General features: G+C 35.1%; 3 protein-coding genes and 1 long non-coding RNA gene across 10 annotated transcripts; 3 read left to right on the plus strand and 1 right to left on the minus strand.

Annotated features, from left to right (window-relative positions):
* Window positions 1-14,356: 14,356 nt before the first annotated feature.
* On the plus strand, window positions 14,357-14,707 carry LOC131605533 (uncharacterized). The gene has a single exon (XM_058877880.1). It carries the CDS (start codon window positions 14,357-14,359, stop codon window positions 14,705-14,707), a length of 351 nt encoding a protein of 116 aa, XP_058733863.1.
* Window positions 14,708-39,215: 24,508 nt separating this feature from the next.
* Window positions 39,216-41,840, plus strand: LOC131607461 (uncharacterized). Of its 2 annotated transcripts, XM_058879463.1 has the most exons (3): window positions 39,216-39,348; window positions 40,250-40,417; window positions 41,364-41,840. In XM_058879463.1, exons 1-3 carry the CDS (start codon window positions 39,334-39,336, stop codon window positions 41,622-41,624), a joined length of 444 nt encoding a protein of 147 aa, XP_058735446.1. In that variant the 5' UTR covers window positions 39,216-39,333; the 3' UTR covers window positions 41,625-41,840. The 2 variants fall into 2 exon arrangements, with proteins under 2 accessions (XP_058735446.1, XP_058735445.1); XM_058879462.1 differs by lacking the exon at window positions 39,216-39,348 and having other exon boundaries at window positions 40,104-40,417.
* Window positions 41,841-48,952: 7,112 nt separating this feature from the next.
* On the plus strand, window positions 48,953-51,575 carry LOC131607462 (cytochrome P450 CYP82D47-like). The gene is made up of 2 exons (XM_058879464.1): window positions 48,953-50,093; window positions 50,610-51,575. Exons 1-2 carry the CDS (start codon window positions 49,140-49,142, stop codon window positions 51,231-51,233), a joined length of 1,578 nt encoding a protein of 525 aa, XP_058735447.1. The 5' UTR covers window positions 48,953-49,139; the 3' UTR covers window positions 51,234-51,575.
* A 1,729-nt stretch (window positions 51,576-53,304) lies between these two features.
* Window positions 53,305-56,310, minus strand: LOC131607464 (uncharacterized). Of its 6 annotated transcripts, none has more exons than XR_009285312.1 (6): window positions 56,018-56,310; window positions 55,806-55,877; window positions 55,116-55,722; window positions 54,576-54,635; window positions 54,040-54,379; window positions 53,305-53,582 (listed from the first exon to the last, which is right to left on the minus strand). It is a non-coding gene; the product is annotated as an uncharacterized LOC131607464 (long non-coding RNA). The 6 variants fall into 6 exon arrangements; XR_009285310.1 differs by having other exon boundaries at window positions 55,116-55,503; window positions 55,621-55,877; XR_009285311.1 differs by having other exon boundaries at window positions 55,116-55,274; window positions 55,377-55,877.
* Between the last annotated feature and the right edge of the window lie 15,779 nt (window positions 56,311-72,089).

The raw sequence follows: 72,089 nt of genomic DNA on the forward strand, positions 1-72,089 counted from the left end.
ATATTGTTTTTATAGCAAAAGTATGTTTGTGGCCCACCTTTGAACAAAGTATTAAAAACCCACACTTGGCCCTACATTCCACCCTAACCCTGTAGCTCTCGTTTTTCACAAACTTTATTTCCCTACCATTTAATACTGACCACTCACGTATAGCTTCTCTAAACTCATCAAGGGAATTAAATTCCATACCCCACTCAAATTTAAAATTCTTATTGAAATGCTCCTTTTTAAACTTTTCAAACTTGTGACCTTTGTCCTCATCTGATAAATCAGGGTCTGAGCTGTCCAACTCGTCAGTTACATATTCATCTCCATCTTCCATTTCTTTCTTTTCTGAACCCCTCATGACATCTGATAGGGAAGGAGCAGGAGCTTCCTTCCTAGGTACAGAAACATCCACATCTTCAAACCCATCCTCCAACCCAGTGGCACGTTCATCCTCACTATCTCCTAATCCTTCCACTGCTTCTTCATCACTATGATCCTGAACACCTATTTCATTCACACATCTAGGGCTAACAACTGGAAATGAAACATCTACTACATCATGCTCTACATACATGACACCCTCTACTTCATTGGCATAAGAAAATGCAGCAACATCATAACAGTCATCATCTTTCTTAATTTGGAAAAAGTTGGGATCAATTTCAACAACCTTTGTCCATACCCTAAATGTGCCTTCAATGTAACCCCACTCATTCAACAGCTTGTTAACGCAAATCATGGTAAAGTTGTCAATGTGAATGTCAGTTACATGTGTCGTTACCCCTCCCCTGTATATCATAGCCCCGTCACCCATGCTCACAAATTCCCCTCCATGATTGAAAGCAACACTTATTAAATGCATATTCTGGAATTTTTAAAGGAAATGAAAAATTTGTTAAACTCCTAAAATGATGACAAACCCTAATATTTGTTAAACCCTAAAATGCTGACAAACCCTAAATTTCGTACCTTTCCATCTTCAGTAACTTCTTCTTCTACAGGTTCGTCCCTGTTCGCAACCTTGGGCATCTTGGTTGACTGGCTTGACTGAGTCGTCTTCTCACTCTGGGTTGACTGCGTCGTCTTGCTTGACCGCGCCGTCTTCTTTGACTGGCTCGTCTTCGTCTTGCTCGTCTTCGTCTTCTTCGATTTCTCCATTGCCCTAACTTTCGTTTTCGCCTATGCTTTTTCAGAAGTGTTTGACCTAGTTTTTTTCAGGGGGGGTAAAATGAGAATAGTAAAACAATGACATATATACTATGGCTTACGTGGCATTGGTAACAGACACGTAGGATGACAACCTGGTGTTCTAGGTAAAAACATGGTAAAAGGTTTAAATGGCTGGGATCTGCATTTGGTAAGGTCTGCGCAACAATTTTTTTTAAAGGGGGCAAAACCAAATCTCGCTTATTTGGCAGGGGGGTAAAAGGTATTTAACCCAATATTTTCTTCAAAGAATGATTCTCCTAAAAATTTTAATTTTAACTTTTGGTCCCTCTTGCAATTTAGCGATGGTTTTTACAAATTAGCGACGATTTTAGCGGCGGTTTTAGCGACGTTTTTTTAGTTAGAGATGGAATTAGATACCGTTTTAGCTACGATTTTGCCATGAGAGATCAAAAATTAAAAATAAAACTTTTAAAAGGACCGAAGAAAATATTTAGAGGGACTATATTTAGAAGGAAAAAAAAACATATTTAACTCTATTATAAAATATATATATATATATATATATATATATATATATATATATATATATATATATATATATATATATATATATATATATATATATATATATATATATGGAATGTATCAAGTAGGAGGGTTTTTAAATAAGAGATAAGAGGATTTAATGCTAACCATTGGATTAATCAAGAGAGAGAAATAATAATTATATTAATATTTTAATAAATAATTTAATTCTCTCTCTTGATTAATCCAATGATTAGCATTGAATACTCCTATCTCTTATTAAAAATTCCTCCTATTTGATACATCCCCTATATATATATATATATATATATATATATATATATATATATATATATATATATATATATATATATATATATATATATATATATATATATATATATATATATATATATATATATATATATATATATATATATATATATATATATATATATATATATGGTCGATCTTCTTGGATGGATTCTTAGCATATGAGCCAACATTTATCCATTTTGTTTTTTAGACACAATACAATAATTGTAAACTTGTAATATATGTAGTATATGAAATAAATAAAGAAAAACGATACATGGATACATACATATTTATAAATTAATTAATTAAATTATAGTGGGGACAAAGACATCCACAAGCTTGGCTTTGGGTTTGTCCCTGCTTACGGGCCATCATGATAATGTTGAAATGTTGGAATTTGTATTTGTAGTGAATTTTTTTTCAAACCATTCCAGTTATTTTGTAAAAGCAATCCAATAATGACAATCATTTTATGATTGCCACAAATACTAATGCTCTTTTTAGATTGATCAAAATTAAATAATGGTTATTATTATTTTATTTTTGAATGGTAAATAAAGCACTGCAGTTTCTCTTTTTTTAATATAGTTTATTAGCAGCAATTGACGATAATATTTGATAAAAAACAATTTTCGTATTTTTTATTTATCAATGATAAATATTTGTTTTATAAGTTTTTGTGTATTTGTCATCGACAAATATTTATCCCTCGTGTTTTCTTTAAGTATCTATACAAAAATATTTATTCCATATTTTGTTCATAAGTATTAACTAATGATAAATAAATATTTGTCTTTATTTTATATATATTAGCCAAAGATTAATATTTGTACTGTAATAAAAATTATATTATAATTTTGTTATTTAAATTTTTTATTACATGTTTTATTTTTAATTTACCATGATGAAAATAAATATTTATTCCATGTTTTTAATTTATAAGAAAAATTAGTATACTATTTTTACTTTTATTTAGAAGATTTAAAAAACACTAAATTTATTAATTGTTCAATTAGAAACAAATATCTTTCCTTGTGTATTAATTCTATCACTACTAGAAATATTCGAATTTCCTGCTGAATTACTTGCAGATTTTAGCTAAATTTTCGCAGGAAACACGTTACCTGCGGATTTTTGTTTCCAGCTAAAACTTTCGTGGGTAATATTATTGGCAGGAAGTTCTGCAGGTAATTCCGCAGCTAAATCCGCAGGAAAAGTCCGCAGAAAATATCTGCATGTAAATCCGCAGGTAATATATTTTTAAAATAAAAAAATACCCTAGCAATATTACAGGGAGGGGTGTACCGTATGGTGTTGGACTTTTCAGAGCATGCAGGCCATTAATAATTATCTATTACTGCATAAACTAATTGCGTAACATCATTATATATATCACTTAAGTATATTTAATGCAGAGTAGGTACAATTTGAATACGGATTCTCGGCAGCCAGTATAACAGCAGCCATATATGCAGCCAAATAATAACCCTTGGATTGATTAAATGAAATGGATAGAAAATTCTATTTTTAAAAAGGAAATCAATTTCAATAATTATTCTTAAACTTAATCTCATAAATTATTTAGCTATTTCATTTTAGTTATCTATTTTTTTTTTAATTTTATAAATTAAAATAATATAAATTGGAACTTATAATATAAATAATTTATTTAATTTAAAATTTAAAATTTTATAAACAGTCTTATAAAATAATATTACAATTTTAATTATTGAATTTTATATAATATGTTCCAATTAAAATAAGCTTATAAACTTTCTATGTTCCATTTTATAATTTACTTATACAAAATTTTAAGATTGTATATGTCCAATTTAATTATTTTAACTTGACAATTGGAACATATAATTAAAATTAAAATTAAATAACTATACAAAGCTTATAATTTTAATTTTAAATCAAACACATAATATAAAATTAAATAGCTAAAATAAATTTTATTTTGTTTTTTCCAATTTAATTTAACATTTTTATCTTTAACTTTTAGAAAATATATTATAAAATTTTGTAAAACTAAAAAAAACTAAAATTAGTAACAAAAATTTAGAGAGGCCAAAATTTTCAAATAAATATACGTGCTAAAAATAAAAATTAATTTAATTAAAAAACATATTTTATCTAAAAAATTATTTAATAAAAAGAATTTAGAGAGGCCAAAATTTTAAATGAATTAGATGGACTAAAAATAAAAATTAACCTATTTAAAAGAACAAAAGTATATATAATCTAAAATATAAATTAAATATGAAAAAAAGTATACAAATAAACGTAAAAGTTATGGCATAATTAATTATTAAAGAGAAAAATAAATAGACAATGTGAAATAAATTTTGGAGAATATAAATTTTGAATTTAAGAATAATTATTGGAATTGATTTCCTTTTTAAAAATAGAATTTTCTATCCATTTCATTTAATCAATCCAAGGGTCATTATTTGGCTGGGGCTGCTATTATACTGGCGGCCGAGAATCCGTATTCGTACAGTTTCTCCAAAAATTAACAAATCTTGTAATTTATTATAAGTAGAGTAACTATTTTCATAGATAAATTGAATAATGCTTTGTAGACATAAAATTTCAGCATTTTTACTACCAAACTAATAATTTCTATTGAGTAGATTAAGTCTACAACTTTTTATGAAGTTTAAAAATTATTTGATCCTTCATCATATAATTTTTACTTAACATACAAATTATTTTTTAAAATACAAAAGGTGGTGATAAGATTACATAGGAAGTTTTACACATTTCAGCTTCAAAGTTGAAAAAGAGTAAGCATTAAGCAAAGAAAATCAAGATGACAATAATATCCCTTTGCAAGAAAGTACTTCACATCTTGCTATTAAATCAAGCTAACGGAATGGAATAAAGCAAATTGAAATAGAGAATAGGGAATGAAACCTTTATAAGTCCACTTTTCTTGTCCAGCTCATACTTAACCTTACCACCTTTGCCAATTTCAATCACCTGCCATGGAAATACATTTACTTCACTAACAAAACACGAATAGGAAACACGAGTTCATTGGAATAATCTAACTAGGCAAAATGTAAGATTTGAAATTCCAGATTGCTAGTTGGATGGCCATGTTTAGGGTCCACACAAGCTTAATCACTTTTGTAGCTGGAAATTTTTTAACCTTTCTGAATACAAGTTATAAAACAGCAAACAAAAACTTACACAATTGAAAACTGCTGGAGCTCCCGGTTCTGCAATTATAAAACCTTTTGTGAGTTTTCACCAAAACGATCCTACATCTATATCTGTTTATCGATGTTAGAAAAAGATAACGATTTATCAAAACAAAACAGTTTCTTTCACATTCTGAGGAGAAAATAAACAAAATATAATATATTTTTCCAATCACAAATTCATTATAACTAAAAGTGACCCCGAAAAAATCCACAAGACTAGATTTGTACCTATCTCTACATCATGCCAGGGGTGAGCAGCAACAGTTCTCCTGGACATGGAAGAAAGTATTCTTTCATTGAGCTTAGGGTGAGACTTTGCCTCATCATGCACTACAACACGGAACAGCTACAAGAGCGCTTTTTTTGGGCTTTAACAGCGCTTTAAAGCGCTGCCAAAGCCAGCGCTGGCATAGGCTACGAAAGCGCTTTTAAAAGCGCTCTGGTAGGCCTCCCTATAAGAGCGCTTTTCTGGAAAAAGCGCTCTTGTAGGCCCCCCTTTAAGAGCGCTTTTCAGGAAAAAGCGCTCTGGTAGGCCCCCCTTTAAGTGCGCTTTTTCCAGAAAAGCGCTGTGATAGGCCCACCTGTGAGAGTAAAAAATAAAAAAAAAACGCAACATACTAAAGCGCTTTTATAAAAGCGCTCTTATAGGGTGGGCTTTAAGAGCGCCTTTTCCAGAAAAAGCGCTCTGATAGCCCCCCCTATAAGAGCGCTTTTACAAAAGCGCTTTAGTATGTTTTTTTTTTTTTTGCTTTTTTAGTAATCTTTGGCAGCGCTTTTAAAAAGAAGCGCTTTAGTATGTGGGCCTTTAAGAGCGCTTTTTTAAAAAGCGCTTTAGTAGCTAAATGAGGTATTTTAATGTGCAGCCTGTAATTTAATCCTCCCAGTCGACCTGTAATATTTTCGACCTGTAATATGTTTTCAGCCTGTAATATTTTCGACCTGTAATTTATTTTCGACGATATTATTTCAGCCATCAGTAAGACAATATATATATACTAATATAATACCATTATAATATCCAAAATTATATATATACATCATTACAACATCAATAATATTATAGTACTTCAATTCGACACAAATCCTACATGAAAAAGCGCTTAATATAAAAATGACACAAATCCTCTTTTATTTCTTCCAACTTAAGTCTCGGGTATCCAGCGGCACGGAATTCGTCAAGGTACTACAAAACAAAAACAAAATATGAATGATACATTTAGTTAAATGTAATAAATTATATGAAATTATCTTAAGTTATAAATTCATACCGTGAGCGAAATCTCTAATTGATTTGCCTGAAGGATTTCTTTCATAAACCTCAATACAAAGTATCCGCAATCGTAACTGTTTTTCTGTTGCGGACACTACATAGAAAAACAAATAAGATTCTATAGTTGTGCATTGTTTTATCAAGTAGCATAAATATATTATAAGCAACATTGTGAAAAATAATTTACCTGCACTTGGATCCAAGTAATGTTGCTAGATTTAGTTCGGGATACCTGTGCGTCCCGTTGACTTCGGAACACTTGTATTGATCTAATTAACAAATATATAAAAGCATATGTTTAGATCAATCCCACAAATAAGTAAATATATATATATAAATATACACGAATATATATTTAGAACGATCCCACTTACAAATCAACGATGTCCTTCATGGCCGGATAATTGGTCCATTCACCATTTACCGAATTCAGATAATACACGACTTCCCTTATAGGGTTGATAGCAAGCAGCAACCAGTGTGCTCTATAAATAAAAACAATAGGTTATATGAAAATTTTGCTATACACAAAAGAAACAGAGATTAGATGAACAAAGAATGAGAAACTAACCCTACTGGTCGGGTATTATACGCCCAAAGATGCAGACATTCTGTATTGCCGGTGGACATGAATCTATCTACTAAGCGCTGTCTAACTGATTCCGGTTCCGAATCAATTGCCATTCCGCTGCAGTGGGCGGAAGACACGAAACGGAATCTGTTAGACAACGGAGTCCCGCGCAACACTCTGTCATACAACAACCTTAAATAAAAACATAATAAACATTAGATTATTTTCATTAAAATGTGTAAATAAATTATATTGTGGGACTAATTAAATAATATATCGGATGAGGGAATATTACCGAATGTATGAGTGCATGTTATTGACGCCTAGTTGATCATGCTTAAAAATCTCCTCCAAGTCATCAAGTGTAATAAGTGACTTGAATTCAATACCGAAGACACTCTCATCCATAACGATTTCACGTAAAGCACCATCCTTCAAATCGGACATTTCAACCATTGTTGCGAGCGTCGACCGGTACCGAGGCACAAAAGCACCGCCTTTTTTTCCCGCTGGCTTCGGAGGACCAGTGGGTGGTACGGTACGAACTTGCTGCGTCACTTGTTGTGACTCTCGAGCGGATGCCTAAAAATCATATAAGTTATGTAAAATATAAAATCATGCAGATTTAGATTCAGATTAATTATTAACACTTTAAATGTACCTCTTTTAGTGATGCAACGGACTCCTCCTCCTGTAAAATCCCTTTACCCTTAACTGTGGGTTTTATAGGAGCAGTCTAAAATTAAAATGTAAAAAATAATTAATAAACGGTTTAGAATTGACATTCGAAAACTAAATGATTCATAATCATTTTCAATATACCTCATCACTAATGGTAATGAGCTCCGAGGGCCATGCAACAAATGATCCTATTGCATCTCGCAGCAATGTCGTCTCTGAGACCATGTCAGGTACCGGTAGCATCGCATCATGATCTACTACAACATCCACCGATACTTTCAGGTGTCCATCCGGGAGCGGTCTATGGTGAAGTAAATCTCCCAAAGTGTTGTGCACTTTTCCCTTGCCAACTAGTCGATAACTCGGTTCCGATAAGTATAGTTGGCAAGATGAAATGCCCTAAACCAATAGTAAATATAAAGTCATTATCATTAATAAAATAGAACAATTTAAAAGGAAAAAAAATTATAATTACCTCGGGAAATTTCCTTTGATAGTTGATACTAGCCTTATCACTAGTTTCTTTCACCGATGAAGTGTTGCACTTTTCTCTCATATACGCCTCTTTATCTCTTTGCAATTCAGAAACTTGTGCTTGCAATTCCGCCAACTTTTGCAACACTTCTTCATTTGAAGGATTTCTTCTCCTAGGACTCTTGTAAAAAGAGGTTGGAGTCACACCATGACCCTTACCCCTCACCCGACCGGGATACTCAGGAGCATCTAGTGCTCTACTAAGTACGCTCCCCTCACCGGTGGATGCCGATTGCGACAAGGTCTCCTGTAATTCATTTACATTAAAAAATCATTTATATATTAAAAAACATTTGATTTAATTAAAGACACAGTATTATACTTACACATTCAGTAAAAACTCTCTGAACTTCGGGATCGACAGCATGATCCTTGCCCACACGAGCTTCCCTCCACAACACATGTTCAGGAAGTGAGGTTTCCTCACTTTTAGTCTCCTCTAACTATGCATTGACACAAAAGATAAAATCGTCAAATAAAACACATTTAGACAATTAATTAAAACGCATTTCTATTTACTTACAATTTTATCCTCCAAGCGTGCATATCCCAAACGCCCTTTTTTGTATGGATATGCGGGTTTGGATGCTCTCGCACTATTCTTGGCACTCCTTTTCCGAAAATCTTCATCTCTTTGCTCTACAAACTTAGCCCAATCTTCTTCACCAATGAAGATCTCATACTTTTTTGGCCGTCCCGGTGCCTCTTCAAGAAAGTTTCCATCTTTATCCTTAAGATAAGTGTTTGTCAAAAAAGCTTTCCACCCTCTATATCTTTTGCCGGCCAAACCAAGTATGTAGCGTCTACGATCATCTGGTATCTCAAAAGTCCTCTGCAAAAAAACATACTCATAGTGTGTTAGTATAAGTAATTTAAAAAATTTATCATCAAGATAATAACAACAATTAACCATATATGATATATACCTGAAGCTCGTCCCAAATCGCTTTTTTTTTCGCATCCAAGTCTTTGCTTTTCATATTCCATCTAGCTACGGAGACCGGAATATGCATACGAACAAGTGTACCAATATAACTTGTCAACTTTGCAGAATTAGGACCAATTGCTTGTTTATCAGAATTCCATTCCAATCGGTATACTAATCCTTGGTCTCTATGTCGAACGATTCCCTTCATGATAGTGATGCCTCGTGCAACTTCTTTTGCTTCAGTATCAGGTGGAGCATTTGTATCCGTGGCATCTCTTTCTTGAGCATCTCTTTCTTGTGAGTTTTCAGGTGGAGCATCTCTATCCGGAGCCATTTAACCTGTATCAAACAAACTAAAGCACATTAGTACACTATTAATAAGCTAACAATCTATACAAGTAAAATGGAAGTCAAACCATGCATGTACAAGTAAATCGGAAACGAAATCGGTACAAATCAAAATAAGCGTCAAAAAATAAAGTTGTCGGAATTGAACGAAATTTACATGGCTATGGTAAAACGTCCCCACGGACTCAAAAATAAAGTCGGTTTTCCGAAATTCAAACCCTAAGCCCGACTTTTGATTACGGGCAGAAGCAAAACCGATAAAAAAACAGTCCCGAAATGAACATATAAGTGCATGAGCAGCTCCGGAATCGTCAAAATAGTATAGTTACATGTAAAGAAGTCGACAAACGGATACATGGTTCAAAAGTTATGTACAAAACGAGAATATGCACCAAAATTGAATAAGTACTATACTATTGATTAAAACAATCGGTACAAATTGAATAAAACAAATTAGTCGGAATATGTATACTATTACCTTTATCACTAACGTCTCTTTCTTTTCTTTGTAGGATTGTGTTCTACGCGTCTCTTAACAACGCGGACGGTTGGATTGATCCAAATACCCTCATTATGATCATTTCTAGTACAAGATTCATTCTCATTATGATCGTTTCTTGTACAAGATTCAATGCCAACACCAATATCACCTTGATCTTCAATGTTTTCATCTACTATTTTGTTAGATAAAAGCACTATAGACCATTTCGTACTTGTCGGATCATTGACATAGAACACTTGTTTAGCTTGAGAGGCTAAAATGAAAGGCTCATCTTTGTACCCTACCCTATTGAGATCCACTTGCAAAAATCCTGACTTATCCATTCGTATGCCACTATTATTTTCAACCCACTTGCAACCAAATACAGGAATCTGAAACTTCGCGTAATCAAACACCAAAATGCGCTCGATAACCCCAAAATATGACAAATTTGCAAATTTCCTGGTCTCAATTCAGTTCTCATCCCCATGTTTACCATGTCATTCCTTATGTTAACGCCATCCTTAGACTTTCCTGGTATATTGAGTAACGTACCTATAACGCTGTCAAATACATTTTTTTCAATATGCATAACATCCAGGAAATGTCTTACGTACAACGACTTCCAATATGGAAGTTCAAAAAAAATGGACTTCTTCTTCCACCCACCCTTGACAAGTGAATGTGCAAAAGGCTTGCCAAACTGAGTGCTCACATCTTTCACCTTTTCAAAAATTTGATCACCTGACAAAAAAGGCGGGGCTGTACCATGTTCGGCCTTTCCGTTGAATGCTTTTCTCCACCCACGGTAGTGATGATTAGAATTTAAGAATCTACGATGACCGAGAAAGACATTCTTCTGACAAAGATCCAATCGTGTCGTATCGGTTTCATCTTCACAAACGGGACACGCCTTTTGACCTTTATTGCTATACCCGGATAAATTTCCGTATGCTGGAAAATCATTAATTGTTCCAAACAACATCGCCCTCAAGTTGAAACTTTCCTTCCTATACCCATCGTAAACCTCCACACCGTTGTCCCACAAAAACTTTAAATCTTTGATTAACGGTGCCAAGTATACGTCTATGTCATTCCCTGGTTGTTTAGGCCCAGAAATTAGCATTGATAACATCATGTACTTACGCTTCATACATAGCCACGGAGGTAGGTTATAGATCATAAGAATCACAGGCCATGTGCTATGCGAGATACTTTGAATACCATGCGGGTTCATTCCATCAGTAGACAATGACAACCGAAGGTTTCTTGCTTCTTTTCCAAATTCAGGATATTCAGTATCAACTTTCATCCATTGTGGTGAGTCTGCCGGATGTCGCAACTTTCCATCAATAATTCTTTCATCTGCATGCCAAGTCAAGTGTCTTGAATCGGTCTCACTACGATACATGCGTCTAAATCTCGGAATTATAGGAAAATACCATAAGACTTTAGCAGGAGACAACTTTTTCTTATATCGAGGGGCACCACATTTAGGACACTCATTCAACGCTGCATACTCGTTTCGAAACAAAACGCAATCGTTTGGACATGCATGTATCTTATCATAGCTCATGCCAATAGAGGACAACATCTTTTTGGCTTCATACGTTCGATTGGGAAGAACATTATCCTCTGGTAGCATATCTTTCATAAGGGCTAATAACTCTGTGAAACTTTTATCCGACCATCCATTGTCTGCCTTTAAGTTGTACAACTTTAACACCGCAGACAATCTTGTGAATTTTGAACAACCATCATACAACGGTTTCTCTGCATCGCTTACCAACCTCTCAAACATTTTGGGACAATCCGCAAGATCTTCTTCAAGCGCTTCTGCAATCTCTTCGACTCGATCGCAATCGTATGTGTCTGTGCAATCGTCGTTTGAAGCATACTTCCTATTACAACTCGACCCAGCATTCCCGTTACTTTTCTCACCATGCATTGTCCAACATGTATAACTTCTATCAATTCCAAACCGTAGTAAATGGGATCCCAACTGTTTCCCGTCAACCTTATCCCCATAACAGCAACCCAAGCAAGGACACGGCATTCGAAGCGGGTCTTCGGAGTGCTTAACCGCAAACTCAACGAATTCCCATACCCCTTTCTCGTACTCTTTCGACAATCGGTTTGATCTCATCCATGTCTTATCCATGACTTAATTAAGCTAAACAAATGCTTCTTGGTTTCTCTATCAGGTACTAAGGAATTCTGTCAAGATAATAAATAGCTATCATCATAATAGAATACCTAATCAGAATACCCGATTTCTTAAAGAAGACATTACCTTATTTCAAGGTAATATAAGTCCACAAACCAAAAAACTGGTTGAGAGACACTAAATTGATATTAAATAGAACTATAAACAAATAAGTATATTAATTTTTTTTAAATAGTAAAATTCAAGAGATAGTTTTTCTTTTTTGCACCAACTACTTAACATCTTAAAAACAAATAAGTATATTAATTTTTTTTAAATATAACTATTTCTACGATTTTAATGCTATGAAATAGCTACAATGAATCATTTTTCGTCTTTATGTAATTTGAACATTTTTAGAACATAAATAGAATATTATCTCATCATTTTAAATTTTAAGATTATCAACAATGTTTGTACTATTTGTTTAGATTCATGTTTCACTTGCCAAAATTAAGATTACCAACAATGTTTGTTCATCATAAAAAAAAAATCCACTCATAAAAACAAATAGTCTACGTTTCAAAATATCATGCCCATCAAATTATAAACAGACACAAAGGAAAAATTGATGAAGATGAAACCAAAAACAATATATCAAAAGCTAAAATATTTTTTTTTTATAAACAATGGATTAAATTATCACCACCAGAAGTGCACCAGAGATTGATTAAGATGAAACTAAAAACAATACATCCAAAGCTAAAATAATTGAATTTGCAGTGTATGGATGAAAGGGTCATTGTGGTTGGAGTTGTTTGCATAAACCAAGATATATTTACTAAAGAATCTGCTCATAACCAAACCAGAAATTTCATTTGCAATTACAAGTTCTACTAAATAGTGGGAAGATTTTACCTGAACAGAAGCAGCAAGAAGATGTTGATTTTGACCTAGAAAACCCTAAAATCCCACCCACAGAACGGCGGCGGCAGCGGCGGCGGCGGCGGTGGCCTGAAGGTGAGAAGACGACGGAGAGTGGTTGAGACGGACGGTGAGTGGTTCAGACGTGAGGGTGAGTGGTTTAGAGGGTGAGTGGTTTAGACGGAAGAACAGTAATAGCGTGAGAGGAAGAAGAAGAACTTTCAGAATGTTTCTGGAAATTAAAATAAAAGAGCGTGTTTTAGTTTTAAAAATATTTAATGAGGGCTACAAGAGCGCTTTTCAGAAGCGCTTTCATAGGCCACTCTATACCAGCGCTTTCTCTTTAAAAGCGCTTTCGTAACCCCCCCCCCCCTTTAAGAGCGCTTTCAAAAGCGCTTTCATATCCACCCCCTATAAGACCCCTATAAGAGCGCTTTTGAAAAGCGCTGTCATACCCCACCCTTTAAGAGCGCTTTTGGAAAGCGCTTTCATACCCACCTCCTATAAGAGCGCTTTTGAAAAGCGCTTTCATTGCCCCCCTTTAAGAGCGCTTTTCTAGCGTGTTTTTTTATTTTGTTTTTAACCAAACCTACGAAAGCGCTTTTGTGAATAAGCGCTGTTGTAGGTGCGCTTTTAAAAGCCAATTTTGGCGTAGTGATGGTTAGCCATATTAGCTTCGCAAACAATAAAAATCACACGGATTTACTGCAGTTAAAACAATAACAGTCAGGAGAATCCACTTAATTTTATTTTCTTTGAATAACTAATTCGGAAAGCAATGAATCTGCCAGTATGATGCATATGATTTAATTAGCGGTAGAATTAGTAACAACTCACCCAAAGCAGCCATAGAAAACCTTCTTACTTTTTCCTGTCTGTCCCTAAGGCCATCCGTCAGTGAACCCTAGAATTCCAGAATTAGCCAAACTGTCATCATTTCCAAACTTTAAAGATTAGAAGTGTGAAAAAAATATGCAAGATTTATAACTTTATATGTTGAAACATTAAAAAAATATTTATTTTATGTAATTGTTTAGTAAAATTCATTATTCACGTGTATGATTTTTATAAAAAAATATAATGAATAATATATTATATTTATTTTAATTTTTATTTAAAATATATGAATTGAATTGAAGTAATTGATTAGTGACAAATAGTTATATTGTGCTTCTTTATGCCTAATTGATTACCCACCTGTTCTTTGCGGACGATAGCCTAATTTTCTCTAGGGCAAACTCTCAAGAGGCTGATAGAATAATGAAACTTCTGCAAAAATATGAGCGTTCTTCGGGGCAGATGGTAAACCTTGATAAATCAGAGGCATCGTTTAGTCAAAATGTTTGTGAAGAAGATAAAGTTTTGATCCGGTCAAGGATGGGAGTAAAGACGGTCACGAGCCACTCAAAGTACCTTGGTTTGCCAGTTGTCCTAGGAAGATCGAAGAAAGAGGTTTTTACTCTAGTTGTTGAGAGAGCGTGGAAGAAGATCAAAGGGTGGAAAGAACAATTTCTGTCCAGAGCAGGGAAAGAGGTCCTCATAAAAGCGGTGGCCCCGGCGATACCAACCTACATTATGGGATGCTATAAGCTTCCGTTAGTAATCTCTTAGGAGATAGAATCAATGTTGGCTAGCTTTTGGTGGGGGTCGAAGAACGGAGCAAAGAAGATGCACTAGTTGAGCTGGGAGAAAATGTCCAGGGCGAAGGGAGTAAGGGGTATGGGGTTCCGAGGCATCAACGAATTCAATACAAGTCTCTTGGGTAAGAATTACTGGCGTCTCATGAAGATGGAAAACTCCCTGGTGGGGGGAGTGTTGAAAGGTAGATACTTCCCCCAAAGCACAAATGAGGAAACCTCGCTTGGTTTCACACCCAGCTATGCGTGGAGAAGCATATTCAGTTCCATAGAACTAATTCATATGGGCTCAAGGTGGAGGATTGGGAATGGGGAGCATGTCTCTGTGCTTAAGGACAGGTGGATTCCAAATAATCCGGGTTTTAAAGTCAGGAGGCTGGTGGGAAACGTCAACAAGGAAGCTAAGGTTAGTGACCTGATGGATTTTGATACAAAACAATGGAGGAAAGAAGTTATTTTCTCTAGTTTTGATCAGGAGGAAGCAAAGAATATTATCAACATTCCACTGTCCTTGAGGAATTGTGATGACAAACTTATCTGGTACTTCGAAAAAGATGGATACTACTTTATCCGATCAGCATATCACCTCTGTATGTAGGAAAAAGCGGAAAAAGCACTAGGCCCGTCTTATACTCCCCACCAGAAGCTATGGAAGGAAATTTGGAGATCCCCCCTACACACCAAAATTCGCAACTTTATGTGGAGATTGGCAAGGAATATTCTGCCCACAAAGGTTAATCTGCAAATGAGAGGTATACCTTTGGATACTTCATGCTCTTTCTGTTTTTCTGATGCTGAAACTGTGGAACATCTGTTCATGAATTGCGAGTTTGTTAAACAAGCCCTTTTCTCCTCCATCCTAAGCTATCGAGTTCCAGACGGTTGCGATCTACAAGTTTGGATGCAAAGTTTTTTCGATTGTGGGGATTTATTAAGTATCCAACTAGTTAGCACTATCCTTTATAAAATATGGTTAGCTCGAAATGCAAACATTTATCAGAATAAGATGTCGGATCCGGTGCGGGTGGCGGATGATGCTCTGGGCAGTGTGTTGGAGTTCAACAAATGGAATCAGTGTGACAAAGGCAAAAACAGGCTCCCATTCAGGGCAGGGAAAATTTTAAGGATCTCCATGTTTTGCAGGTTGACGCGGGAGTTTTCGATGCTGGAGTCTTTTCTATGGGCTGTTTGTGGTGGATTATATCAATTTGGTCACGGATTATGCTGCTATTGAACCGATTGTACTGCAGGGCTTTGCTTAGTAATTTTACTATTTTTTCTGTTATGTATTTAAATAGGTCCCTTAATGTTGATGCACACAACCTTGTTAGGTTGGGGAAATCTTGTGGATCTAAAACTTGGATTTGGATTGGGGGTCTTCCGGTTGTTGAACCTCCTGTGTTTGTGCCTGGTGGCTCTTCTTGATTGAAAATCTTTTCCCAACAAAAAAAAGAAAAAACTATTAAATAAAAATTTATTTATAAATATAAATGAAAATTTAAATTACTAATTACTAAGTATAAGTTAAATACTTACCTCTTGTATATGCAACAATTTTTTAATGAACAATTTTATAAAAATAATGTAAAAATAATATATAAAAAATATGGTGGACAAATGACTATTTATGAATTTTTTTTTAACGTAAAATAAATTTTTAGAATTATGTGAGTGGTTTGAATGTTATATGGCGATAGTATAATCAATATTTTACTGTATGTTTATTTATGTTTTCTTGTCAAATACAAATTTATCCTAAAAATATACACATGCCTTATAACAAAAACGTGCATGATAAGTGCCAAAATATCAATATTTTGAGTATATATTTGTGGCACTTATCGATTCTATTCTTATGATTTTTGTAATAAAATCCTAACTTTTGTGTAAATATGTGCATACGTGTGTTTTTGATTCATTTTTATACCAATTAATAGTTTTCTATTCATTTTATAGGTATTCATGCATATTTGGAGCATTAAGTAATAAAGACCAAAGGCTAAGCTTCAAGAATGCAAAATTTACCAATTCATCAAAGAATAAGGCTCAAAATAAGGATGATAAAAATCATCAATTTGGTTGCCATTTAGTCATTGTTAGATAGAACATTGAATAAGCTTTCCAACGCTTCGAACCAGACGCAGATCGGAGTTACGGTTCTCGAGTTATGGCGAAAAAAATCTGTTTTTTTTTATTATAGCAGAGTCCGTTAAGCGGATCTCTGTGTCACTAAGCGAGCTGAAGATTTTCAGACTTGTTAAAAAGGGAAAAAAAATCACATTTTTAGGTCATGGGTTGGGTATTTTTGAGTCCCAACACCATCAACATCATTTTTGGTTAGATTAGCTTAGAAAACAACTATGGAGCTTGCATTTGGATGATCAAAGGTGAATTGCTCATCAATCGGAGCTGACAACCCGGGAGATCTTCGGTTCATTTCTCATCTTCTTGGTGTATTCTCTTATAGTTGGGTTTTTTGTATGTATTTAATTTAAACTCATGTATATTTGTCGCTCATGGCGTTATATTTAACTTGCTTTGTAAATTTGTGTTGATTGTTGTCTTAGATTTTTGCTTTGTGCTGGGATTTGGGTTGCTTTAGAGATAAACTTCTTGAATCCTTATCTAGGATGATTATCTGTTGGTTTCTGAACTCTAGAGATATATTTTGAGCTAACAATCACCGTGGGTATCTGTACTTAATGCTTTCGTGTTTGAGCGGCGTGCGAGAGATCGTCGACGCGAGAATACAGATGTTCTCGCGACTTTGCGTTAGAGATAACCTTAGTTGTGATTTGTCTCGTAGGTGCTTTAGAGATGAACACTTATGTGAGAGATACGTGATAACATAGACGAATATCGTGGGTTGAGTATAACTGGTCGATAAGTTTAAGTTTGTAAGAAGTAGATCATATAGCTTGATAAGTTTTATCTTTCTGAAGAATGAATTCTTTTGTGTTCATATATTTTACTTTGTTTTTAAACTTTTGTCATTCAAACCCAATTTTAAAACCATAGAAACCATTGAATGACATCTCTCCATCTCTGAGGACGATAATTCCCGGATCAATATTTCCAAATCTTTTGTTGCTTGTCGCTATGTCTGCTTCAACAAAATGGCGCCGTTGTCGGGGATGGTTGTTAGAATTGCATTGCAATACTTTTCGTGGTTTTGAGCTTTATATATATATCGTATATATTGTATATGTTCACTTGTATAATTTCACTTGTATATATACTTACTTATACATGCTTACCTTTCTATGTTCACCATACATGGTTACTTGTATATGTTTGCATACAAGTATACTTTTGTTGGTAAATGTTGGTGAAACACATTGAGATCGGACCAGTTCGTTATTCAAAATCTTCACTTTTCAACTTGTGAATCCAACATTCACCAACTTTCTCTTTTTGTATGATAATAATTGTATTTGTTCCATACTTGTATATATGTGTTTGTTTGTGTATATAGTTGTATACTTTCATTTTTATGTTTGTTTAATCATTGTATATATTTTTACTCGTAACGTTTGTTGAGTGGTTGGTTAGGACACTTTCTATAGGCTTGTGCGGCGAGACGTCACCATGGCATAACGAGAGGAGGCTACTTTTCAAACACTTAAACAACAAAGGCGTCGAGCTAACGACGTAAAACAAGCGCTTGTTGGGAGGCACCCCAATGATTGTAAATTTTTAGTTTATATTTCAGTATTTGAGGTGTTTGTTGATTGTTGTCTTAGATTTTTGCTTTGTGTTTGGGATTTGGGTTGCTTTAGAGATAAACTTCTTGAATCCCTATCTAGGATGATTATCTGTTAGTTTCTGAACTCTAGAGATATATTTAGAGCTAACAATCATTGTGGGTATCTGTACTTAATGCTTTCGTGTTTGAGTGGCGTGCGAGAGATCGTTGACGCGAGAATACAGATGTTCTCGCGACTTTGCGTTAGAGATAACCTTAGTTGTGAATTGTCTCGACGGTGCTTCAGAGATGAACACTTATGTGAGAGATACGTGATAACATAGACGAATATCGTGGGTTGAGTATAACTGGTCGATAAGTTTAAGTTTGTAAGAAGTAGATCATATAGCTTGATAAGTTTTATCTTTCTGAAGAATGAATTCTTTTGTGTTCATATATTTTACTTTGTTTTTAAACTTTTGTCATTCAAACCCAATTTTAAAACCATAGAAACCATTGAATGACATCTCTCCATCTCTGAGGACGATAATTCCCGGATCAATATTTCCAAATCTTTTGTTGCTTGTCGCTATGTCTGCTTCAACAAAATGGCGCCGTTGCCGGGGATGGTTGTTAGAATTGCATTGCAATACTTTTCGTGGTTTTGAGCTTTATATATATATCGTATATATTGTATATGTTCACTTGTATAATTTCACTTGTATATATACTTACTTATACATGCTTACCTTTCTATGTTCACCATACATGGTTACTTGTATATGTTTGCATACAAGTATACTTTTGTTGGTAAATGTTGGTGAAACACATTGAGATCGGACCAGTTCGTTATTCAAAATCTTCACTTTTCAACTTGTGAATCCAACATTCACCAACTTTCTCTTTTTGTATGATAATAATTGTATTTGTACCATACTTGTATATATGTGTTTGTTTGTGTATATAGTTGTATACTTTCATTTTTATGTTTGTTTAATCATTGTATATATTTTTACTCGTAACGTTTGTTGAGTGGTTGGTTAGGACACTTTCTATAGGCTTGTGCGGCGAGACGTCACCATGGCATAACGAGAGGAGGCTACTTTTCAAACACTTAAACAACAAAGGCGTCGAGCTAACGACGTAAAACAAGCGCTTGTTGGGAGGCACCCCAATGATTGTAAATTTTTAGTTTATATTTCAGTATTTGAGGTGTTTGTTGATTGTTGTCTTAGATTTTTGCTTTGTGTTTGGGATTTGGGTTGCTTTAGAGATAAACTTCTTGAATCCCTATCTAGGATGATTATCTGTTAGTTTCTGAACTCTAGAGATATATTTAGAGCTAACAATCATTGTGGGTATCTGTACTTAATGCTTTCGTGTTTGAGTGGCGTGCGAGAGATCGTTGACGCGAGAATACAGATGTTCTCGCGACTTTGCGTTAGAGATAACCTTAGTTGTGAATTGTCTCGACGGTGCTTCAGAGATGAACACTTATGTGAGAGATACGTGATAACATAGACGAATATCGTGGGTTGAGTATAACTGGTCGACAAGTTTAAGTTTGTAAGAAGTAGATCATATGCAAAGCTTGATAAGTCTTATCTTTCCGAATAATGAATTATTTTCTGTTCATATATTTTACTTTGTTTTTACACTTTTGTCATTCAAACCCAATTTTAAAACCGTAGAAACTGTTGAATGGCATCTCTCCATCTCTGAGGACGATAATTCCCGGATCAATATTTCCAAATCTTTTGTTACTTGCCGCTATGTCTGCTTCAACCGTGCATATAATGACTTTTTAGTACTTTTGGTAGTAATTTGTTTGCTTAAGTTTATATAAAGATTTCACTAAAAATTTCCTTAAAAGTTATTTTTATAAATTTTTTGTTATCTATTTTAATTATGTTTTTTTTTGTATTACAAAAAATTGACGTTGCATTCATGATATATTATTAATAAAACTTTAAATTATTATTATTTTAATAGTTTAATTTTATTAATTTAGTTATAATTCAAATTAAAACTAAAAAACTAACTAAAATCACTAAATTAACATATAAATTCACAAATAATTATATTAGGCATAAAATAACTATCTTTGTTCTAAACCTAAGAGCACCTCTCCACAGATATAGATGTTTACAAATATAATAAACATTAGATTATAGTCTAGATAAAAAAATTAACTAAAATATGCATAATACTATGATCATATTAAATTGTGAATTTAAGTTATAATAATGTGTAAATTTAACCTCCAGCAAGAGAGAATTTAGCTACTTATAATGATGATAGCAAGATAGAAGATGTAGAAGCAGAACAATATTTCATTCTCTCTCTCTATATCTCTCTCTCTCTCTCTCTCACTCACTTTCACTCTCTGTTTCTCTCTCTCTTCTTCTTCTTTTTCTTTTTCTTCTTCTTCTTCTATTTATTAAAAACCCTGAGTTTTCCAACAAAATGGTAGCAACGAGTCCGGGTTACGATTCAAAGTGAATCTGTAATGGCACACGAAAACATAACATCAACACAATTTCCAGCAAATCTATCGACTTTCAAAAGTGAGAACTATGAAAGGTGAGTTGCACAAATGAAGTTATCTTCAGATTTCAATATGCGGATAAAATTTTGAGTGATGGATGAAACAACTGGAAAACTCATCAAATAAACAATGAAGTTGCCATTGATTATTTATTTATCCTACGCGGGGGAATGGAAAACATCTAAGAAAATCAAAACAAAACAAACACAGGTATTAGAGAACAGGTAAGGGAGTCGGTTGCGCAAGGGGAATGTACTAGCAACCCTCGCGCATGTGGTACTCCATAGTATCCACTTTTGCTAGCTTCTAATCTAAGGATGTGTGTGTGTGTAACATGCAATGTGCTAAAGGAAACATGCAATGGAAGGATAAACAGATAACAGGAAACATGCAAATAACAGGCAGACAAGATAAGAGAAAAATTCGAACAAAATAAGAAAAGAAAAGTCTGCTCGCTAGGGCGTCTGTACCCTGTGCCTACGTTCCTCCAACGTGCAAAGGAGAAATCAGAGCGTCGTAGTTCGACTCAAAAGTTTTTGTTTCTATCTCGATTCGTGTCTCCTAGAGAAATGAAATCGAGCGCCCTAAGGGAGCATGCAACAACAAGGAGCATCACAAATATCCTAGCATACATGGTATGTGAACAGGCATCACGGATGGGAAAATAAACAAGGTGAGCATATATCGAATATGTGGACAGGCATCACAGATAAGAACCAACGAACAGGCATTTCAAATAGAAAATAGACATGTAACAGACATAAACGAATGTGAGTGTGTGAACAGACATCACAAGGTTAACATCATACGAACATGCATCGCAGATAAAGAACATACATGTAACAAGCATACACGCATGGCAAACATGTAACAGGCATACATGTAAATGTGAACAAGCACGGATAAAATCATACGAACAGGCATCGCGGATAAAAAGATAGTGAACAAGCATCACAACCATATGGCATACAACTGGGGCAAGAAAGGATCTGGGGGAAAATGTGCGCGCGTACACCAAACATCAACGTCGAGCGACGCGAGCTACAAGAAATGTGGGGGTTTGGCTGCTAAACCCGTCCACTTACCCTCTAGGGGCCTTCGACTCGATGATCTTTGGCACATGTTCAAAGCTCGGAACTTGCAAAAAGTGAGCATAAGAATGACTGGACTGAAAGTTGCAGGGGTTGATTGCGAATCCTCTCTGCTTGCCTTCTCGAAGAATTACAATTGCCTTTGTTAGGACTTTCTGCAAGCACAAACGTAAACAAACCACAAAAAGAACCTCCGACACATGCCTCAGAGGATTTCCAGATGCAATGCATACCTAATGTAATACGGTGAACTGACTTTAAAGAAAATGCTGCGGTAAGCAAGAGTCGCCACCGACTTTTATTTTATCCAAAAGAAAGGCTAAAAGAATAGAAAAAAACCTTTAAACAAAATTTGAGTTCGGGGGGTAATTTATACAAAGGGAAGGTGTAAGGCACCCTTTGCATCCATGGTTTTCCATGGGCTCTTAATTGCTTAGCTCACTTTGAAATGTTTGAAAAGGTTTGTAGTGAATAAAGAAAGAGATTTGAATAAGGACTTTAGCTTGTAAATAAGCATAGCCTTTTTGAAGGTTTTTGATAAAGGATAAGAAAAAGATTTAAACCAGAGCAAGCAATTAGGAGATAATTACCCATATTAAAAAGGTTCTTTTAGCCTTTCAGGGCTATCCATACCATAGGAGGGTAGGAAGTCCTTTTATTTGGAGGTTGAAGGGTCGTCGAAGTTATCGTTCGCCATAAGACTGTCCCTGCCATAAAGAGGGCAGGTAGTCTAAGGGAAGGATAGAATAGTCTTTTTAAGCAACCAAAGAGGACGCCTCAGCAATCGAAAGGGACTATCATCATCATATTGTAGGCAACCTCGAGGGACGAGATCATATAACCGAAGGCAACATCGAAGGGACTTATGATCTTCAGTGATGAGAATGAACTGAGAGCAACATTTGCTGAGGCATCCTCGTATCCGAGGGACTTGACTATTCTATAATATACAAGACAGCAAGTAAAAGGCAACAGGCAACAAGAGGGATTACCATAAAAGGTGTGTGGGTGCACAATCACATGATTCAATTCAGATAATTATCTTTTAATTAATGACCTAAATTATTTTAAGGCTTGCACTCCCTAAGATTACTAACCACGCAGTAATAATCAATAATAATGTAATAGCATCACAGTTTAAGTGCCTTCAAGGCCAAACAATACAAACCAGGAGCAATTGCAAAATAAGGCAAAATAGTTTGTGGGCAAACCACAAGAAATAAAATAGATGATACCCTGCAATGATAAGGCAAAATACACTCGTGGGCAAACCACAAGGAAACAATATTATAATCCTGCAAGGCAATTAAGAAATAAAGGTCAAACCCCAAATGGGGAACAAGTTAACCACATTTAATAGAAATTAGCAAGGCAAGGCAAAAGGCAAGTGGAGATAAGAAGAAAAAATAAATGGCAAATAAACAAAGATTAAAATGAAGAAAAGAAAAGTTTTGAAAAGATTCAGGGTAAACCCGGATTATTAGGGAATGAGGTTTTATGAGAAAAACAATACTGAATTAATGGATGACACATACCTAAGACCCCTATGGTTACCTAGGGTTTCTAAAATAATCGAGGCTAGACAAACCCTAAAATTAATTATTGGTTTTTAACCTAATTAATTTTAATTCGACTAATCCTGATTAAATAATTTTTGAACCCTAAATTAATTAATCCTAATGTTAATTAAATTAAAATAAATTTTTTAATTAAAACCTAAGCCTAAATTGGTTAAACACGAATTAAAACAATTATAAAAAATAAAACTATTTGTATTATTAAAAAAAAATTGATTTTTATAAAAAAAGTTTTAGTTATATGAAAAAGAGAAAAAAAGATTTTTTGAAAGAATTCTAATAGGATTTAAAATAAATAGAAAAGAAAATAAGTAAGTAAAAGAATATACAATTAAAATTAAAAAAATTTGGAAACCTGGCGCGTGGATCCTGTGTGGCACACCTGGAGAGGATCATGATACACCCTCGCTTCACACGCGTTGGACTGAACTGAGGATCAAACGGACGACAGCAATGGTGAGGGAGTACGATAGTGCATGCGTCCTAACGCGCTGGATCCCTTGGTTTTGAAACAACTTTCGCGCGCCTTCCAGCCAATGAGGTAGTGACGCGTAATCATCTTCTTCGTTGCAACCTGCAACAAACTCTTTTACAGCGCCTCTTCACATGCAAGCTATAAAAATCCATGGCTATTACACCTGCAAAATCAAAGCACCCACAAAACGAAACAAAAATCTTTCGCGACCACACAGTTACGATCGTCCGGATACCCTGAATTCAATGGTGCCTGAGATTCAACCCAATTTTACATATAACGTGAAGCCCCAATTCTAAGGCCACAAACACTAACATGGTAATCCATAGTAAACGCTTATGAAAACTCAATTAAATTTCCAGATCGAATCAGAGTAACATCACGAATCATAATATGCAATTAAAACGGGCAATGGATGTGTAAATCATTGGGATCGACTCAAATTATAACCGGGTAAACCGTGACTTACAGGGGCTTCTTCTTGATGATATAAGACCTGGTACAGAGTGGTATAGCTTCAGGAATGCCCAAGGAGTGTGTTGGAATGGTTAGATCTCCTTGAATTGGACTGCAACCAGGAATTCGATGTTTGAGTTTTTTTGATATTTTGCAAGCTCGATTAGGGTTCCTCCAACTTCCAAAAAACATCTCCTAATGCTTTGTGTTAGTCAAGTACTTATAGGAGCAGAATTAGGTCAATGCAAACTGAATAAAATCTCCATGAATCAATGATTGGAACTTGATTGGAAATTGGTTTTAAAAGTTTCCAAAATTGGTCAATTTCAATCTTTCTTTTACCAATCTTCTCTCCACGAAATTGAATCAGTTATATTGCCTAATTGATGATTTAATATGCCTAAAATATTCCCTCAAATTAAATCTTTGATTATTATTTGATTTATTTGAATTTAATCACTTTTAATGAAATAAAAATTCATATAAAATTAAATAAATCTCAAAAATCCGTGGCAATTGGATTGTATGTCTTGGATAACTTGTAGAACAAGATTGGGCCAAAAATATTGGGTCCCTTTACAAGAAAACTCAATTTGAAGCCTTTTATTTCACATTTTTTCTCTTGAAATTGTCCAACTTTGACAAGGCATATCTCCCTCAATTTTTAAGATATGGAGGAGTTCTAGGACTTTTTGGAAACCTCAAGATGTCCTCTATAAGTCACTCTGGAAATTGTTTTCCATTTGAGGATTTTATCTTGATAATATGGGCGTTGACAAAAAACTTCTTTTGGTTGACTTTCAAAAAGGACCTATAATGTTTTTATCCATATCTCTCAAATGAAGCATTTTTAGACTTGGCTTGTGAGAGACAAATTTGTAGAGAATTTAATTTCCTTCAAATTGAGCTTTGGATGGGAAATTTCTGATGTTCCATGTGAAAGTTATGGCTGGTCAAATTTCAGTTGACTTTTAGTCCAAAAAACCCTAATTTTGAAACTTTTGATTTTGTTGATTTCTGAACTTTTCTTGATGAATCATGATCAATACTTGATCAAACGATGAATGATACTTCAAAATAAGGATGTTGACTAAAAATCAGGAATTTTGACTGTACTTTGACCATAGTTGACTTTTAGGTCAAACTAGTCGACTGTTGACTTTCTGAGCAATTGACTGGACAATCTTTGGAGTTGAAGCTTGTACTTTGCCATAGAAATAGTTTGAAGCATCATAGGCCATATGCAATCCATTTGAGACTTTGATTCATTCATTTTCTTCAGGGAATTCAAAACCCTAGTTCGGGAGGCCATTTTCTACGAGAGTGTGCCCTTGGGTTTTGAACTTTGGTATGAATTTTGAAAGGTGAAATGAGATGGGCAAATTTTGGGGTCTGACACCTAAGTTCAACTTCTCATTGTTAGAACAAGATTTGTTCTGATCAATTATCTTAGTTTTGATGATAACAATAATATGAATTTTGCTTAAGATTATATGGTACTCTAATCCAATGCAATTTCCTTTTCAGGAAATATATAAAGAGTATGCATAATTCAGCGCTCAGAAGCTTTGTCTCAAAGGGTTCAGCATGCAACATCAGAACATGGTCTGGCAAGACATCAGAAGATGGTCGAAGCAGAATCAGAACATGGGTCTATGGAAGCATCAGAAGAACATGAGATCAGAAGCACTGAAGTTCTGATGGTATCACGCTCAGAAGCACTTCAAGGTCAGAAGATCAGAAGATGCTTTGCACCAAGCTGTTTGACTCTGATGATATTCAAACGTTGTATTCACAAACATCAGATCAGAAGGAAGTACAAGTGGCAAGCTACGCTGACTGACAAAAGGAACGTTAAAAGCTACTAAAGGCTACGTCAGTAGACACAACGTGAACAAGGCTCGAGGTAGTTGACAAAAGCGTATAACATTAAATGCGATGCTGTACGGAACACGCAAAGCATTAAATGCACTCAACGGTCATCTTCTCCAACGCCTATAAATATGAAGTTCTGATGAGAAGCAATGTTAACAATTCTGACGATTTGCAAAACAATTAACTTGCTGAAACGCTGTTCAAATTCAAAGCTCAGAAACTTCATCTTCATCAAAGCTCACTACATTGCTGTTGTAATATATTAGTGAGATTAAGCTTAAACGTTAAGAGAAATATCACAGTTTGTGATTATAGCTTTTAAGAAGCAATTGTAATACTCTTAGAATTGATTACATTAAGTTGTAAGGAACTAGAGTGATCGTGTGGATCAGAATACTCTAGGAAGTCTTAGAGGTTATCTAAGCAGGTTGTAACTAGAGTGATCGTGTGGATCAGTATACTCTAGAAAGTCTTAGAGGGTATCTAAGCAGTTGTTCTTGGAGTGATCAGTGTGTGATCAGAAGACTCTGGAAGACTTAGTTGCTGACTAAGTGGAGAACCATTGTAATCCGTGCGATTAGTGGATTAAATCCTCAGTTGAGGTAAATCATCTCTGCGGGGGTGGACTAGAGTAGTTTAGTTAACAACGAACCAGGATAAAAATAACTGTGCAATTTATTTTTATCTGTCAAGTTTTTAAAGCTACACTTATTCAAACCCCCCCCTTTCTAAGTGTTTTTCTATCCTTCAATTGGCATCAGAGCGCCGGTTCTAAGGTGCAAGCACTTAGCCGTGTTTAGAAAAGATTCAGGAAGAGAAAAACGCTTCAGTAAAAGATGGTTGATGAAAGTGAAAAGTCTACACCTGCATCTACATCTGGCTCTGCTGAGCAACACAACGGTAACAATGGTTATACTAGACCACCGGTATTTGATGGTGAAAACTTTGAATACTGGAAAGATAAACTGGAAAGTTACTTTCTTGGTCTAGATGGTGATCTATGGGATCTTCTGATGGATGGTTACAAACATCCAGTAAATGCCAGTGGCGTAAAGCTGACAAGGCAAGAAATGAATGATGATCAGAAGAAGCTTTTCAGGAATCATCATAAATGCAGAACTGTTTTGCTGAATGCTATCTCTCATGCTGAGTATGAGAAGATATCTAACAGGGAAACGGCCTATGACATATATGAGTCCTTGAAAATGACTCATGAAGGAAATGCTCAAGTCAAGGAGACTAAAGCTCTAGCTTTAATCCAGAAGTATGAAGCCTTCAAGATGGAGGATGATGAAGACATTGAAAAGATGTTCTCAAGATTTCAAACTCTTACTGCTGGATTGAGAGTTCTTGACAAGGGATACACCAAGGCTGATCACGTAAAGAAGATCATCAGAAGCTTACCCAGAAGATGGGGTCCTATGGTGACTGCATTCAAGATTGCAAAGAATCTGAATGAAGTTTCTCTGGAAGAGCTTATCAGTGCCTTGAGAAGTCGTGAAATAGAGCTGGACGCAAATGAGCCTCAAAAGAAAGGTAAGTCTATTGCATTAAAATCCAATATCAAGAAATGCACTAACGCTTTTCAGGCTAGAGAAGAAGATCCTGAAGAATCAGAATCTGAAGAAGAAGATGAACTGTCCGTGATCTCCAGAAGGCTAAATCAACTCTGGAAGAACAAGCAAAGGAAGTTCAGAGGCGTCAGAAGTTCAAAGAAATTTGAACGTGGAGAATCTTCTGGTGACAGAAGATTTGACAAGAAGAAGGTCATGTGCTATGAATGCAATGAGCCTTGACACTTCAAGAATGAATGTCCAAATCTTCAGAAGGAAAATCCCAAGAAGAAGTTTCATAAGAAGAAAGGTCTTATGGCAACCTGGGATGAGTCAGAAGATGATTCAGACTCTGAAGATGAGCAGGCTAACTGTGCGCTGATGGCGACAGAAGATGACGGATCAGAATCTACATCAGAATCAGATTCTGAAGAGGTATTTTCTGAACTTACTAGAGATGAGTTAGTTTCCGGTCTAACTGAACTTCTGGAACTCAAGTCTCAAATCAGTCTCAAATACAAAAAGCTGAAAAAGCTATTTGAATTTGAAACAAAGAAGCTTGAGTTGGAGAATTCTGAATTAAAAGAAAAACTTTTAAAATTATCCAATAATGTTGGATCTCCTTCTGATTCAGAAAAATCCACTCCTAGTCTAAACCATATTCTGAAAGAATATGATTTAAGTTTCAGGAAGTTCTTATCTAGAAGTATTGGCAGAAGTCAGCTAGCTTCTATGATATATGCTGTGTCTGGAAACAAAAGAGTCGGCATTGGTTTTGAGGGTGAAACCCCATACAAACTTGAACCTGTTGATGAAATGAAATTCACATACAAGCCATTGTATGATCAGTTCAAGTATGGCCACTCCCATGATATTAGGCACACTTCACATGCTCAAAGTTTTCACATAACACACACCAAAAAGCATGTGACACAACCTAGGAAATATCATGAAACTCACATTAAAAATTATCATGCTGTTCCTCCTATTGCTTACAATGTTAAACCCAAGTTCAATCAGAACTTGAGAAAATCTAACAAGAAAGGACCCAAGAAGATGTGGGTACCAAAGAAAAAGACTATTTCTTTTGCAGATTCTCTTGGCGACATAGAAGATAAAAGTCAACATGTCATGTCACCTGGACTCAAGTTGGTCTCAACACTTGAAGGGAAGAAGGACTGTCTTCCAAGTTCTGGTACTTAAATATGTTGAAGAAACTATGTTCGTAGGAGATCAGAAAAGAAAGTTTATTAGTCTTGGAACCATCTGTTTTGTTTGTTCTAAAGCAATAATGTTTCGTTCTTAATTATTCTGAATGCTCTAAATGCTACAGAATATACAATATTGAAACATTGATTGTGGTCGAATCAATAAATATCTGGTTTGATGATAAACTTGTTTCTGATGAAACAAAGCAGCTTAAGAATTTCTGCAGATACAGTTTTGTCTTATCAGAAGCTGCAGAACAAAGAAGTGAATCCCCAGAAGCTGTGTATATCAGAAGTAATGGATCAGAAGATCATTCAGATTTATATCAGCACACTTCAGAAGGAGTGTCTCCAGAAGAGAAACTTGATCAATTTAGAAGCAGTGATCAGAAGGCGTAAAGCCTATTGAATATTTCACACCTGTCATCCATTATCTGATGGTGAACACGTGTCTGTACGGTTAGTACAAAGCGTGCAGTTGAAAAGACGCCGACCTAGGTAACTGTATTAAATCATTTCATTTACTGTGTTCTCTCTCCTAATGTCATTTCTCATTAAATGCATAATGATTTCTTTTTAAATCCTTTAAATAACCCGCTTCATCTTCATTCCCTCTTTTTCTCTCTTTCTCTCTCTTTTGTGCATTCACTTCGTTGCATTTCTCTTCAAACCCTAGTTTTTGATTTGATCTCAAAGCATTATCATCATGAACTCATCTTCTTGTTCATCAAATTCAAAAGAAAGGCTCACTTCTACAAAGATCCTTTTAAACAAATATGAGCATGCTCCATTGAAAACATGCTTAATACCCACGAAAGAACTGGAAGTTCTATGTGAATCTGCTGTGGACATCAACAACCTTAAAGCTAATGGCTTTCAGTGTGATGCAAGAATCCTTGAGCAAGGATGGTCTAAATATCTTAATAGATTGGTTGGTCCAATTTATCCTGATCTTGTGAAGGATTTTTGGATACATGCAACGGTTACTCCAACTGCCATCATTTCATTCGTGCTAGGGCATGAAGTGGTTATCACTGAGAAGCTCATCAGGAAGCTGTACAATCTTGATGATGAAGAAGGTTGGTCTGGTCTTCAACCCAATACAGTTGACTGGACTCCAGTTGAAAAACAAATCTCTACGGTTTTTGGAATTGATTCTCATAACACGGGCACCTTAAGGCCTTTTTATAAAGTATGGGCTGAGATTATTCTGGGTTCTCTTCACCATAGAAAAAGGATGCTCTCCTCCTCCTACATCAGTCCGACTCACAAGTATACTCTTTTCTGCGTTGGCAAAAAGATAGAGATCAACATCTCTCATATTCTGTTTGAGAATCTGAAAACTTCTATCTTTGAGTCAAGAGAAGATGAAAGGGCGAAGTACCCTCATATTCCAAGAACAACCATTCCATTCGGAAGGATGATTTCAGACATTCTGATTGAAAGCAAAGTGGTGGACTCCATCAGAAATCTCAATGCATCGCATTTTCTTGGAGTAATTCAAGGTCCCATCTTCAATGGTGTTGATTTGTTCAGACTGGAACTCATTAAGAATGTACCTTTTGTGTGCACAAGCTTTCCTGACATTCTGTCAAGAAGAATTGCTGTTGAAGGATTCATCTCCTTGTTTCATAAAGAACTTGATCATGTTGTCAAGCTTTACTTGGAAGATTGTGTTAGGAAGCAATCAGACGTTGATCCTGCTTGGATCCGTGGCAGAGTACTCCCGTCCAAAGATGATATTCTGAAGAAGGATAAGAAGGAACGACAGACAAGGCTAAAAAGAAAGGCACAAGAAGATGAGGCTGAGAGAGCCAAGAAGTTGAGGGTCACCTATGATCCTGACAAGGTCGGCTCTTCTGAACGAAGGAATAAAAGGATCAGAGACTCCTTTCACAAAACCAGATCTTCACATGCTTCTTCTGAACACTCCTCCAGGCAGGTTTTTACTCCACCTCCTTCTGTCCCTAAACCATCTTTCCAATCACCTCCATCTGAACCAAAAATAAACTTCACCTTACCAAATCCTTCTCCATCATCCTTCTCCTCTCCCATTCTAAATCCCACACCTTTAAGTATTCTTCCCCCAACTCCTTCAGATAAATCTTTCTCACCAACTCCTTTTACAAATACTTCATCCTCGTCTCAATCTATCATTTCTGATATTCCATCCTCATCAATCATTCTCTCAGATATCCCTTCTTCCTCATCCACCGTACCTCCACCTTCTATATCCCATCCCTTACCTACCAGAAAATCTAAACCTTACTGTCTTCTCTACCCTGACTACAAATTCACCTTCAATCCGCCTGAACCTGAACCCTATACCTACCTGGAACTTTTCAGACATGAGGTGATTAGCAGTCTAGACCTTCTGAAGGATGCATTTCTAAATGGTCTGGATGATGTTTCTACAAGAAATCTCTGGAGAAGATTTCGCAAGGATTTTCAAGTAGAAGCAATGGGAGTACAGAAAAGACTAGTGGCTGCTGCCCCTGGTTACCCTGGTTACCTTCTGGAGGAAGATAATGGTATATACTACCATCCTCTCAGAAATTGTGTTGCTGCAGAGGAGAAGCCCTTCTTGGATGAGATGGAACAATTAAGACTGGCTGCTGAAATGGAAGCAAATCCATGCAGGGATATTGTTATCTTTATTCCTGATTATCCTGTTCTGCTCGGAGACTTCAAGACTCTCTTTGACTATCTAAGCGAAAACCCTTCTGAGAAAGATCCAAGCTTGGTCATTCCAGAAGTTGTTGACCCACCAGAAGTTGAAGGTCCTTCTGCTCCCAGGAATCTAGCTGCCATTCTTCAGGCACTTGAAAATGGAGACTCGGAAATTCCTGCTGCAGAATATGGAGATGCTTCTATGCAAGAAGCAGATGCTGAAGATCATGTTGCTAAATCAGATCCTGTTGAGGAAATCCCTGCAAATGATCTATCCATGGAAGCTACAGATCACGTTGCTATTCCTGTGGTTGAAAGCGGCGAAGCTTCTTCTGATGAACCTTCTCGTCTTGCAAGGACTCTGGAAGAAATTCAGAGGAGACAGGATGAGCAAAGCTCAATCAATGCTGAGTATAAAGCTTTCATGGTGAGGCAAGATGGACACAACAATGAGGTTCAAGAGATGCTGGCCAAGATCTTGTCAAGACTAGGGCCATCTTAGATTGAGTCTGTGTTGTTTCTTTCTTTTTCGTTGCATCTGTTTTTTTTGTGCATCTGATCTTACTTATCTCCATGTACTTCTGTACCTGCTGTTTGAACTTCAATGAACTCATCTTCTTCCTCCGTGTGTTTCGTTTTGTTTGTCTCTGAATCTTTTTTGCTTTTTGATGATATGACAAAAAGGGGGAGAAATATATGATAAATGATTTGATTAATCTATCAGTTGCTGGGTAAAGCTCCCACACATTTTCTAACAAGAACTGCAAGTTCTATATGGTTTAAGTGTTTTGCAGGTATAAAGAAGTGAAGAGAATCTTCAAAGCAAACACAAGAAGCAAAACCATAAGAAGTGTTATTCTGTAAAAAAGAATAAACTCATGGAAACTGAAGCAAGCTGAGTGCTGTCAAGCTTCAGAAATCAGAAGCAAGAAAGAAGAATGAATCAGAAGCACTGATAATAGAATTTGATCCATATTTGTCTATTTGCTCTGGAAAAATTCTATTTGCTCTGATACATTATTTTAGCCTATATGGCTCTGATACATATCATGTGTTCTAATATACATTTTATGTTCTGACTCGTTCATGCTGACTTTTGTCGTTTAGTTTTTGTTCTGTAACATTTCAGGATGTAAAGATGCTCTGATGATGCTCTGGTACATTCAACAATGTTCTGATACAAATCTAGCATGAAGTGATGTTGGTAGAAATTCAAAGCTCTGAAGCTATCCGAGGGAAGCAGAAATCAGAAGCTGTGAATGTTCTAAAGATCCAGAAAACTCAAGTTCTGTAGCTGTCCTAAATGGAAGCAGAAATCAGAAGCTGTGAATGTTCAGAAGATCAAAGAAATTCAAGTTCTGAAGCTGTCCTAAATGGAAGCAGAAGTCAGAAGCTGTGAATGTTCAGAAGATCAAAGAAATTCAAGTTCTGAAGCTGTCCTAGATGGAAGCAGGAATCAGAAGCTGTGAGTGTTCTAGGGATCTAAAGAAATTCTAGTTCTGAAGCTGTCAAATGGAAGCAGAAGTCAGAAGCTATGAATTCTCTAAAGACAGAAGCTTATGTGATCGTCTCTACCGAAATAATCAGGGAAGTCTTTTATTAAAGTTCTTCGAGTATTTATTTCAGGGGGAGATTATTTATCTCAGGGGGAGATTGTTAATCTCAGGGGGAGACATATTCATATGCTTATGCTATAGCTGTGTAATTTGTCTTTTGCCGTCTGCTCTTTCTGATCGCAAATTCATATCATTTATATATGTTTTTGTCATCATCAAAAAGGGGGAGATTGTTAGAACAAGATTTGTTCTGATCAGTTATCTTAGTTTTGATGATAACAATAATATGAATTTTGCTTAAGATTATATGGTACTCTAATCCAATGCAATTTCCTTTTCAGGAAATATATAAAGAGTATGCATAATTCAGCGCTCAGAAGCTTTGTCTCAAAGGGTTCAGCATGCAACATCAGAACATGGTCTGGCAAGACATCAGAAGATGGTCGAAGCAGAATCAGAACATGGGTCTATGGAAGCATCAGAAGAACATGAGATCAGAAGCACTGAAGTTCTGATGGTATCACGCTCAGAAGCACTTCAAGGTCAGAAGATCAGAAGATGCTTTGCACCAAGCTGTTTGACTCTGATGATATTCAAACGTTGTATTCACAAACATCAGATCAGAAGGAAGTACAAGTGGCAAGCTACGCTGACTGACAAAAGGAACGTTAAAAGCTACTAAAGGCTACGTCAGTAGACACAGCGTGAACAAGGCTCGAGGTAGTTGACAAAAGCGTATAACATTAAATGCGATGCTGTACGGAACACGCAAAGCATTAAATGCACTCAACGGTCATCTTCTCCAACGCCTATAAATATGAAGTTCTGATGAGAAGCAATGTTAACAATTCTGACGATTTGCAAAACAATTAACTTGCTGAAACGCTGTTCAAATTCAAAGCTCAGAAACTTCATCTTCATCAAAGCTCACTACATTGCTGTTGTAATATATTAGTGAGATTAAGCTTAAACGTTAAGAGAAATATCACAGTTTGTGATTATAGCTTTTAAGAAGCAATTGTAATACTCTTAGAATTGATTACATTAAGTTGTAAGGAACTAGAGTGATCGTGTGGATCAGAATACTCTAGGAAGTCTTAGAGGTTATCTAAGCAGGTTGTAACTAGAGTGATCGTGTGGATCAGTATACTCTAGAAAGTCTTAGAGGGTATCTAAGCAGTTGTTCCTGGAGTGATCAGTGTGTGATCAGAAGACTCTGGAAGACTTAGTTGCTGACTAAGTGGAGAACCATTGTAATCCGTGCGATTAGTGGATTAAATCCTCAGTTGAGGTAAATCATCTCTGCGGGGGTGGACTGGAGTAGTTTAGTTAACAACGAACCAGGATAAAAATAACTGTGCAATTTATTTTTATCTGTCAAGTTTTTAAAGCTACACTTATTCAAACCCCCCCCCCCCCTTTCTAAGTGTTTTTCTATCCTTCACTCATGTTATGTATGATGCAGAAAGCGATAAAACACGAGTACAAAACACATGCAAAACGTATCACACATGTACCAACATCACGATAAGTATTCACAAGCGAACAAACACGAGTACAAACGCAATACATGACTTTTAAACGCACAAATTGGGTGTTAAACACATTATTAAGCATAAAAGAAGCAACAAACAAGATATAGGAGTGAAATGATAAACAAATACCAACCAAATACGAATACAGGATAAATGGAAATTTAATAAGTTATTTACATGTCAATCGGATCAAAGAAACATCAAAATCGGAACAAACGGTCAAAAATTAAACTTGTCAGAATTAAAAAAAATTTACACGGTAACCTACAAACGTGCCAAGGAACTCACATATGCGATCGAATTTTATTAAGTCGACCCCAAAGCACGACTTTTGAGACGGGATAGAAGCAAAATCGACAAAAAAAGTCGGCTGAAATCGAAATTAAACCTCACAAACAGCTCCGTAAATATCATTCTACCTGAGAAACATTATTCACACTTACAAAAACTCAAAGCGGGTTAAAAGATATGGCGTTTTGGAATGAAGCTGGCGCGACGCGTGTATTTTGCAAAATTGGTAAAAAGAGAAGTGAACATGACATAGCAGAAAATTTCCAGCATTTAAAGACATTATTTAGCATACTATCAAGTCCTATTACCACCTTGAATCAACATCCAAACAATATACTAAGCACACAACAATTAACTTCCACTTTTTATGCTCTTCATGAGTCAAAAAATCACTTATGTACATAACACAAAAAGTGATCCAAAAGAAATGGCAAGAACTCAAAAATTAACCGGAATGACACTTTTCGCTTAAAAATCAATTTATCGCATAAAAACCAGAAGAGCCCAGACTTGACCTTAAAGTGTCTGAAACTAAAATCTGTCCGCGGAGAAAGTTTTAGAATGCCCAAAAACCTCCGGTTACATGTACGTGACACATGAAATTTTGTAAAATGCAACAATTATGCACCATTCAATCATTCAAACTCATGCAACATCAACAATTAGGCACAATCATGTTCATTTGGCAATTGAATTCAAGCGACAAGTAACTCCAACTATTTTGAATCAAGTAGCAAAAAATAAAGTTTGTTAATATTTTTTTGGATTTTTCATGTCAATTATTTCTTAGGCATTCTAACAAACACCTAAACTACAACAATTAGTACCCACAATAATTATCAATTCAATTCACCCATTCACACTTCAATTTTCACAATCCTATATCAATTCACCAAGATCAAGTAAAGAGATGTTAAAGAATTTACGGAATCGAAGCTAAGAGTTGATCGAAAAATAAATCCGAGAGAAGAGAAATCGAAGTGCGAATCGGAGAGGGAGAAGAGAGAGATAGAGACTTGAGAGAGATGAAAATATTGAGTTTTGTTCTTGGATCTTGAATCTTGATGAAGAAGTTGTTGGAGATTATTGAAGTTGTTGTGGTGTTCTTGAGTTTTGGTATGAAGTTGTTGAATGTTCTTGAGAGAAAGAGAGTTTGATCTTAGAGAGAAGGAGGAGAATTTTGGAATTTTGTTCGTGAAGAGAGAGAATGAAATGTTGCGAACGAATGAAAATAGTAGTAAAATAGAATATATAGTGTAACTGTGAAATACCCGAAATACCCCTGACGTATCTCTTTTTAGCTTGTTTTCGGGGAAATGTGACTCGACGCGAAATTCGGAAACGGGACCAATGCCAACACGAAGATGACCAAATGTGTGGATCGTATCCCCGAGAATCGTCTTAATACGATGAGCGGTCAAAAAGTTACGCGCGTTTGAATGACGAGAAACGTCGGTTCATCTGGCACGACGGTGCATAATTTCGTGAGTACCTCTCAAAGAACGCGATCAAACTCATCCTTCGGCTCGAAATATGAATGAGCGTATTTGACAAAGAATCGCAACTAACGAAATTTCATAGAGAATACCATCGGAATGGACTTCATACGATAAAAATCGAAGAAGTTATGAATTTTTTAACTTCGTCTGGCGTACCTGAAAAACATAATTTTTGCTGAAAAAACCAAGATGCTCTTGTAACTTTCTGGGATTTTTGGTGAAGAATTGATCGACGGTCCGAACATATGAAATGTAGAGAATAATGAGACTAAGCTACAGTTTGAAAATAAGCCGAATCAGGCGAGCGGATTGTGAGATATGAATTTTTCGGCGTCCAAAAACCTGCGGTTCAACACCGTTTTTCACTATAAAAACTCAGGTAATTTGCGACTTTGAGAACCTTCTTCATAAAATACATTGTCGAACCCAACAAACAAAAAGGAGTAGACCTCGAGACGAAACTTTTGGCATAGGTCTTGCTTCAGAACAGTAATCCGACCAAGAGATATGACTTTCTGAATATCCGGAAAACTGTAGTGCGATGAACCCGAAATTCCAGAAATAATTAATTCCCGCCATTTTCCTTGATGAATTAGCTTTCGGCTTGAACACGAAAGATGTAGTGAACGTCACACCGAACTTCGCACCGAACTTTCTTAAAACCATGAGAACTCTTTATTATTTTTCTTTGATTTTCGAACGACGAAATAAACGTCCTTCATAACTTATGGCACCGATAAAGAGGACAAATTTTAGGGTGCAACAATGGAGTTCATACGTTGGAAGCGAATGCAAATGATATTCAGAAGGTTGTGCACAAGAAACAAGGAAAGAAAGATGGAAAAGCTCTTTTCTTAATTCACCAGTGTGTGGATCCAAATGTGTTTGAGAAGATCATTGAAGAAGAAACGTCCAAAGGAGCATGAGACAAGTTGAAGAACATGTACAATGGAGATGAGAAACTGAATAGGGTGAAGTTGCAGACGCTGAAAAAGCAGTTTGAGATAACACTGATGAAAAAAGATAATCGGTTGCCAATTTCTTCTTAAGATTAGTGTTACTCACCAACCAGATGAATGCGTGTGGTGAATTGGTCTATGATATGTAGAAGATTGAGAATGTGTTTAGATCTTTGACTGCAAATTTTGATTACATTGTAGTGTTTATCGAAGATTCCAAAATCCTAACTGAGATGAAGTTAGAAGACCTTTAAGTTTCATTAGAGGCTAATGAGATGAGGCTTAAGTAGAGGAACTTAGATAGGGATAAGGTGGCTGAACAGGCCTTGCAAGCAAGATTCATCAAGTGTGGAAACAAAAAGTCGAAGCAAAGAAAGAATCTTGCTAATAATGAGAAGTCAAGTAAGAATTCAAAGAATCATAGTGAATCCGCCAAGAAAGACATGATCAACAAGCATGCAAGGAAGAAAGTTGACATGAAGGAGGTGCAGTGCTACAACTCACATCCTTCTGCCTAACTCAAATTTAAATGAACTCAAAAATGCTAGGGTGGTTCTTTTAAAAGTGCGATGTTTAAGATACATGAAATGTCTCCAATCTAATTTGTCAAACATCCAGGTAATACATTCTATGACAAATCTTTCACCTTAGTCAATGAACAACCAATGTGTAAACTATAAGCGCGTCAGAATTAATTTTTTTAAAATAAAAAATACTACCTATTCCTTTTGATGAGCTGGAAACTGAGCGGAAATGTTTTCAAAAAAACACACTTTCGAATCCAAACAATTGCATTTTAACAACTTTTAATTTTTTTTTATATTTTTGTTTATGCCATATTATTGTCTCAATATAGAAAAAATATTGAGACAAGCCTTCAAATTTCAACAACTGCATTATAGAATATATATATATATATATATATATATATATATATATATATATATATATATATATTATATATATATATATATATATATATATAATATATATATATATATATATATATATATATATATATATATATATATATATATATATATATATATATATATATATATTTTCATTTATGACCTATACCAAATTTATGATATACCAAAATTTTTCCTCTATATATTTTTTGGTTATTTTAGATATTATCCTATTTTAATTATTTTATTTTGGACATTACCATAAAATAATTATCATATATAGTAACTTTATAATTATTATTATGGCCAAACTTTATTATTTAATTAACAACCTAAATTAATTAAAAAATTTCATCCATTTTCAATGAAAAGAATATATAGTAATAGTATTCTGTTTTTCAATTAACACCTGCAATATGGATATCATTAATTCAAATGAATTAGTCTTATAAGAATTAAATGTGAACAACAATCAAAATAAATAAATATTTTTGGTAAGTAAATAATTTTGAAAGTGGGGTCCTTGAGTCTTAAATGTGAACTTTTTATTTTATAAGAATTAATATTACTATACTAGTTAGGAGACACGTAAATTCTCAATTAGTTTCACATTCTCTCTCGAACAATAACACTTTCAATTTTCATTCTTCTTCTTCATCATCATTTTCTCATCAACTTTTTCTAGCAACTGTCCACACACAGACAGACACCATGGTGGTTTCACAGGTAATAATTCATCTTATAATATATCTGCCTCTTCTTCTCCATTTTCATCTTGCATTGATTATTCAGCCAGTTTATCATATGTGTTGTTGTTTTCATGAATAAATAAATATGTTATGGTTTCTGTGTATGGTTCTTTCTAATAATTTACATGTTTCAAGTGATAATTATTAATTAATATGGTTTTTTGTTGAGATTTTTGTTATTAGTTGAAAGTAATGTTCATTGCAATTGGTAATAATTTCCAAATGAACTGGCATGAAGAATAAAAACCATATCTATCAATCTGTATATAGACAGAAAAAGTTGTACTTTTCATATGGACTTTACTTGTAAGAAAAGATCCTTTTGTTTATAGGGCCCTTATTGTAATTAAACACATGTTATGAAAATATAGGTGGGTGTATGAATTAACATTTCATTTAAAAACCATCAAAGTTTGTTGTCTGAAGTAAATTGTAAGAATGTGGATTGAAGTGAAACAACAGTTCTAATAATAATAACATCAACATGTCATGTACTATGTGGTGGTATCTTCATGGTCCCCTAACAGAAATATTATTATTTGATAATTTTAGTAACTTATAGTATCACTCAAATGTTTGTGATCTCACTGGAACAATGAATCTACTATATATTTTTGACTTTATAAAGATTGATGTGAAGATACATTTAATAATGATTGGTGGAAATCTAGCATAGCCACATGATGTGGGCCAAATTCATAATAGATAAGGAACATAACATTAAACAAAGAAATAAGTTGAACTTGTACGATTGAATGTGGAATTGGATCTGGGAATATCTAGAGAAATGAGCTAGCCCATACACAAGTATAAACCATTGAATTATATGTAATACATTCAATCATAACATGTTTTTTACTGCTATCTATTGTTCTCAGAATGATGAGATTCCTATTGGGTGGCCATTTGGGCTTGGTATTCTGAATATGAGACTAAGAGTTGTGGAAGCACTTCCAGCAAATGTTTCGGCTGAGCCATACTCATTGTCATTGCATATTCCTTCTGCAAGTTTTTCTTCAGTCTCATCCTCCAACCTTGATACTGAGGTAATTTAATTCCCCAATGTCCCAATTTTCTTCCTTTCTAACTATTTAAAAATATATATATTACAAGGCTTATTTCTTTACTAAAAACCATTTTGGAGAAAAGAATAGTTAACAGTAATGTAAGATATTGAGAGATATTTAGATCAACCGTGTGAAAATAGCATAATGAAGATTGTTTTATATATAGAGAGATTTAACTTTAGGATTCTGATATCATGTTAAGAAAATGTAGTTAAACCTAACTCATCCCTACAAATTCGGCTTGTAGGATAAAGATTGAGAGATATTGAGACATATTGCTATCAACCGTGTAAGAATAGCACTACTACTATTTTATATATAGAGAGATTTATAATTCATTGCATGTTGTAGTCGATATGAGACTTATATACAAATATAAATACATATTCTATTAACAAATATATAGATATTCTATCAACTAATAATATCTAAAAAAAATTGAATATAAACATATGTATTAGTATTGTGTCGGTGTTAGACATTTACACATATTAGCCACCAGACACACATTTGTTAAGAGATGTCTGTGTAGCAAAGATGACATTGAATAAATGTGAAGGGCGGCAGGTTTGATTTATAACTCAACTTAACGATCGGTGTTGACTTCGGTTGAATCATAGTGTTCAACCGATATTTATTTACTTTTTGTTACACAGTTCAATTGCAATTGAACCACTTAAATTATGGTTTGGAGGTGTGATCAGAATGAGATCTAGTTTTAAAACATTGACCCCAATCCACATACAACTGAATTTTTCTTTCCCATTTTTACCAAGTTGTCACAATAGTGGTTTGATTTTTTTTAGCATTGAGTTAATGTATACATCAAAATGTAGAATTTTTGAACTTCACAAAGTAATGGATCATGGACATGTAATAAATTGCTCTTTAATTTCTAACTCTTTTTTTGTGTTGGAACAATCAGTCAACAGCATCATTCTTTAAAGACAACAGTGTTTCCCTCGGGCATCTAATAGGAATCAGACCAGGTGACAGAAAACGCTTATACTTCCCAAACCCATTAAAGTTTGAAGAAAAAGAGAACAAACCATTAGCAAAGGTTTCTTGTTCTAATGATACCTCTAAATCACAAGAAGTTGACATGTCCTGTGGAGTTTGCGTTCCCTCGTTACTTGATCCTCTGCTAATAAAGATCAGCAAGAGTAAGAAAAATTCAAGGAACTAGTAGAGCATTTGATGGTGTATGTGCAAATCTGTGATCAATTTCTACTAGCTACTCAAATTAACAAAATAATTGTTTCAACCAATTTTTCCATTTTGATTTTCACAAGTTTGATGTAACTCTGTTTTATTTTAGATTATGGGATTATCAAAACCGAATTTGACATATGTGTAATTCTATAAACGATATTTACTTATATATTCTAAATACTATGGTTATGCGTTGAAGAATCCTAGTGAATAGAATATTAGAATTAAATTGGTTTGTACCATATCTCTAAGATTTTGATGATAACAAAGTATTCAAAGAATTATTACGTATATTAATATATGTTCAAGTGTGTAAGACCATTGATTAAAATGTGTGATATAAATTTAGTACTGGCACTAAAAAAACATTTAAAGAGAAGCTAAAAAATCCAGAATCTGAAGGATCAGAACCTTATAGTCAGACTCTAATGACTTAGATTTTGAAGGAGGTCAACTTCTAAAGACCAGAGTCAGAAAAAAGTCAACCTCTGAAGATCCAAACTCTGAAGGATCATAAGTTGGGATCCTGACTCTAAAGACTCAAAATCTGAAGAAAGTCAACACAAAGATCAAGACGACTCTGAAAGGTCACTATCAGACTCAAAAATCATTCTGTCTTCTTCTGATCACATGCAAAACCAAACGAAAAATCTCATAGACAGCAGGGATACAACCGACAAATCCTTTTGAAATAAAGGAAATTCAAATGTCTTTTTAACAACATTATCCATATCAAGAAACATTCCAACGTCTATGATCAAGTTTCTCCAAGACTCTCTTTTGCTAACTCTTTTCTTCAACAACTCTTTTCTATCTATCTATATAAGGAGCTGAAGACTTGAAGAAAAATAACTAATCTTTGACAATCAAAAGAGTTATTACTCTGTCAAATCAAAAGCCCATGTTTAACTTAGAATTTCATATCATTTGTATATCTTAGAAATTCTTAAGTCTTAAGAATCTTATTGATTTGTATTCTATTTACACCTTTGATTGTATATCAAATGAAATATCCAAACAATCTTTTATCTAATTAGGATAGACTATTAGAAATCTCTTGCTTGTTTGCGTGAGCATCTGAAGTCTCTTACTTGTGTGTTTGAGCATTGAAGTCTCTTATTTGTGTGCCTGAGCATTGGAAGTCTATTGTTTGTATGCTTAAGCATTTGTAATCATTTGATTATAGTGATATCCCTTGGAAGTGCAAGGGGACCGGACTACTCTCATTTTGTGGGATGAACCAGGACAAAATTGCTTATGTCTCTCTTTCTTTCACTCTCTAACTCTCAATTTGTTTTTATCCGCTGCGAACAATTAACCTTGTATCAGATTCTAGACCTTGTGTTTAGAATCTGATAAGAGTGTTTTACAATAAAAAAAGCTAAAACAATTCAACTCCCTTCTTGTGTTTTTTCACCTTGAGTTGGCATAAGAGCAAAGTATGTGCTCTTCACACTTAACAATGGTACATAAAAGATCCTGAGAGAAAAAAACATGTCTAATGGTGTTGAATATGAGGTTAGTACTAGTCACAATGCTTTGAACCATGATTATAGTGCTTCTATGAAGAACAAATATACTTCTAAATCTCCAACCTTTAGTGGAGATTCTATAGAGTTTAAATTATGGAAAAGTAAGATGTACACTCAAATCATAGACATTGATGATGAGTTGTGGGACATTCTTAAAGATGGCATTACTATTCTAGTTGATGGAAAAGGAATGGTTGCTGATAAAAAAAGTCTCACACCTGCTCAAAATAAGATCTATAGAAAACATCACAAAGTGTGTGGCATTCTGGTAGATGTTTTACCTCAATCTGAGTACATCAAGATAATTAACAAATCTACTGCTAAAACCATGTTTGAATCAGTATGTGTTGCCTATGAAAGCAAAAAACAAGTGAAAGAGGCAAACAATAATCTTTTGGTCCAACAATATGAATTGTTCAAAATGAAAGAATATGAAAGTATTGAAACCATGTTCTCAAGGTTTCAAGTTTTTATTTCTGGACTTCAATTTTGGAATAAAAGCTATACAACTTTTGATCATGTTAAGAAGAATCTAAGGAGTCTTCCTGTCAAATATAGACCAAAGGTGACAGTCATCCAAGAAGCTAAGGACTTAAACAAAATAAGTCTTGAAAGCTTGATAATAAATCTCCAGAGTCATGAGATTGAGCTCATAGGAGATAAACTTGCAAAGAAATTCAAGTTTCATACCTTGATATTTTTTGGTCATCTTGAAGGCTTCATATTTTTGAATTAGGGCCAGAGCCTTTGTCTCCTTAAACTGAGTGTTGTCTTCATGAGACATTTTGAGAGAATCGAATATGGACTTAGCAGTCTCTTTATCAGTGATCTTCTCATACTCAACATGAGAAATAGCAAATAACAAAATAAACCTAGCTTTGAAATGATTCTTGTAAGCTTTCTTTTGGTCTCTGTCATTGCACTTCTTGCAATCTTGACACCACTTGCATCTACTGGATATCTGTAGCCATCAACTACCAAATCCCAAAGATCAAAGTCAAATGTCATGAAATACATTTCAATTCTATCCTTCCAATTGTCAAACTTTTCTCCATCAAACATAGGAGGTTTGGCACTATAATGTTCTCTATGTTATTATCAACAGTAACATTGTTGGTAGGAGTAACTGAGGGAGTAGCCATTATTTTTCACACAGTCTGGATCGATATTGAACACCATTAGGTGCCTGATAAAGATTCAAACTCTTTATCACCACTCAAAACTGGAGCTTTGATGCCAACTGAAGGTATGAAAAAACACTAGAAGGGGGTTTGATTAGGTTTTTAACAAACAAAACTTTGATAAAAAATAACTCCCCTCTTTAAACAACAAACTCTTTACTCTTGATAATAACTATAAAGAGAAAGAAGGAAAGAACAATGTATGCTTATACTAGTTCACTTGAGAAACCCTCAAGCTAGTCTAGTCCACCCGCCAAGGTGATTTTGCCTCTCTCAATCGAGGTCTTAATCCACTATAACCAAACTGATTACAATTGTATGGGCTAACTACCGATGACTAACACTACACATGTTACCCGCAAGTGACTAACAATACAATGCACAAGCTACCCGCAAGTGACTAACAATATAATGCACAAGCTACCCGTAAGTGACTAACACCCTTTAAGACACACTAGTCCTAAAATTCCCAAGAATACTAACCAACAGGTTTCTTAAGGAACAATCAAATAACAATTTAAATAAGTGTTTGTTTACAGATAAATGCTTCTACACAAGCTGAATGTAAACGATATTTCATATTCTAGACTTAAGAGAATGAAGTTATGAACAATCTTTCAAGAATGGATATGATCGTGAATTAGCAGATTCCTTTTTGAGTCTTCAAGCCTTTATATATCCAATATAATTAATAATATATCTGTTAGGGGCAGTTTTGGAATTTCCAAATGTTTTGTGGCTTGAACGTAGTGGGAGACAAGATAGTATGCAACGTTTGTCCTTTCATAGTGGTGGAACGAAACATTCGTCTGTACTTTGTACCTCATAATACATAACGTTATCTTCTATTCTTCTTGAACTTTAGAGGCTGACAACATAAGTTGGAAGAAAAAAAAGCTTTTGGGTCTTCAGAACTTCAAGTTTTCAGAGTCTTCAGAACCACGTCTTCAGAGTCTTCAACACTTGGTCTTCAGTACCTTTTGCTACTGTTCATCAGAACTTGTGTAGTGCAGATGCGGAACTTGGTATCTACTGATGTATTGGCCACGCCTTTCATCAGATTCAGAACCTTTTTGTAAAAAGCTCAAAGCAACAAACATTAGAGTGCCAAAATTGTTCATACAAACTTACTCATTGTTATCATTAAAACTCGAAGATATATTGCAGACCCAAATCTTGTTCTAACAAGGTGTTGGTGTATTCTTCCTCCCTCGATGTTGGCGGTCATGTTGGTGTTGTCAACCTCTTCGACGATGTTGACAAAAATGACAAATACACAATGAACAAAGGGAAAAATGAGGAACGATAAACACTGAACGATGATGTTAAGGTTAAAGTCGTGTATCATTTCACATTATTGAACGTTGGGGTTGTTTAGTCTTGTTTCTCTTTTCAGTGGAAAAATAGACACTGAAGAGACAAGCTAGCTAAAAGTGAATAATTTTTATAAAGATACCACATCGGTCAATACTGTTAATCATGATAATATATTATTTGCATAAGGAAATTTCATAAAGAATCGCCAGTGTTTAACCATTTAAAAATATTAAGTAAAAAAATAAAATATATCACCACGGTTGCATAAAACAACCATAGTGATGTCCCTTTTATTTTTATTTAAAAATAAATAAAAAGGAAAAGGCGCGGATTTATGTAAAAGGAATAAAATATTTGAGGGCGCTCAGGTTCGAACCCATTAAAGCTTGATTGTATCACCATGGCGCATTCATCAACCATTATTATATCCTAACAATTTTTAATCAAAAAATAATAATAATAATAATAATAGCGCATGAGTTTAGAGATGTCACCATGGTGTTTGAAAGAACCGTGGTGACTTTAACATTGTTGTATACACGTTTTGTAGTAGAGCCCCGCCTTGCGTCTATGTGGGAACCTCTAGTTAATCTTATATCTAGTAGGCTCCTTTCTTGGAAGCATAGGTATGTTACTCTGGGTGGGAGAGTGCTCCTTCTAAATTATGTTCTTAATGATATCCTTATCTTCTTCTTATCTTTTTTAAAGATGCCAATCAAGGTTTGGAAGAAGATAATGGAGATCCAGAAAAGGTTTCTTTAGGGAGGAATTAAAAGGGAGTCTAAAATTTCCTGGGTCAAGTAGGTTGATGTCTGGAAGACTAAGAAGAATGTGGGCCTTGGGGTTCGTGATTTCGGTTGGATAACTTGACCTTTTTGGGTACGTGGAGGTGGCATCTTATTTATGGTGCGTGTGGTATTTGGCATGATATCTTCATAGCCAGGCATGGGGCAATCCTTGTGTCATCCATCTTGGGTGGGAGAGTCTCTACTCTGCATCGGGTTTCATTTTGGTGGATAGGAGTCTCTCTTCTTGGAGGTAAAACTAATGATACCTCTGAATGGCTCAGGGATGAGTTATCCTTGAAAGTTGGCTCTGGCCTTATTACCTCCTTTTAGGATGATCCTTGGGTAGGAAACATTCCCTTCAGCTCAGATTCCCTAGATTATTCTCTAGACTTGGGACCTTAAGTGGTGGAGATCTTTTGTCTTTGAATATGAGGTGACTCTCTTTAGTGACCTTCAGGTCTATGATTATCAGTTCTAAACCTTTGTTGGAGAGTGATGTGTGGCGTTGGCGTGCTTCGAGTGATGACTTTTATTTCGTGTCCTCTGCTTACTCTATTCTTATCTCCCGCCAACTTCCCTCGAACCTCCGGGTTCCTTCCTTTGACTTAGTTCTTCCTTCTATTTGGGTTAGTTAGGCCCCCTCTAAAATTATAGTTTTCTCTTGGCAACTTCTAAGGGATCACGTTCTTACTATAAATAACTTACTTAAGAGAGAAATCCAATTGACCTTGGGAACTTACTCCTGCCCTTTTTGTTCTCAGTTTTGAATCGTCTACTTATCTCTTTGTGACTTGTGAGGTCACTTCCTCTTTGTGGTATAGGAATTTTAGGTGGTTGGGCTGGTGTGTTAGCCTGAAATTTCGACGATATAGAAATACTAAGTTAAAATGACGAATGTTAAAAGAAAGTTAGTTCGAAAAGAAATATAAGGTTATTGCATGAAGATTTCGACTGACGGGCTCATGGGTAGTCTAATTTTTGCTTAGTATTGGCGAAAAGTCTTATTTTTGTGAATAAATGAGACTTAAGATATTTGAAACTTCAAAGAGAAATACTTCTACGGTCATGTTGGTTGATTTGGCGCTTCGAAAGGAAGTAGTTTTCAAATTCAATAGACTAATCTTATCCAAAAGGACGCATGGAGGTCTGAGGATTCGAAAGCCATGCAAACATCGAACGTGGCACTCTGTTAGGAAAGGACCGTTATGGTCGAATTAGTATAAATTAGAATCTTAGCGTTAGGATTTAGTGTGTTCAAATTATGTACGAGTACTCAATATCACTCGAAGTACCAACGTTTACCGATAAAAGAGTTTTCTGAGAATGTACGAATGATTCACCAAGTTTTATTCAATTTTCAATTTATCTTTAATAAAGTTCTTTTAATTCCTTTTACATTTAATTCGAAGTCTCTTTACTTTTCTGTATTTACTTCGCATAGTGTTACAATTACTTACAAATTGACCTTAACATTTGAGAAAATGAATATTCGAAAGATATAGATTACTAAACTAAACATGTCGTCCTAGGATCAATCTAGTCGATCCTTTGTGTAACCAAATATCTTTGTTTTGAAAGACTAACGCTTGTTTACCAAAGTACAGGGTAAACAGTGTGTTGCTTGACCTAGGGATGTCTTGACTCTTTTCCAGATGTTTACTCCTCTAAATGTATGACATAGGACTAGAGGGGGATTGTTGATGATTTGACATGTCGTGGTCTGGTCAATTTGGAAATCTAGGAATGATATCATTTTCTCTAGTTCTTTGGTGACATCAAAAGACATGGAACGCATGAGTATTATTTTTGCTTGGAAACACTTTCTTGGAAGGACAATGAGGAACTCTTGTACTTTCTCAGTTTGCCTTGAGAACCTTATCTTATTTCTGAGCCAATAGCAGGGTGAGTGGCTTCAGCCTCCCTTTAAACGTGTTCTTGTTGGTTTTTGTTTTATCGGTGTCCTTTGTTGAAGAGATCTAGTTTTGTCTGGATTTTGATTCCTTGTTCTCTCTGGTTGGCACCCCTCGTGTTTTGGTGGTTCGGTTTTGTTGGTTCTTTGTGCCTTTTTATTGTTTGTTGTTGTTTTGGTGGTTATAGTATGGATTGACACTTCTTGTGCCGTTTTTTAGTGACAATCTCTGTATACATTGGCCGTTAATATCTATTTTGTTTTCATTTATATATTATATTTGCCTTAAAAAAATCTTATTATTAAACATATTAGAGTTAACGCGACCACGACCGTTTTGTAAAATCAAGTAGTAAAGATAAATATTATGCATATATATATATTAGACGTTACTCAGAAATAAAATATTAAAATTATATTAAACAGTTTTTATTTTTTTTGCATAGCTTTTTAATAATAAAATTTGGTAAACTATCTTTATATATTAACAGAAATTTATAAAGTTGAAGTTTGTATTGAACATAAAAACATAAGATTCTAATATAAACGACCACATTTTTTAACAAACTTGTGGTTGTGCTCCTTTGCCAAGTGTATGTCATGCTACCCAGAAAAAATTAATCTTGCTAATGTGCATTTAAAATTTTATATTAATATTTGAGCCTTTTTAGGTAACCCCTTCTACTATCTCCTTTGACAAGTGTTTATTATACTCCCGGTTTATAATATCAATAGACACAGAGAAGTTCATATCATAACACCATGGATATGAATAATATACTTTCACTACAAGCCCTGGCTGTTACAACATGCGCCACGCTGCTGTTTCTCTTCCTTCTCTTTTGGCTACGTAGAAGCCATATTAATACTGCAGCAGCTAAAAAGACACCACCACCAGAAGCCGGCGGAGCATGGCCTTTAATCGGCCACCTCCACCTTCTAGGCGGCTCTCAACCACCACATGTCACCTTGGGAAAATTAGCCGATAAATACGGACCCATCTTCACCTTACGTTTGGGTGTTCATCGAACTTTAGTAGTAAGCAGTTACGAAATGGCCAAACAGTGTTTCACCGTAAACGACAAAGCTTTTGCTTCACGTCCCAAATCTCTAGCCTTTGAAGTTATGGGGTATAACTTTTCCATGATAGGTTTCAGTCCCTATGGTTTTTACTGGCGCACAGTACGTAAAATCGCCACCGTCCATGTCCTCTCCGCACAACGAATAGATATGCTTAAACACGTGATGGAATCTGAAGTGAAGATAGCAATGAAAGAGAGTTATAACTTTTGGATAAAGATGAAGAATAACAAGGAAACTTCTGAAAGGGTAATTACGGAAATGAAAAAATGGTTTGGTGACATAGCGATAAACGTTATGTTTAGAATGGTAGTGGGGAAACGGTTCGATGTTGACGAGGAAGAGAATCGACGGATAAGAAAAACTCTGAGAGATTTCTTCGATCTGAGCGGTTCGTTTGTTGTATCTGATGCGATCCCGTATTTGAGATGGTTAGATTTAGATGGAAAAGAGAAGGAAATGAAGAAAATTGCAAAGGAATTGGATGAGTTTGTTCGTGTTTGTCTCGATCAGCATAAACGTGATCGGAAACCTGCCGGCGGCGAACTTGACTTCATGGACGTTCTTCTTTCCACCATTGACGATCAAGATTTGGACGGTCGAGATTCTGATACTACAGTCAAAGCTACTTGTCTGGTACGTCACTTGCTATCATTGACTTTGGATAATTATAGTAAATTTTAAGATGACATAAACAAACAAAAATGATAGCGCCACCTTATTGTTTTTTCCATGTTGTCTTTATGCTTTCTCAAGAATAGTAGAGGGTGACTTTTTGTGTATTGGCATTTTCCAAATTTAGAAATTTATTTCATTTTTCATTTCATCTTTATGCAATGAAATGAATATTTATTTTTTCTCAAAAATAGTATTTATAAAAGTAGAAACATTTAATATTTTCTTTAAAACACAACTAAGAGTTTAACAATTATTGACAAATATTTATGCTATTTTAAAACTCTCAAATTAGTATATTTTATTTACTTCAAATGTAAAAAGCTATAGTCACTAAAACTATAGTCACTAAAAAAAATTATAATTTTTTTTTAAACAATGATTTTAAAGTTTTTTAAATATTATTTTGATCAAGTTGATGGGCATTCCAATACATACCAAGTATAAAATATAAAGATTATTGCACGTATTTTGCAGACACTAATTCTAGCAGGTACAGACACTACAGCAGGAACATTAACTTGGACTTTATCTTTACTTCTTAACAACCGTGAAGTTCTAAACAAAGCCATTCAAGAATTAGATACACAAACTGGTAGAGAAAAGATGATAATGGAATCAGATTTGAATAAGTTAGAGTATCTCCAAGCTATTATTAAGGAAACATTGCGTTTGTACCCACCTTCACCACTAAGTTTGCCTCATGAGTCCATTGAAGATTGTATTGTTGGTGGATACCATGTGCCAGCGGGCACGCATCTCCTAACCAACCTCTCGAAACTTCAACGAGATCCTATGTTATATTCTAATCCGTTGGAGTTTCGTCCAGAGAGATTCCTTGCAAGACACAAAGATGTTGATGTCAAGGGCCAACATTTTGAGTTGATTCCGTTTGATGCGGGTAGAAGAATATGTCCTGGAATTTCATTTGGTCTTCAATTAATGCAAATAACACTTGCTACTTTGTTGCATGGTTTTGACATAGTGAATTCTGATGAAGGACTAGTTGATATGGCTGAACAAAGTGGAATAACCAACATCAAAGCCTCTCCTCTCCAAGTCATTCTCACTCCACGTTTGTCACCCCAAGCTTTTAGTTAAACTTAATGATTCAGACATAAGGAGTAAGGGCGAGAGCATCTCCGGCAATGGTATTTATCATACAAATTTGACTAAGTGGGGTCAATGTCAATTATCATACAAATTTTTACACAGATGTATAAATGCATAAGCTTTTAAATATAATTCAGATTCAGTTTCATTTGCATTTCATTTGGTTTTACATCTAACTTTCTTTTCACTTGGGTGTTAGTATATCATAGGAAATTTTTTCAACCTTCTTTAAGTTCTAAGATTTTATTATCTTGAGCAAATGTTTTTATGGAAAATGCTTTCACAAGAAAGAGAACAAAATATATAGTGATGAATATAGATATTTTGTTGTGAATTGAAGTTTTAGAACTGTCTTGAGCGTTGTTCTGTTATTAATGTAGGATAAAGATTTGTTATTGTAGTTGTGTAACAAAACCCATCGGTTTTGTTAAAAAACCGGGAGAAAATGTATTTTATTTTTTAAATAGAAAAATAAAATAAAATGAGGAAACCCCTCAGTTTTAGAAAAAAAACGAGGTAATAAGTTTAAAGAAAAAAATGGTGAAAGAATTACACCATATTTAGGAATAAATTTCTCAATGTTGTCAACCAAAGAAAGTATTGTTATTTTTTTTTTTTAGTTGACAACATATGAAGGTTATTCCAAAAATACAACAGCAACATCAACACCATTATGTGAGATAGATTGAAGGGCGGAATTTTTTTTTGTTGAAGATAGAAGAACAAAGAACATTTAAGATTTTTTCTGTCTTGCAATCCATCCCAAAGAATGATGTGTACGAGTTTAGGGCGGCTACATATAAGTTAGGATTATGGAAAAATATTTTTAACGAGTGCTTTTATAGTAAAATCAGATTATTTTATCCCTCGGTGTTACGAGAACCGAAGGGATAGATCATTTAGTTTACAAATAAAAAATAAAATAAAAAGAAGGGTTTAATATACTTCACCCCCTGCCAATATAGCGAGTTTCGGTTTGGCCCCCTTGAATGTTTTTTTTTAGCAAAGGCCCCTTATAAAACCCAAAACCTGAATTTACCAAACCCTTTTACCACATTTGCTGACTGGGCTTTGACTTAATTGATGATGTGGCAGATTTAATTTTTCTTCCCTCACTTTGCATGCACACAAACACAACAATGGGAGTTCATTTTGGCTGAGAATTCATGCACATCCAAAGAAACTTCTCCAAAATCAAACATAAACAATACATGTTTTTCTTCCCTCACTTTGCATGCACATCCAAAGAAACTTATCCAAATTCATTCTCAGCCAAAATCAAACCATAAAAAAACCATTAATCTCATACATTCACCCAAAACCATCAAAACCATATTATCACCAACTCTTTCAAACCAAAACCAAATTCCATGTTTATAAAACCTGTAACAAAATAATAACAATATTTTTTCTATTTTTTTCTTTCCATGAAAGCCATTCATAAGAAGATTGAAGCAAGGCAACAACATGTTCGCCATAAATCCGCTGGACACCGTCCTCCGCTTGCGTTCAGCATCGCCCTCCAGTCGCACCACCACACCGCTGCCACCTTCCGACCAACCTCTTATCGTGAACCACACATTACCGAGGCAGATCCTACACGCATACAAAATCCGTCATCACTGTAGAAACTAGAATGCACCGGATCTTCTAATCCCTCACTTTGCATGCATACAAATTGTGCAGCAAATTTAATGAGAGGAGCTACTATTAGAATTTAGTTTGCAAACAAAGTAATCATAATGCAAGAAAATTTAAAAATGAATCTAGTTAACTATGCATAATACATTCCAGTGCCACTACTAGAAATACTCAAATTACCTGCGGATTTACCTGCGGAACTCAGCTGAATTTCCGCAGGAAACACGTTACCTGCGGATTTTCCTGCGGTTTTACGTCCCCAGCTAAAACCTTCGTGGGTAATATTTTCGGCAGGAAATTCCGCAGGTAATTCCGCAGGTAAATCCGCAGGAAACATTCCGCAGATAAATCCGCAGGTACTTTCTGTCTCAAATTAAAAAAAATTTAAATATTTTTGAAACATTAAGATAACCATAAGATAAAAAGATAATTTTAATTTAAAATTTTTGAATTTATATAAGACAAATTCATAGAACAAGTTACTATAAAAATTCTACAAAATTATAAACATCAGGACATTAGATAGTAAAAAAGAGTGACTTTAAAACAAAGTAACCAATCTCAACACCAATTCCATGCATCCCTAAAACAAGATCACTAGACTCCATTAAGTGAGTATATAGAATTCAAGTTTAATGAGATGAGAATTGGGCAGCCTTCATCATCATAATGGAATCATCCTCTTCATTCTTGTTCCTGCCAAGACAACAATCAACTGATTTTAATCTATATGATAACTACAATACAAAGTTCTAAACTTTAAGAAAATATAGAGATGGGGGAAGGGGATATAAGATAGGATCTGAAACCAAGTGGAAGGCTAATTTCATTTCATAACAATGTTTACCTTTGGGATTGAATGAGAAAGTTAAAAAAATAATAATAAATAATGATAATAAGGACATAGTGTTCTCAGTAAAGGGTTCAATCAACAGCCAAGATTTAATAATACAGAAACATTCTCTTCAGCATTTACAAACTATATACAAGGTAGTTCTCTTCTTGAGCTCTCATATACTAAGTGTTTTAATCTATCACCGAGATTACTAAAACTGAACAAAAATCTAACATTACATTGCAAATATTAAACAACTAAACGAAGTATAATCATTATACTAACAGCATGAACGAATAAAAACTCCAAAGTGCAAACCTCTTGCCGGTGACTTGGCGTTGCTGCCAAGTAGATACACTGATGCTCCCATCATGACGTTCCTTGACAGACCTCCTCCTCGCTCCACTTTCCACCCGATCACCATACATCTTCAACAATTTAGTTAGTTTTTCAAATAAACAAAAATCAGGAACACTGTAAATACGCCATGGTAACTCAAATTAACAAGAACCATAGAACAAGCGAAGTGGTTACGTTTGAACTTCATCTTTGTAATATCCTTGAAAAATAATGGGACCCCTAATACAAATTTCACCACGGGGGTTCGGCTGATCATCAGATGTATAGTTCATTTCCGGAACACCTACAAGTTTTACCTCTGAAAAAGAAACAATAAATCTCTTGGTACTTGGAGTTACAAGCTACAGATAAAATAAACTATCACATTTCCTGTCAGTGATAATTCAAGTCCTTAGAATAACAAAAGTAACATCTCACTAAGTGAGTAACCATATTAAATGAATGGCCTGACAGCAAGAAATTTTCATCAAAGAAATAATTGGTTGGTTACTTACACAGTTTGAAGATTTGGTAAGGATCCATCAAAGAGTTCTTAATTTTCATCAAAGCTTGAACTGCATGTTCAACAAAGATAAATATATAAACTTTCATGTTTTTTTAGTATTAGTATTAATTAATTATGGAATAAATTAACCTTGCAAACTAAGTAGTCACCTTCATAGTTGACCAACACTTGCAGTATATAGGCTCTTGTATTAATTGAGTAATTTTTTACTAAAATAATAATAAAGGTTCCATATTATTTCAGTATGTTGGTGTCAAGAATTGACACATGTAGACCATTTATTTTCATTCCAACTTTTAACTTAAAATAATAATTCGGTTTCTCTGTTCTCAACCAGAACCTTAGCAAGAACAGTTAAATATTCCAGAATACTATCTATCAGTAAATCAGTAGATTGTATTTCTATAAACTATTAAGGAAACATATAGGGAAGACTAGTATTGACTCCCAGCTATTTAATGAGGAGCTTTACAAATATTACTTGGCATTTAAAAACATTACTTGATCTAGAGAATATTTAAAAACAAACCTCATTTTAAGCTCGACTCCACCCACTCAACAGTCACCCCAAAAACAAGACTCTCCCCCATCCCCAATATGATGAGCCCACGGTCCAAATATCAATTGGAGTTGAATATTGACTGTTATGAAACAAAACTTCAGGTGCCCTATACCACCGAGTTGCTATCTGTCGCAATTGTAACACAAGAACTTGAATCGCGGCAAGCAGATAAATATAAATATAGTAAGTTTCAATTTTGTATGTCAAATGGTAAATATTCAACATTACCTTCTTAGTATAGAACATTTCAGGATCAGTGACGTCGAACACTGCACCACACAACTTGTATCAGAACATTCAACATTATCCTGTCAGTGATAATTCATTATAGCATCCAACTTCGTGATGCTGACTCCTTCACACACAATACAAAAAAGCTTAAGAATTGCAATACACCTAACCAATTACAATGTAAAACAGACTCATAAATGAGGTAAAATTAAAGACGAGAAAGACAATAAATCAAGCTTACCAAAACATTGTTCCATCAAGTTTTCTATACTGAATTAAGACACTTTTCAAGTAAATCTAGCATCCCGTCCACTGAGAAAACAAAACACTACAGCTTTCTCTCCTAGAGAACCAATTGAACCATTAGAGCTTTTCTCCATTAACATAGTTTTCTCTTTGGGAACATCACAAAGATTTTTCACTAACCTCAGAAGCAAGAGGTGGAGGGCTTAGCTAGTGAAAACAGGTTGCATAACTTTTCTTGCTATTTGCTGAAATCTGCAAATAACACATTTATCAATTACCATTTTTCAAATCCTTGCAGTGAAATCTAAATCTTTGTACTCATAAAGAACATTAACAAATCAACTATTAATTCCCAAAATTGTGAGAAAAAAAATATGAATTAAGAAAAATACATGAACGGAGCAGAAAAGGCTCTCGTTCATCGTCTAGAGTCGCGGCGGCCGGAGGTAGTGAGAGGGTGGCTGGAAGTGACATTGTCTAATACAAAAATCCAACTGGTTCCAGTTAAAGGTCACGTGATGATGAGCACAAAAATGACCTCCTATCTTCGATTGGAGGTGAGGTGACGGAGGGAGAGGCAGAAGGATGTTCGACGGCGGCGCTAGGGTTTTCAGAGAGAACGAAGAAGACAGAGCGCGTTCACCTTTTGCATATTGGAAAAATGAAAGAGAAAATGTTAAGGGTAAAAATGATAAAATAAAATAGTTTAAGAAAAATAATAATAATAATACTTCTAATACTTATACTCATATGCTTATTAAACTCTTTTTTTACTAAAATGTAAAATAAAATAAAATTAACTATAGATAAATTTAAAAAGTCATCATTTATTTTAATTCAAAATAAAAAATTAAATATATAAGTATTTTCTTATTGATCAATAAAATAAAAAATACAAAAAAAATATATTCTTTTCACGTTTAATATATATATATATATATATATATATATATATATATATATATATATATATTAAAATTTATTATTTAATTCCAACTAAAAATATTTAAAAATAATTTATAAATTTAAAATTCTATATAAAATTTGATATTTTAGCAAGAGATTAAATATAATTTCATATAACACATTATTATTATTATTATTAATATTATTATTATTATTATTATTATATTATTATTATTATTTATTTTTATTTTTTATTATTATTAGAGTAGGATTTTTAAAATTAACACTTTTATAATAATTAACAATTGAACAAATATAATTTTCTATAACACAAAATATATATTTATTAAAAGAGATTAAAAATAAAATTTAGAAAAAATTTATAATAAAAGATATAATGACATTAGTAAAAAAATTTAATAAATTATATATTATATTTGTTTCACTATGTTATTTTTAAAGTTATAGATTATTTGGTCCAATATAAGATAGATAAGTTGAGAGAATTATATATATATATAAATTTACATATCATTTATTTATTTTATTAAAAATTATATATATTATAAAAATAATAAATAACTTAGAAAAAATCGGAATTAAAAATTAAAATAAAAAAAAACCATAAAAATAATTAATAAAATAGAAAAAATATTGATTAATTTTTTTATAAATATAAATAATGAAATATGATAAAATCGCAGGTAATTTCGCAGGAAATTTACCTGCGGAATTACCTGCGGATTTGGTGTTACAGTTCGGTTTTATTATAAAGTAAAGATTCGCAGGAAAATCCGCAGGAAAGTTTCCTGCGAATTTACCTGCGGAATTTATATTTTTGTTAGATATTTTGTTTAAAATATATATTCCGCAGCAAAATCCGCAGGTATTTCTGCAGAATTTGCTGCCACTTTTGAATCCGCAGGAAACCTATTTTATTTAGTAAAGTCCCAGGAAAATCCGCAGGAATACCTGCGGAATATTTTCCGCAGGAAATTCCGCAGGTAATACTAGTATTTCTAGTAGTGTGCCATAATACCTCATAAAAGTGTGTTTATAAATAACATGCTACGAAATAGTTTGATAAAAAAAAAAGAGTAGGAGCAACAATTTAAAAAAAAAAAAGCTTGTATTAATGGAAATCTGTCAAAAATTATAAACCATGACAATGGTTCACTTGCGAAGGTTGAAGCCTTGAAGGTACGCACAACAAGCAAAATCAAGACATAAGGAGAATCAAATAGAAGTAGAATCAAAACAAATGCAGCAAAAATTGAACTGTGTCGTAGTAGAATAAAAGCAAAAGTTAAAATCTCTTTACAGATAAGAGGAATGAAAAAAGTATTGCTATTAACCAATTAATAATTAATAACTAAGTAAATCCTACACATAACTTGTTTTACACTATATCATTATGAACCTTTGCCAAACATACAATACCCAAGAATCTCAAGCTTTTAACCAAGAAATGGAATTCTTGCTGGGAGAAAAATTTGGACTTATGTTATTGAATTGGCTGAGCGTGATCTGAACTATGATATTTGTGATCGTTCGCGTTTCTTGAAGAAACTTCTCTCAAGCAATTTGGAATCTCAAAATGTGGAAAAGGAAAGTTGTGAATCACTGAAGAAGGAGCAGTCTTGTGTACTTGCAGAATGCATATTTGGGGGACAGACAAAAACTGTGACAGTTAAACGATGTTGATGTTGAAGATGCCAACAAGGGGTTTGAAAATAGATCCACCAAACTCAGCACATACACCAACCCCATAAACAGCTGCCTGAGAAGATATTTGAATTTTGCTTTGAGAAAACACATTTAAAAGTTCCATGTCAGCTGCCTGGAAAATTCAATATCAGCAGGCTCCTGGATAATTACCTAGCTGAAGTTGCAACATATCCAAATCTTTCAATTACAAAGTTCCATGTCTTAGCTGAACTACTACCAGAACATACTCATAGTTTTTGTATCACACTGAATAATGAACATAGTCAGAGACAAGGTAATATTAAGCATCCATATCTTTGAGCTTCGTTTCTGGTGAGGATGTGATGATGATTCAGAGGCGTGAATGGAAGAGGGAGAAGTTCTGAGATGGAGTATCGAAGGATGGATGGTGATCTATGAAATTATTTAGGGTCTAAATATCTCCTTGCTTCCATGTGTTTGGATGATGGCGTAAAAGTAAAGATGAGGGCAGCAATGAAAGAGAAGGAACCAACACAAAGTGGACTGAAGATGCTTAACAAGAAGAGAGATGCGAAGAAAGAAGATCATGCAGTGGTTGCTGATGCTTCCACATGGATGCATGATGAAGGAATTTGGAAAGTAACAGGGGCGCTGTTGTTGTGGGTGTGGTAAATCTATTTTACAATTATTATTCTACAAATTATTATTATTTTGCCACGTCATCAATTAAGTCATGTCCAGTCAGCAAAGAGGGTAAAAGGGTGTGGTAAATCCAAGTTTTTTGTTTTATAAGGGGCTTTTAGTAAAAAAAAAAACATTCAGGGGGGCCAAACCGAAACTCGCTATATTTGCAGAGGGTGAAGTATATTAAACCCTAAAAAGAAAGGTTCCACTTATAAAGAAATAAAAACATAAAATGCATTAGTTAGGATTTGAAGCACGTACTAAATTGTTTTCCCATCGGTTATATTAAAAACCGAGGGAATATATGGTTTTTTTAAAACAAATAAAACATGGTGCGCCTTTGCACTATACCTCTCTTTTTTGTTGGGTGAGGTGAAAGCTTTGTCATGAAATGTATTAATTGTAGTAGTGGTTCCATCTTTCACAACATGATTATACTTATCAATCACTAGGTGATCATATTCACCAATATCATAACATCAACTCATGTTTCATACAAAGCATCTTATTTCGTGACTAAACTACAATTCTAGCGACTACTCGTCCACAGTACACACCGTTGTATCTTCTCGTCTGAATATCGCCATCTAAGTCAATTTTCATAATCTAAGTTATCTTTCTATTTCATTCACCTAACTATTACCCTAGGTTTAACCTCACTCATCATCATGGATTTTAATAAATTATCAATTAATCAACACAACCAAATAAATCATAGAATGGTTCATAAACACACAAACACGTCTCAATATGGTTCGTAAACACTCATAATAGCTCATCACCAATAGCACTTTAGGAACAAAGGTTCCTCGCTAAATAGGACTTTCAGAACAAAGGTTCCTCGCCAAACTTTCAACCAATAATCGGAATATAAGAATACATGATAGTATAACATAACCAATCAAGTGATAGTTGGAATTTCATATATGTTTTCCTCAAAAGTTCTTCAATTAACTTGTTAAATAAACCTTAGGCAAGCTTTCACGCACCCCCTTCAACCTAACCTATTCCACTTACATGACACATAGTAAGCGTACGTTTGATCATCCTATGGTGGGGTTAACCAAACTCAACGGGAAAAGTGTAGTGGAATAAACTCATAGAAACTTCTCAAGTTATAGTCCTCTACGTTAGCTTTCTTATGTATCTGACAGTACCTCACTTTGAGTTACAAAACTCATTTTACTAATCGTCTTAACCTAATTAATATTCTAGGTAAAAACACCTTCATTCTCATGGAATGTGATCGATTATCGTTAAATCAATGCATATCTATCATAGTATAAGATATAAGACCCCTATGATAGCTTAGGATCATCAAACAAGTGTTTTATTGGCATGAGACAAGGGGAAAAAAATTGATTACTAGGAAGGACCAATTGATTGACATGAACATTCTGTCTAAATTTTCCATTCGCAGCATTGGACCAATCAATTGGTCAAGGGTGTCAATCGTTTGACACCTCCGGGTATAAACATGAAGTAATCAAAACCCAAAGATAATCAAGATGTGTTTGGCCTTAATAATATCATGGTTTTGATGATGACAACACTTTAAGTTGTAAGAATTCTTAAAGTGGTCTTGATGACAACAATGCATGAATACAAACAAGTGCTAAAACAAATGGTCAAAGATGCACACGATGGTTGATCAAGCTATTCCTCTAAATCAAGCTAAAGAATTCGGGTTTTATGATCACTAGTGATATCCTCTAATGGTGGTGTATGACTTGAAGATATCTTAAGCCTCATCCACAAGAAAATTTAAGTGAATTGCTCATATGACTGGTATATCCAACAAAAGGACTTGAATCTTCAGAGTGTGAAAGAGACAAAGTGGGAAAACTCTCCTGATCGTGTCTAGTTAAGTGATCATTATTTAAAGATATCTCACAAGAAAATATGAGATATCTCACCTTCCTCCCTTGCAACCTATCTCTAAATTATTTCTCTTTCTCTTACATTTTTTTAGCCATGGCGCTTTGAGAAACATTCTTGAGTTTAGTGAGGAAGTTGTTGTAGGAAAGGACATATTGTAAATTCACCAAGAGTTCATTTTCTTATTGAGTAAATTATTCTTCCTTAGGAAGTAATTATTTAGGTTTGGAGCTAAACCTGTTTAAATCTCTTTTTGGAGCATTAGTGTATGGAGTCACATGTTTAAAAAGTGACATCAAAGCCTAAATCATGTTCAAAGACTGATCATCTCATGAGGAGTATGACTTTAAACATTGTTTTTAACAAGAGGACTCTCCTAAATACACCTTCTTAGTTTAATGGTGATAGTTTTGATTTGTGGATTGCTAGATTTAAAATATTCATTCAAAGGCTTGATTTCTAATTGTGGGAAACTATAATCAAAGGTACATTTATACCAACTCACCAAGTTAATGGAGAATTAGTAGATAAACTATATTTTCTTTGGACCTTAGTGGAAAAGAAAAAATTCAAAATTTATTTCAAAATAAAAAACCTCTTCGTAATGTATTTAGATGATACTCAACTTTTCAATGTTAATAAGTGTAACTCATCAAAGGAACTGCAGGACACTCTTGAAATGATATTCAAAGTTTCTCCAAGTGTCGAACAAGAGCGAATGAATACACGAGGAGAAGAAGATGAAGTTTTCGTTTATAATTTCTCCTCTAAATTTAGAAATGTTGGAAATAATTTTACAACTGTTGTCACTAACAAATATATAAGAATTAAGAATTGGAAATATGGTCTAATCCTTAAATCGAGAGATGGGAATGTTTGCAAGTTTCAGAAATAGTCCAAGAAGGAATATATCATAAAGAAGTTGAATTAATTAATTCAACCACTAAAGGATGAAGGCATGAGCTCAAGTCTTCCGCGGCTTCATAAATAAACTCCTACAAAAACAAATCCACTTTGTTTTCTCCTTCGAAAGAACAGTCTCGGTAGTTGAATGATCCTCAGGGGATTCAAAATCAAATGAAGGAACTTAATCTAGAAGAGGATGTGAAGAAGAAGCTTCATATAGTTAAACATCAAGGAGAAACCTCGAAGAGTCAGCCTCAAGTAAAACCTCAAAAGAATCTTCCTCCAACTAAGAAGATGAAATTTATTTGTAAGTATCTCACGAAGAAGATGACATGAGGTAACAAAGTTATCTTACATGCAGCTGTTTAAATTAAGTGCTTAGTTAATCGAAGAAAATGATAACGTTAAAAGTGGAACATAGACCTTAAGGATTATCTTGAATTTCTCGAAAAGAGTAATGAAATGTTTTAGCATGAAATAGCTAATATTAGAAACCTAGTTAGAACATGTGAGACCTATGTCTTGATGAAAAAGGAAGTAAAATATTTGCATGAATTCCTATGTAAATTTACTAGGGGACAAAAAATCTTAGCTTGATTTTATCAAGTCAAAGACCTTCCTTAAATAAAATTGGATTAGAGTTTAGGTTCGGAAAAACATATAATAAAGATTTTAATAGGAAGAAAGGGTTGGCAAGTAACTTCAAGCACAAGAGGGGGTGAATTATGGTATTTAAAAGTCGCAGTTTAACTTTAGGTTTTTATTACTTAAGAAATAAAAATGTGTTAGTAATATTTAGAATCGGAGTAAAATGAGTTTAAAAAATAAAAACATTTATAATAAATTACAGAAATTATAATTTAAAGGCTTAGAGAGATGGAACCAATGATTTATCCAGGTATGTTCGAACGTTGGCCTACTCTTGCCCCCAAGAGACCTTCTTGATATTTTGACTACAAAATATGAGCTTTTATAGGTTATACCCACGAACCGTAATATATTATGATCTTGAGATTTTACAGGCTTATCTGCATCCAAAATGATAGCTTTTATGTATGCTAAGCGAACTGTTTAGAGTTTTTCCAAACTTATCTGAATAACCAAACATAACTTTTTTTGCAAAGTTCTAGAACCAAAAGCAGAGATTTTATTACTAGTTTATCTCAATAACAAAACCTGATTTCCTAAGAGTATCACACTCATGAGAATTATAACAACATCAATAACAATACAAATTTCTTCCTCACAAATAATTTTTCACTCAAAACCCCCAAGGCAACTTAAGTGAAATAAAATTGTTTATTGAGAGAGAAAGCGAGAAAACAGAGAGATAAATTTCAAATAAAATATAGAGCTTCGGAAATTAGTGTAAAATGAGGGGGATAAAAGCCTTACTTTATATAGGAGAAGGAAAATCCAAAAAAGAAAAAAAAATCATGGGCATTTTTAATGGCCCAAATGATTGCCTCATAAGCCTAATTGATTGGATGAGTGAAATATTTGATTATTGTGACCAACTTTGAAAAGTTTGGACTAAGAGCAGTTACAAGTCATTAAGACAGTGTCATAATTGATTATACAATCGTTTAGACTTATCCCAATCGACTTACTTAAGGTCCCAATCAATATGGTAGTTAAAAAAGGTTTTCCAATCGAGTAGCTTAAGGTCCCAATCAATATTTTTAAGAGATTTGATAGATAGAAAATAGGTTTTAAGTATTTGTGTGTATGTGTGTGTGTGTGTGTGTGTGTGTGTGAGAGAGAGAGAGAGAGAGAGAGAGAGAGAGAGAGAGAGAGTTGCCTTAGTATCTTAGAAGTTACATTCCTAATTTCACAAAAACCTGTTCATTTAGACAGACACTACTAGACGAGCTTTCACACTTCCTCTCTTTCACAACTCTGAGGATTTCAAGATCTTTTGCTATATACACCAATAACACAAGCACTTCAGTGGAATCTTGAGTCTTCTACTAGATGATGCTTGAGATGTTCCCAAGTTTGGTTACCATCGTCAGAGAGTTAGAAAGTAATTACCAACAACTTTAGCAGTCTTTGGTGTTGTCGTCATCAAAACTTCAAGAAGGAGTTTCGTACATGCAAGCGCATAGATCTATAAAAAGTGAATTAACCTCTATATAAGTGTTCTACCAGTAATATGTTTGTCCATTTATATTTTATTTGTTCTTATCAATTGATAAGGTCTAAAGGTAGTAACCCTAGGCCTCTTACAACTACTAACGCAACAGTACCCAAGAAAGTTTGGGTACCAAAGGTGAAAACCTAGTGTTTCTTTGCATGGATGCTTTGCAACTTTAATGAAGTCTTAGTGCATATTTGTAGCAACCTGCCCTAAATATTTAGTTTTAGAGAGTCGCCACCTATTCTGAAGGGCGAATAGGAAACCCTACGCAGATATGAGATTCGGGGTAAGTTATTATAATCAGGTTGAGGGAAGGTGTTAGGCACCCTCAACCCTTTCCTATTGGCTTTGAATCTAAGGGTCAAGTTTTATGGCTAAAAAGTTAAGGTTAATAGCTAAGGAATTGAATAGGGGGAAAATTGAGATTTTAGGGAGGGGGACTCGCCTTGTTGCCAAGTGCCTACGTATCTCCTTAGGGAGAATCAGAGTCAACGTAGTTCGGGCACAAGGTTGTACGCCTTAGAATTTGATATGAATGTGTTTGAAGTTGTTTTGAAGTTGTTTTGAAATGCGAAGTTCGAAGGTATTTTGAATTACCTTATCGTAGTTATGAACATCGCAGTGTTTGAAAGGATGTAAATCCGTAGTATCGTGGTTTAGTGTTTTAGATGTGGTTTTGGGCGTACAACCCTGCTTTAATATGGCACTGTTAGATGCGGTGATCAATAGATTTGATCAGTATAGCTAACAGATTAATGGGCATTGCTGGTTACTCAGATCGATAGATTGATCGTCGCGGGCAGCAAATTAAATGTGTTTTGAATTTATGTATTTTTATTGCTTTATTCAGATATTTGATCAGTACGACATAGAGAGTCGAATAATTCGAAGGCGGGATGAAATAGATATTCATCAGCCATGTATCCGTTAAAGGGGAGGTTAGAATTGATGTTCTTTTATTTTTATTTTTATCTCTCGTCTAATGCGACTAATAGATTTAGTCGGGTCGAGGAGAGAATGAATAAGAATTACTGTTTTGCCTAATGGGCAATGGGATTGGGCAAACCCTGATACCTAATAACTTTCTAGGGTTTTTGTGATTTTTAACCATTTTAATTAATTAAAACAATTAAATTGAATAGTCGAGATAATTGGATAATCGGGATAATCCTAAATTATAATCCTAAGCCTAATTTACACCTAATCCTAATTTTACAAATCAATTAAATTAATTAAATTAAACCATATGTAATCATCATTTAGACTTAATTAATTAAATAAATAAATAACATTAGAAGGAACCTGGCTTGGATCACATGTGAGTGAGTTGAGTGCCCATGGTATGCACCTCCAGCCTTTACATGCGTCAGATCTAAGATGATGATGATCTAGTGGTGATAATTGAAAGGTCCATGGTGGATGCTTATATGAGGGCAACGCTGGATCATGAGACATGTTTTATTCAAAAATATGTTGGGACCTGGGAATCGAACCCACTCCCTTATGCAAGAAGACCTTAAGCGCTTCCCCTTTGCCATTGAGCCAATTGTAATTTGCTGATATTAACTTGGCACAGGATCTATATTACCCATCGAACGACGTTAAAAAAACAATAAAAAAACACAAGGCGCCGTTACTGTTTATCACCACTTTCACGCCATTCTCCTTCGATCCGGCCATGGAGAAACCTGCATAAACAAGATACAGACACGCACAAATAGCACCAATCGATCATAAACATCCTTATGAATCCAACAGCACTCTCGATTTGGCCTAAGGTTGCTCCTGAATAGGATTCCCTGACGGTGGGGCGAGACCCGCGATGGGTGTGGCGTCTGAAGCGAGGCTGCGTCGGAATCGGGGAGGTGATCGGTGGCCCTGGTGGCTGTCGCGCGGAAGCTGTGCATCGGAGGGTGCGATCGGGGAAGGAGATTTTGCGCACGGCTTGACAAGCATCACGGTGGCGGCTGTTCATGTGCGTGTTTGCGAAAACTTCTTCCCTCCGTTCTTCTTCTATTTCCTACTGCAAAGAAAAATCAAATTCTACACAGATTTGTTACATTAATTCAAAAAAACTTGAATGGTTTTTGAAGAACTTAAAAATGATCTGAGATGTTCTTGAGGGCAGTCTCATTTGCAAGTGAATGTTAGGCGTGGTCACTATTTACAACGTAGAATTGAGAGAGATTCCTGCAATGTGTCTGTACCGTCAATTCTTGTGTTGAGAATCAGGATTTTGTGAGTGGAGTTGGCCTCCCCTAATTGTTAGAATTAGCCCTATTTATATTAGCTAAATTAGGTTTTTCTATGCCTAATGGGCCTATTACCCAATTAACTTAATGATTATAAAAAAGAATAAAATTCTAATAATATCAATATTTAAATTAATACTAATAATCCTAATAATATTAAATCCTAAAAATAGTAATATTCATAAACTATAATAGTTAATAATAATAAAATGATTAAACCAAACATTGAAATTAATAATCCAACAAAAAAACATAAGCCATATGACCCATTGTGAAATGGACTAAAAATCTCGAAAATGGAACAGATGTGTCAAATGACTGGGCTCAAGCACCTTCTAACCTTAACCCTCGTCTTAACTCAGGGTATTTTATAAGAGGGTGGGTTTGACAATAGGAATGTCAAACCCCGTGACTCTTAATTTCGGCCCTTGATGAATTAAAAGACGCGGATTTGATCGGGCAAATTTTGGGGTATGACAGCTGCCCCTGTTCAATCTTCTTAAACCTGAAGAGTCAGATAGGCACGTCTGCCTATCGTGGTCTAAAGGTAGAAGATGATTGAACACTGAAATGCCCTGAAATTTGCACTTTATTGGGAAGGATGTTCTGCGGGAGATGGGCTTGAAGATTCCACCCAAGGTAAATATCATTTTTCGGCACATGAAGAAAATACTTTCTGGAAGGGACCAGATGCTTTGATTGTAGCATAGCCTAAAAAGGCAACCTGAATTTTATGCAATGTTATGATGCATGCGATGTATGATGCAGTGAGTTTCTCAAAATAAATGAGGGCCATGTATGTATATGCATTATGTATGGATGAGATATGCAATTGAATGATGCATGATTGTTAGTTATGTTAGTTGAAGTATGTTAGTAGCTTCTGAAAAGAAAGATAACACCTTTGATTGTTGGGTGAAGTTTTGAAGAAGATCACTGCCGAGGGACTAACGTGATAAACCCACTTTGAAGAACTGTTCGAGAAACCTTGTGATCAGGGAAAATAAATCCCTACTTGCAAAGAGACGTAGCTTTGTATCACTGCCAGGGGACTTGCGATTTGGTTTGAAATTGCCGTTATCACTGCCGTGATAAGGCGTAAAGCGAGGGTTACGATTTGAACTTGAAATTGCCGTTATCACTGTCGTGATAAGACGTAACGCGAGGGTTACGATTTGGTTTGAAATTGCCGTTATCACTGCCGTGATAAGACGTAACGCGAGGGTTACGATTTGGTTTGAAATTGCCGTTATCACTGCCGTGATAAGACGTAACGCGAGGGCTACGATTTAGTTTGAAATTGCCGTTATCACTGCCGTGATAAGACGTAACGCGAGGGCTACGATTTGGTTTGAAATTGCCGTTATCACTGCCGTGATAAGACGTAACGCGAGGGTTACGATTTGGTTTGAAATTGCCGTTATCACTGCCGTGATAAGACGTAACGCGAGGGTTACGATTTGGTTTGAAATTGCCGTTATCACTGCCGTGATAAGACGTAACGCGAGGGTTACGATTTGGTTTGAAATTGCCGTTATCACTGTCGTGATAAGACGTAACGCGAGGGTTACGATTTGGTTTGAAATTGAAATTGGAATAGGATTTGAAATTGGAATTGAAATGGGATTTGACAGCAGGGGTTTGGAATTGGAAATTGGGAATGGGATTTGAAATAGGATTTAGAAATAGGATTTGAAATAGGATTCGAAAGATGGGAGTTGGGAATAGGATGGGGAATCAGTTTGGAATAGGAATTGGAATAGGAATTGAAATAGGATTGGAGGTAGGAATTGGACTAGGAACTTGAATAGGATTTGAAATAGGATTTGGATTTGTACATGAAAATTGGACCTCTGTGATATGCAGTATGTGAATACGTTTAGATGATATGTATATGCTAATGCGTATGTATATGTTTTATGAAATGTTCAGCAGGGTTGCTATCATCGGTAAGGTTACCGGGAAGCAGGTGGACAATGTAGCTTAGCACCAGAGTTTTGAATTGGATGTTTCGATGCATGGGATAATGCTTATGCTTATGCATATGTTGATTGATGTAACGAGTGGAACGAAATAATGTCTTCTATAAGACTACCTGAAAAGGTTGGAAGAAATGTCTTAAAAGACTACCTAAAAAGGTTCTTGGAGAGGACAGTGAATGTCTTAGAAAAGATCACCTAGAAAGGTTCGTAGAATGTCTTAAAGAAGACCACCTGAAGAGGTTCTTAGGAAAGAATGTCTTAAAGAAGACTAACTAAAAAGGTTATCGGAAATGATCATAGGATTTGTCTTAAAGAGGACTACCTAAAAAGGTGCGGTGTAATGTAACAACCATTGTATGTAATGCATGAGTTATATGTACTTGCATGGTACTCGAATGATATGTTGTTGATAACCAAAGCGTATGCGAAATGTTGTGAGGTTGTTGGATAAGGTAGGGTGTGATGCTAGCGCGATTTCCCAATACCTGTTTTGTTCGAATTTTGAAGATTGTAGTTAGGAGGAAGATTTGTTCGAAGCTGCAGAATATGAAAGTGTCTTTTGTTGTGCGCTTTATGGATTTAGTATCCATTGCCCCATTATTTTAGTGGAAGAAGATGCTTATGAGGGAAATGCCCCAGGAAATAACCTTGTCATATGCTTCGACGTTTAGATTGAAGGGTATGCCCTTGACTTCCCAGATATGGAGGGTTACCCATAGTGTTATATCCTTTGAGTTTGAATTCTTCCCATATTTGACATGCCCCTGATTGCTGTTGCTTCGAGATGTGCCCCAGGTCGATTGAACCTTAGGAAGAATGCCCCCAGTTAATAGGATTTTTGCTCGTATGCCCCTGCGATCCTCGAGTTTTTGCCCCTGTTAAGGGGAACCCCCTAGATGTGGTTCCCCCGACTCCAAGGTCTTTATTAGAAATGATCACCTTTGATTATCCCATTTCGAGATTTCCTCGATGCTAAGTGTATACTCGTAGATGGTGTTGTACCTTTTGAGAAGTAGCTCCAATGGAATGCGTATGCAAGTTTTGAAATCGAAGTCCGTTATGAATTAGGACTGGATGGTTTTGGAGAGAATGCTTGAAGAAGCACATTGGTTAGAGATAGTTTTAACAAACATAGGAGTCAGTATAACAAATCCTGCCTAACATGCTTTCATGGTTAACCTTGCCTTAATTAGGACTTTTAAATGTTGTAACTTGGCCTGGTTCATGTTTTAAGAAACAATGGATATAAGGCTCAAAATTTATTTAACCCACCCCTTTCTCCTTGATGTTCTCCAGATCCTAAAAATTCGCCTAATCCAATGAATGTGCTTTGTTTACAAGAGAATTGTTTCAGTTCCAATGTTGAGCAAAAGCCTTAGTAGAGATTCAAGCATTGATGGAAAAAAAGTTATAAAGATCCAAGCATAGACGAGAAGCTTCGATGAATTAGCAGTCACAGGATTATCCTTTGTATTTCACCTTTGTTTTGTTTTTATCCCTTATTTTTGCATGAACCAATTCCTTTGAGTTTGATCCATCGGGATGCCCTAAATTTTGCCTAAGTCATTTTTGTTTTCTTTTATGAAATTTTCCGTTTTGACTTAGCGGGCGCTTTTCTCCTTTTTCTTTTGAATTCTCCTTTTGAGATTGATCCTTGGATATTGAATGTTGTGACTGCTATGTTGATTTTGATTTGCAAGCTTCGCCTTTGATACTTCCTCGATCTTGAATGATGTAATGAGGAAGAAGACTGTTATCTCCATTACTTCCTCATTCTTAGATGAATGCGAGGAAGAAGATGTGCTCGAACCTTTGCTTTGCTTGATCCTTATGCTTGAACCCTTGTATGGATTGACTGATTCTCTTGACAACCAAAATACACCATTGAATTAATTGAAGTCTACCCTGCCCCTGGTTAAAATCAAGGTTTATTTGAAAAGTAGAAACAAACTCCAACTCCTGGCTCGAGGGGGGTAACGAGGGATTAACATCCTTATATCTCCACTGTTTAGGAATTGAAGCAATGCCTGTACATCCTCGGCTCGGTCTTACCTTGAAAGCATATGTTTAGCTGGACTTAGTCATTTGTATTCGTCATTCTCCCTCAAGTTTGTTAATAATTCTAAAAATAGAAGTGTGCGACTAGAAAGTCGTAGTAGTGAGCGAATGAATCGACTCCAAAACCTGCATGGTCATCCCATTAGAATTGTTAATCCGAAGGTACAACTTTTATCTTGAGTGGCACTCAGCGATCGTAGAGGGTGAAATTTTGAGCGTGGCAAAACCTATTGATCCTAGGGGTAATCTCCTTTGTAAATCCATTGACCTCGTTTTTTTTCTTAGCTCTTTAGACTTGTAGAAGTAAGGACAACCTTGAATTTTCCTTGGGCACGTCAAACCTGTCGGGAATAAATTGTTAGCAGTGGGTTTTCGTCGTTTCGGAACTTCATGAGTTTCCTTAGACTGAACCTCTTTTGCTTTTTCTAAGGATAGTATCACACCATCGCAACCTTCAGCGTTTGTAAATTGACAAAGAACACCTATGACCCTTTTTTCCCCTTGGTGTGGGGTTGACATATGTCGCATTCCCTCCATCATAGTCATGCATCTTTGTTTAGGGTATTGCCCCAGTTGGACTGACCCTTGCCCCTAGGTTATCGTAGAGCGTCCTTGTAAGTTTGGTATGTTCTAAGATGAACCCCTTTATGACTAGATACATCTTGAGTGTATCTACGAGGGAACTTCTTTGTTGAACTAATCCTTGCTCGATGACAACCCGTTACGGAAGGGCATGGACATGCGGCTGGCGTGGTGAAAGACATCCCCTTTTTTTTAGCTCCTTCCCAATGATTTATCCTCCTTGTGAGACCAAGTTTGTTCTCGATAATTTATCCTTCTTTCTCCATAGTCTACGATCCTTTTGATTTTTTGAGTCTCGGGAAATCGGCTAGCGCGGTAGGTGCGGATGCAGGTGAAGATAGAAATGTAAATGTAGATGCGAATGTATGATTGCATGAAAATGCGAATGCATGGGTGTGCGGGGCTCCTTATATTGTAACTCCGTATATGCAATGCAGACGTGTAACATATAATCCTAGGGATAACTTTAGAGGTGACATTAGACCCTATTGAGATTCTTGCGAGATAGATGTTATGACACGCCAATGGAAATCCCTTAAATTAGGGAGTATGCGGAAGGTAGCGGCTGGTGACCGTTCATGACAGTCACCAAATCTCATGGCCATCGAGAGGCCAATCGACGTGTACCAATGAAGTTGTCCTTGGTGGGAAGGTTTCTCTATGCGGAACACAACCTATCTAAGGACGATTATTGGATGAAATGAAATCCCTACAGGCTAGGGATGAAAGATGTATAGATGGAAATCCAAACCCTACAAGTTAGAGGGTACGCGGAAACAAGCATGGAGTGACCGTTCAAGACAGTCACTAGATCTCATAGCCATCGAGAGGCCAATCGAACGCATGTTAATGAAGTTGTCCTTCGTATGAGGGACGTTATTTTAGAAATATAATCCCTATAGGCTAGGGAATACATAGTTGTAAGCACTGGGTGACCGTTCAAGATAGTCACCGAATCGTATGGCCATCGAGAGGCCAATTGACGTATGCTAACAAAGATGTCCTTCGTATGAAGGATGCTTTTTTAGAAATATAATCCCTACAGGCTAGGGAAATCGTAGATGTAAGCACCTGGTGACTGTTCAAAGTAGTCACTGGATCGCATGGCCATCGAGAGGCCAATCGACGTGCGTAAACGAAGATGTCCTTCGTGGGAAGGACACGTAGTTGTAAGAATACAAGAATAGAAAAGGAAACTCCCCACAGGTTAGGGAGTGCGTAGATGCAAGCGTAGAGTGACCGTTCATGACAGTCACTAGGTCTCATGGCCATCGCGAGGCCAATCAACGTGCATAAATGTAGATGTCTTTCGTGAGAAGGACATGGTTTTGGAAATAGGGTCCCTGCAGGCCAAGGAACGCGTAGATGTCCCTGCAAAATTAACGCG

The sequence above is a fragment of the Vicia villosa genome, linkage group LG5 (genome assembly GCF_029867415.1).
Source record: "Vicia villosa cultivar HV-30 ecotype Madison, WI linkage group LG5, Vvil1.0, whole genome shotgun sequence".
NCBI lineage: Eukaryota > Viridiplantae > Streptophyta > Magnoliopsida > Fabales > Fabaceae > Vicia > Vicia villosa.

Bases quoted from the DNA above. Each gene is read 5' to 3' on its own strand.
- LOC131605533 (XM_058877880.1), top strand. From the start codon at position 14,357: ATGAAACTTCTGCAAAAATATGAGCGTTCTTCGGGGCAGATGGTAAAC.
- LOC131607461 (XM_058879462.1), top strand. From the start codon at position 40,220: ATGTTTTTTACTGCTATCTATTGTTCTCAGAATGATGAGATTCCTATT. The intron at 40,418-41,363 runs GTAATTTAATTC...TGGAACAATCAG, and splicing joins CCTCCAACCTTGATACTGAG to TCAACAGCATCATTCTTTAA.
- LOC131607462 (XM_058879464.1), top strand. From the start codon at position 49,140: ATGGATATGAATAATATACTTTCACTACAAGCCCTGGCTGTTACAACA. The intron at 50,094-50,609 runs GTACGTCACTTG...CGTATTTTGCAG, and splicing joins CAGTCAAAGCTACTTGTCTG to ACACTAATTCTAGCAGGTAC.